Below are 63,301 nucleotides of genomic sequence, written 5' to 3' on the forward strand. Positions count from 1 at the left end.
GGGTGTGAATCGGTATATTGGTTTTATGAGCAATATAGTAGTATCCAGTAAATCTGAAGGTCTGAAAATTGTTCAGCCTCCCAGTTTTACTTCTAGGTATGTACCCTAAAAAAATTCGTACACACGTGCACAAGGAAATATTTACAAATATTCACTGCAGAATCGTTTATAATAGATAGTTTATGATAGAAAAAGAAATAATGTCTGCCAATAAAAGAAGTTAAATGTTAGTTAACCACACGCACTGAAATACCATATAGCAATTAAAAAGTGACTTAACTAGAGCCACATCTATCAGCATAATAAATCTCTAAACAAAATGTTAAGAGAAAAAGTAGGTTGCAGAAGTAACAGTATAATAGGACACCATTTTTTTAAAGTTTCTGAAACATACAAAAGGTTTGTATGCTATGTATGAATATGTACGTGTAATAGTTTGTATATGATGATAAACCCTAGAGGTTAAGAGGAGAGGTAAGAATTTATAACATCATTCTGTATATTTGTAATATTTTGTATTAAGCACAGATTTTAAAGAGGAAAGACATAGCTAAGAAGCATACAAGAAGGTTTTATTACATTGGCTAAGAGAAGATGTAACCTAAGTAAAAATAAATTAATGTGCCAAAGCAATAACATAGGATATAAGGTGTCAAGGAGAAAAATCAATTCCAGGAAATTTAAGAATTTCCTTCAACTCTAGCTCTGAGAAGAAAATGGTATTCTTCCTCAATTCTGGTAAACAGGTCAGCTGTTGCTATATTGCTCACTTTGTGATATTCCTGTTGGAGAAATTTAATTTCACTGACATACTCATTCTTTGGACCTTTGCATACATAGAAGAAATGTTTCCAGGATATATTTCTACTCTATGGGTGCAGAGAACTTTTAGGAATCTATGTGATCATAATTTAATAGTGACAGTGTTCCTTACGCACAGCCCAAGACTAATTTCTTTTTTATTTATCAGGCTGCTTAACATATTAAATCTTAAATTGAACCACGTATGCTTTCAATGGAATACACAATCATCTTAAAATATGATTATTTGCCCAACAAAAATAATAATTTATTTTTTGTATGCACTATGGCAATCTGTATGCATTTAGGGAGAGAAAGATTAATTTCTGGTTGAAAGGGAGCCATGAGAAAAAAGGTCTTCAAATGAATAATTAAAATTAAATTAATCATCTTTGTTCTTTTTAAGCATATTATTTTGCTGGATCATTAAATATATTCAAATGATATTGTGTTGGATTAAGGGGATTTAATGCCTAACCTCTCTTCTTTGTCTGCGGCTGAGAGTTTATTGAGTAGGGGATCAGGCATCCCACTAAGAACCTTCCCTGGAAAGAGGAACTAAAGGATGGAAATGGAAAATGAAAAGATCTGCTTTGTTTTCCCTAAACTGCGGATGAGCCAGACAGATGTTTGCCTGTAAGTGATGTGAACCTATTTAATCTACTAAAACAAAAGACACCACATTGAAGGCAATGCCTCTCCCTTTTCCTTGATACCTTTGCCCTCTATTTCCTTTCCTTTTACTTGGCACTCTATTTCCTTTTAAAGAGACGCATGAAGAAGCACTCCGGATCGCAATATTGGCTGCATCCATCTACATTCCTTTCTTTCGGAAGAGATGATCCTGGTTTCCCAGTTGGTCTTCTTCACCAGCATCTGGATCGCACTGATGCCAGATAATTGTGCTGCTTCTAAAATCACGAAGTCTCACCCGCAGTGCTCCTCTTCAATGAAAAGATCCCGGTAAGAGAGTCATGGTATATCCTCTCCTCAGTCATTGCCCTCCCGCACCAGCTGCCTCAGACCTATGGGAAACCTAGAAACAAATCTCCACAGGTATCACATATTTGTGGGTGACTGTCTCTAGAGATAGCATTCACCCATCAAAATAAATCACTTCTGGGTAGCATCAGGAAGAGCAGAATCCTGGGTCTCTCTCTGGCAATTGTATGCTTATTTTTGGAGAAAACAAGGGCTTGCATAGGGATCCTCTCTCAGGGAATGTATTTCTTCGGTGAATAATGCATTTATTACTACTGATAATGACACAAGTTGAAAGTTTCCCCAAATTTGTTTGAGTAGAAATTGGTCTAAGCAACATCTTCTAATGTCAAGGACTTCAAGAGTAGATAGTTCCATATATCGATAACATAGTAATGAAAAGCATTAGAGCCATTTGTTGCCTTCCAAGGTGATTTCCATCCTTTGAAATATTACCCTGAATGTCAGTATATTATCATTATTACCTTATCATGAATAATTGAGAGCATGTGCGCATGTGCTAGCAAAGGCCCGTGAGCTGGTAGAGTGTTCATCCTGCTTTACCCATGGGTTTTAGTACTAGGGGTCCCAGGCAAAAGGAATGGTTAATGACCCTCCCATGCAAGTGCCTTTAATAGCCAAAAAGTGACTTCTTGCCTTGGGGAAAGTCTCTCCTTTTCACCAAGCGCAATACTTTGAAAAATACCCAGGAGGGGAAATTGAGGAATTTAGGTGAGTCACATCACCCAGCCAACCTTGGCAATGAATGAGGTGACAGCTGTTTCAGCCAGATTGCCCTCTTATCTTGAATATTTATGAGGCACTCCCAATAAGAGCAGGAAAATGAACATGAAATTTTAATAAATCCTTCTGAAGCCTTAGGTTTGATGACCAGAAACAAAGGAAGTGGTGGTGGGGGTGTGGGGGGCAGGAAAAATTTACTAGACTCCTGATTTCTGCTCTGCTCTTAAAAATCAAGGGCCACCTCTCACAATCTTTTTCTGTGCTTTTTTTCCCCACACTCAGATCTGAGATAATATGAAGTCTTGTCCAATTTAGCCACTTCCTGAGTTTTCTTCAAGGCAGTTAGGCAAGCAATATTTGGGGAGTATAAAGTTACACCACCAGACTGAGGAAAAGAGAGATTGTCATAGGAGCCAACCCATCACACAGACCCACTATCAATGGCAGAGTTGCTGCAGAAACATCTACTATGTGTGGTTTTTTAGGTGTTCTTTAAGGAGCAAGAGGAGAACGTCAGTTCTTTTGGTGAGGTGCAATTTTTTTTTCTTATACTGAAGGTCTCCTTGTTAGACCATATTTAAATGAAGAGGGAATCTCAGGGTGTCTACTTCTCGGGGGCCAAATATGTCTGTTTTCACTTCTCCATATCCTAAGTGAGGTATCCTTTTCAGCAACAAGCTAGAATATGTCATTGAAATTTCTATTAGTGTCTTTTGTTCTTCAGAGAAAAATCCTCTCAGGCAATAAGAATTGAATAAACCATCAACCACGGTTCAAAAGTGGTCACTTAGAATGAAAGCCATCATTTTCCCTGAGTGAACTGAGTAATCCAACCAGCCAATTTCTGAGCTGTCACTTGCCAGTCTCTCATGCAGATTTGAAGGCATTTTTGACAAAAACACAGAAGTTACTCTATTAAGGTAGCTTCTAGAGTAAGGAGCCCAGGATTTTTCAGACCTTGGTATGTGAATAAATACTGTGAGCTTCTTTGCCCCTCACCCAATCTGATTATCAGTAACTAAGTAAGTAATGAATTAGTTAATTAATAATCCATTCTTTTATAACACAAGAGAACTAATAGAATGAACATTGAAGAAAGGGGTGATCTTTCTTTAAAAACTATGAAGTGGATGCATTTACATAACCTGGCGTTCCTGTGTATTATTTTGAGCTGGTTTTCATACAATCAGTCTCTTAAATGCTTTGCTATTAATTATTTTCTTTCAGAATATCATCTTACTCTTTACCCAAATATTCCTCTTTTTATCCAAATATTGTGAAAATTGTGAATAAAGTAAATTTTGGCAGGTGATAAACGTCCCTGTTTTGCCTAGGGAAGAGATTTGGCTCCCTGGTGATGCAAAGAGGATTAGGCATATAGACTCATTGAATATTTATTCATTCTTCTAACAGTTGTATTGAGTGCCCTTTTATATGCCAAGTGCCTGTGGGTTGGGGATTAAGAATGCTAGGGGAAAGATGCAGTGTCTCTGGCCTCAAGAATAGTGAGTAGAGTGCAGAGTCAGCCTATATTGGCTTGCAAGAGCCAAGTGTTACCATTTCCAAGAAATCTGTTTGCCAGCTGCTGAAAATAAACATCATTAAAAATTAAACTATGTGTATAATTTATAAACATACAATTAAATAATTATTTCTTAAAAAGGTAATAAGGGGCACCTGGGTGTCTCAGTGGGTTAAGCAGCTGCTCAGGTCATGATCTCAGAGTCCTGGGATTGGGCCCCACATTAGGCTTTCTGCCCAGTGGGGAACCTGCTTCTCCCTCTCCCTCTGCCTGCTGCTCCCCCTGCTTGTTCTTTCTCTCTCTCTGTCAAATAAATAAATAAAATCTTAACCAAAAAAAGTTAATAAATACTTAAAACTCACCACTTCCTTATTCCTTTACTATATTTTACTATTACCTCATTCTTTCAGTTATTTACATCTATCCTGTCTGTAAGACAGATATCCTATCTATTACATTAAATCATGTTAAATTACATTATGTTATGTTATATTTTATAGCACTACACTATGCCGTATGCACATCTGTCATGTCAGTACCTTGAAATCAACCACATGGAAGTATTGACATTATGGAAATCAGCAAACACTACAAAAAGGGCTGTTTTGTTTTTGTTTTTGTTTTTGTACTCCCAGAGAACAACTTGCTAAACATTTACCAGCACATCCGTGAATCTAACATAAAGGGATGGTCCTAGGGATGGCAAGTGCTCCTGCAAGGAAGACAGAAGGCAGTGGTAGAGGTTGGGCCAACTACAGACAGGGTGCTCCTCTGAAGCCCATAGCTGGTCAGGTCCAGCCTTTTCTTGTTGCAAGAAAGCTTGATCCTGGCGTTGTCATATTCTCTGATTTTGTAGGAGACGCAAGAAAGTAAGATTTTCATGTGAAATTTTCCAATTTAATATAACATATGGGCTATGCAAAAAAAAAAAAAAAATACCTGCAGCTCTTAACCTGGTCTAATTTGCTTATTTCACAGATGGGGAAACTGAGGCCTTATCACTAGATACAGACCAAGTAAGATATAGAAACTGTCGTGTCTCAAATGGGGCCCTCTCTCTGGGTGGGTCCTCCACAGAAATGTTTCTCTGTATGAGGTTTTTTCCTTTATAAGAGATGGTATGTTGACTAAAGTTAGGTATGTCTTCCCAGAATCGGAGAATTCAGGAACAGCTCAGTCAGAGCCACAAGACTTGCTCTATAATATGCACCATGTCCTCCCTAAGAAAGAGCAAAAGCTTCAGGGACCTAGATATAAGCATCAGATCCAGAAGTATGAAAGTGGTCCTAGTGATCAAAAACTAATATTCCTACTTTATTGCATTCATGGATTTGCATCTATGCAGCCCAATAGGACATTTTTGCTTCATTTAGTATTTTTTAAAAGGAAAATAATAAATCTATACAAAGAGTTTTTAAATGTTGCCTCACATTATTTGAGACTACTGGGTTTCTTTGGTGTACTGGTTCATAACAGAGCTCCAATGAGAAAAAAAAAAAAAAACAAAACTCCATGTTGAGCAACAGGACATGCTTCAGGAATGACAAGGAGAATGGAATGATAAGGTGGAGAGTGGTGCCTGAATCCTTCTTTGGAAAAGATCCAAGATGGCAAGTTCAACTTGTTCCAGATAATTTATAAAACATTTATTACACAAATTCAATAATGGAATTTTACATGGAAACAACATGAAGAATCACAATTATGCTCTCCCTTTTCCAAGTTCTAATCATTATTCATATAGCTCCATGATTTTTCATGTTTAAAATTATAGTATAGAAACTATTTTGTATTTTTTTAGATTAATCAATTTCTACATTGTTTCACAGACATTATAATGCTTGGTAATTTTAATCACTCCATAATATTACTTTGAATGAAAGAATCAATTATTATTGAACATTTATTTTCAGTTTTGCACTGTTGTGAATCACAGCAGTAAATATTTTTTGCATGTAGTTTTCCCTGTGCCAATAAAAATTACAAAATTCCTGGAAATGAATTATGAGTCAAAGCATACAAATTATCTCCACAGCACTTGAAATTGATTTCTAAACGGGTTTTGCAAATATTTGCACTGTCACCTACAAAGTGTAAATGTTTCCATTTGTCATACCATTTTAACATGGTTTTAACATGGTTGGCTATTGAGAGTTTGTGTTTGGGGCTCATTTAATAGGTATAAATGGTATTGTTCTTAATTGATATCTTGCTGTTAACTCTCTACATTAAATGTTTTTTATTTTTATTTTTTAAAGGTTTATTTAGTAGAGAGAGAAAGAGAGAGCACTCATACACACAGGAGAAGGGGCAGGAGGGGAGGGAGAGAGACAATCCAAGCAGACTCCCTGTGAGACCAGAGCCTGATACTGGGAGATCCCAGGACCCTGAGGTCATGACCTGAGCTGAAATCAAAGGTCAGATGCTTAACCGAATGAGTCACCCAGGCACTCCTAGATTAAACATTTTTTTAATATGCTTGTTAATTATATCCTTCCTTGGGTAAATAGTCTATTCATGTCAGCTTACTTGTTTTTAACTAGTTTCATCCTAGTAAATTAATCAAATATATAGACCCTTGGGAAAGCAGTTTTGTAAATAACCTGCTGAGTGTTAGTGACTCAATTAAAATGAGTTTTTGTCATTCCATTTATTTAACCCCAATGCCTCAGAATGACTTAGATTATTTACTTTTCTTCATCTGGCTCTAGCACTTTTTAATTCTTTGCATAATATATCCTCCTCAAAGACTCCCTTAATCTCCCTGAATCCACTCGAAATCCGGTCTTTTCTTCCCCCACATTCTTAATCACAAAATTATAGTAGAGTTTCTGATACCAAGAAAAGGGAGAGCATGGAAATAGGTTTCCTTTGTTTCATCCAGGAAGGAAAAGATTCTAACTCAAAGTGAAAAGTGATGACTATTACAAGACTTACACCTACTCTTCTTCAATATTTGTTACACTTTGTGGGCAAAGACAAAGATTGAGAGTGCTCATGTAAGACTCTTCCATGAACTGAGATTTCTTTGCTCTATCCTATCAGCACTGAGCCTTTTAGAAGACCCTCTTCTCAGACAGATGTTATCCAAAAACCTTCTTTCAGTAGCTACTAAAAATGAAGTTACTTTTTCTAGAAAAGGGGAGATGTCAAGAGACACAAAGTGGTTTAAAGTGATATATACATTGAATTAGACCAGAAAGTTCTGAGCTAAACCTGGTGCTCCATCATATACTAACCCCCTTATTAAGCATATTTGCTTCTCTTGCCTTTGTCCTATTTTGGTCTTCACTTGATTAATTTTTATGTATATCTTATTTTATAAGCCAGGGTCTTCATGCCAGGACACCTATACTTCTAAATGTACATGCAAGCTATCAGAGGGGCATGTGAGCACAGATAGTTTTAAAACAATCTATTTTTACTTCCTCTGACCTCTGTCTTAGAATTAATCTACCTGAAAACTTGACTGCAGTCTCCTTCATGATGGCTTTGTCTCATTTGGCAAAATAAAGGCATACCTCTCCCACTTCCTGAATTTAAAATCCTCCTAGGTACAAAGAGATCATTATAAATATTATTGTTGAGTGGCAGTGCATGACTCTAGTGTAAATAACACATGGTCTTCCAAACTAGGTGACTTTTTTTTCTTTATTTTCAATAAAATCGAAGGAAGAACGTAATTAATTTGTCAGGTTACAATTCACTAGAAATAATTATTGATGATAGATCACAATGTGAGTTTTGGTAAGTAAGAAAGAATTTAATTAAGTTACACTGCTGAAACAATGCTAAAACAGAATTTCTTCAAAATTCATGTATGTAAAATTTTTTTTAATAATTTCATCTATAAAGTAAAGAATGGAAATATAATTTATGCTAGATCTGATTTCATTATAGCAAGGAGTAATATCCATATACATGATATAATTAGGGAAAATATACAATCATTTCATCAAGAAATACCTTTCTAATAAATTTTGTTCATAATTTTCTTAAGTATCAACATTTATATGAGTTATATTTTGCTTCATTTGTAATAGTCATAGATGCTAAGAGTTCATTTCAAAGTGAACGCATATATTCTTGCAAAGAAATATGTGAGGTGATAAAATTCTATGAATAAAATTGAAATACAAGTTCAAAGAAAGCAAAGAATGATAGAAAATTTCTTATTTTTAAAGAGAAGTTTGTTTCATGTATTTTTTAAAAAGATTTTATTTATTTGAGAGAGCGAGAGCAAGCATGAGTGGCGGGGGTGGAGAGGAGAGGGAGCAACAGACTCCCTGATGAGCCCAGTGTGGGCTGGCATCAAGACCCGAGCCAAAGGCAGATGTTTAATCAACTGGAGACACCCAGGCACTACATTTCATGTGTTTTAAAATGTATAATGTGAATATGTAGAGTCATTGAATACATTAAAGGGAGGAATATGAGTTTTCTTTTAAATTATCAGTATTTGTCAATATTTAAGTAAATTTAAATTTTATAATGAGACAATTATAGACATCTTTTTAAATGTGTGAGTACATAGATTTTCAGAATTCTTTTAGAGGGTATATAAGCCACATAATCCTTTTTGCAAAACAGGTAAGGTAAAGATAAAGTAAAAAATAAATAGGTATGGGACATCTCACTGAGCCTCAGAAGAGCCCTTGAGGTAAGAACAGGTGTGTGTCCTTTCGGTACTGCCAAGAGTGTGCTTAAGAGGCGCTGTGTTCAGTGTTCCTGGGATTCTTAATTAAGATTGATCCTTTCCAATCTCATGATGCTTCTGAAAATGTATGCTTCTGAAAAGACACATGAGTGATGACCATTTAGTTGTATTATATTACCAAAGGAGTTCACAAATTTTCATGACTTTTCACCAAATTTACATTTTATTTTTCCTAAGATAGTAACAATTAGCTAACTTTGATTAAATGTCTACTATTTTCCAGACCAATGGTTCTCCTAAAAAATTGTTATAAATGCAAACTCTGGGCATGAGTCCCAGCAAACCAGGTGATTCAAATACATGCCAAAGAAGATAATATTTAATATTTACCAAACATCCTGGTATGAGACCTTGAACATAGTAGGCATTTAATAAACATATTAGCTGCTATTACTTTTTCAATAAATAGCTCACTCTTGCTCCGGAAAAGAAATGTTCTAATTAATTTGAGATCCTTGGAAGAAATAGTTCTATGTATTCAGTTATTTGTAGGATATAATGACTTCACATGTATGGAATCAAACTCATTGTCTTCTACCCAAGACAGATTTCATCTTCCAACTTCCCCCATTTCTCTCAATGGCAAAAATAAATCTCTGAGGGTCTGTACCAGAAACTTTCCTATTGAAAAACTATTCTGGATGGTGATAGATGCCCATAAGCCTAGACGTACTTCTTCATCCAGCTGTTTCAGGATGTGAAATTCTCACCATCACAGGCACTTTATTGAGCTAAGAAATTGCATCTATGAGTCTTCCATTAAAGTTCACCATGATTTCTGGAGAAGACATTTATGAATGCAAAAGCATATCAGGAATTCAGAGTAACTGGAATTCACTTAGTAGACCCCTCGGTATCTGGCTTGTTATTGCTTCAGCTGCTGCTGCTGACAGTGAGGTTGGCAGGCATCTTTCTCAGGAAGGAGCTGAGCAGAGTTGCTAGCACCTGGGACAAAAGGATTGCTCCACTTCCAGAGGAGCTGTGTTTCCACAGACATCCTGCCTCCACACTTAGCAAACCACTGCGAAGTATGGATCACAGGACCAAAAATGAGTCAAGGAGATTCAGCAACTTTCCCAAGTTCACAGACGCAGGGAGTAGCAGAGTAACTCCCAGATCAGACTCTGGGGGTGGGGGGGAGGGAGTGTTGGGGGGGAGGATACCCAAGAGGCCACACCCCACTTTGCCTTTACCCCAGAGAACTGTAGATGAAAATTGACTTCACCTACTTCACAACTGGACCGGACATCAAGTACAATCCAAATACAAAAACAAGTACAATGCCAAACCCATCCATTTTCACTCTGGATTCCTCTCCATTCCCATTGCCATCCCTCAGGTTCTAGAACCTACTACAGACATTCTGCTCTAATCTCAGCTTGCACCCACACTTTCTGTTCATTTTGTCTTTGTAAAACACTATTTTCATCAGTTTACAATTTTTCAGTGTTTTTTGTTTTTGTTTTTATCTTTTGTTTTTGTTTTACTGTCTTAGTGCAGAAGTCGTTTGACTTTGGTGGCCCCAAGAATGACTTAAGTAACATGTTTAATGCAGATTCCTAGGCCCTGTTTCCTCGTGTTCTGGTTTAAGTAATCTGGGGTGGGGTGCGTGAATCCAAGGTGGTAGCGACAAGGTTTTCCTGGTCTAAAAACCTATATTCTGAGAAACATTACCTGCCAGTGCTTTACATCCAGACTTGGTTTATCACCTAAGTTGCTCCAAATTTTGGGTTACCTTTCCTGCCCACCATTATATAAATAAAGAGTAAATGTTGGCAGCTCTTTAGTTATGTGTAGTATAAGCTGAGAAAATGAGCTTTAATGGTTATATTTTAGAGGATACCAAGTTAAATGCAGAAGGCTAATCTAAATTAAATTACCCAGAACATGTATACCTCAAAAGTATTTTCCCCCTTTTGGAGGGATAACAAACAAGAAGCCAGAATGAGGAAAGATGACAGCACCAAAGCATGGCTCCTGCAATATGAGCAACTTCTTCATATAGAGGAACACGACTTTGCAATGAGACCTGGATTTGGAGGTAAGTATTATCTTTACAAAATTCTTACGCCGCAATCCCTTGCACTGTGAAAATGAAGTAGAAAATTTGAAGCAATTAAGACCAAAACACAAGACCATCAATTAAGAAAAAAAACTTACAGTGATATTCTCTTGAATGAGAACAATTGATAAATTTTAAATTGATCAAAAAAAGATAGATAATTGTCTCTAGTATGTATCCACGCTATTTACTAATTATAAATAGTATGTGTTCGGTAAATAGTGAGTGGGTAGATCATGCCTATACAGCAACTTATTCTCCAACTAAAACCTATAAATTGGATTCTGTGATGATAGCCATAATATCTTATCAAATAACTTTATGAGCTGGAATGCCTGGCTTTGGTGAAAGGACTAACACACCAAATGCTATGGCTTCCTATGAAAACCGCTGTTCAGGTTTTTCTTTTTATTACTTCCAACACCTTCCAGAATGTTGGAGTGTCAGGCACTGGGCTGAGCCTGTTAATGCCCTAGCTTATTCCACCTTCCCAGTGCCTCGTGAGTAGGCACTATCGTGGTCCCTAATAATCCAGTGTGGAAACTGGGGCGTAGAGAGGTTAGGAGATTTGCTCAAAGCCATGGAAAAACCAGTATGTGGTGCAACCAAGACGCAAGGGCAGGTAAGCAGGACCGAAGGAGTCCGTTAAAAGAAATACTTGGGACAAAGTCTTTCCTGCCCTCAGATTGCTTAACGTGAGTGAATCCAGCTGTATTTCTGAGGGTACCAAGTTTTCCAGACATCCACAGGATGTGGTGGAATCAAGCAGTGAATCTGAACTCTCCGCCTTACTGCTAAGTCCATCCTGACGCTTCTATCATTGACCTAAGTCTCCACTCCCACCATTCCTGAGCTAACAACTTTCCAGAATATTAGGTGTGGCTATAGCAGAAGTGATTATGAGGCTGAGGAACGAGGTGGGGTGGCGCTCAGCTATAGGACAGGTGCAACTTTTTCATAAACAACTCATACTTTAAGTTTTCAGAGTGAGGTAACACCCGTGGCACTGGCTCTCTTGTGGTTATGACAAAGGGAAGCACAGCAGGCATGCAGGTACCTCAGAGAACTCACTTGTTAGCAGGTAAAATAAAACATCAGATCAGGGAGTTGTGATGTTGAGGGATGTTCTTTTTTAATTTCGTGGAATCCGTTGGGTTGCAATTCTGAGGGTCTGGCTTTGATTTTATTAGGTTCCTGACTAAAACATTAACAAGCATCAAAGTCACGGAGGGGTTCTTAACAACAGATTGCAGAGCCCCAGCCCCACACCCAGGTGGCAATTCCCAGATCTGGGTGGGGCCAACAATGTGCGTTTCTAATCAGCTCTTGGATGATGCTGAAACAGCGGGTCTGAGAATCACATTTGATAATTGCTGAATTAGATTCTCAGCATCAGATTAAATCTTGGGGTGCTTCATTTTGTGGTTTTCCAGAGTATTTCTAACACTTATTGAACTTAAGTTAAGATTTTAGAAGCCTCGCAATTAATCAGGTTTAAAGATGTTTGTGTTTTACTTCCGGGACTGCTCCTTTATCTTGTTTTCTTCAACATCACTGCTCCTCAGACATGTCTTTCTTGCTGGAATTCTCCACCAAATGCCTGAGCCCTCAGCTACCATTCCCAACAGACCGTTTCTTTCCCCCAACAAAAGTTTGCCCAAAGTTTGGATCATATACTCTACATCCATCACGCAATTATTCTGTTCCTTGGTGTCCATGATTCTATAAAAAGTATTTAAAGTCTCTCCTACCAACTTTTAGCTGGAGAAAATGTTACGAAGAGACACTTGCCCCGCCGTGGGCCTTTCAGGCACTAGAGGGCGCCAGTCGCACAGAAATGGCTTGGACCTGGCCTCCCCTGAACGGCAATTAGAAGCACAAAATGATGTACGCTCCTCAACACCAGTACAAAAACCCGCCTTAATTCCTGTCACTTTAGGTTCCTCAATTAAATGAATTCGTATCTTAGAAGAAAGGGTTCTGTGGGTCTATTTGAGACCACTGAAAGCCAGAAAGATTGAGAGAAAAATGGCTGTCCTTGAATTTGGACCTTGAAACAAGCACTCTAGAAAGGCTTAATCACTCAATGTAGTTCAAGGACTGGCAGCAGAATCACCTGGGAGTTAGTTAAAAATACAGAAGCTCAGGCCCCGCTCAGGCTTTCTGAATCAAAATCTGCATTTTAATAAGATCTCCAGGTGATCTGAATCCACTTTACAATTTGAGAGACACTGGGGCAGAGGACTTGGGGAGGACTTTCTGCTCTTAACCTTAAAACACTTAAATCTTCATTCTCCCTCCCCTAGATCATTCCGGTCCCCCAGAAAAACATAAAACGGACCTTAAATTTCCACTTCTTTTGATCTGTTCGAGATACATGTTAAGATTTTATTTTGAGTGGGAATGCTTTATTAAAAAGCAATTATTTTTCCTGAGGCTACATTGTGGGGTTATTAAAAATGCAATTGAAACATGCTACTTAGTGGCAGGTGGCAAATCAACCCACGATGAAGAAATTTTTCTGACAATCATGGGCTGGGCTAAATGGTGTCCAAATGTCTTATGTGTTCAGTCAGCTCAGGCAGAAAAATCCATAAATTCAGGCAGAATTGTCAGCCTGGTGGTTCCGTGAAAAACAGTCCTTAACCATATCTCGTCTTGGTCAGAACAGCGTCTTCTACCAGTGACCCATTTCTCTATTCTCTTAAAGCTGCCTTCCCAGGAAATCAGGCTGCAGGATATACAAGCCAGGCTTAATTTATCTTTTTCTTTATACTTGTCCATAATATAAACACACGCACATACTTCTTTCCTCTTGAGCTAAATGTAACTTCAGCACTTCTCCTGCCTTAATGTGTTTTCCTAATTAGCTTTAACATTAAAACCAGCTGCTACTGCAGTGTTTTTTACTTTTATAAAGCATTAGAAGATTAATTGACTCATTATGTGGAAACAGGAGGATATAAATTTAGGGGAACTTTTTGTTTAACTTGGGTTATAAATTGCAGCTCATTTTCTTTATGTTCTTCCTACCCTTTACATCTCTCATCACCAAGGGCTTTTGGTTTCAGTCTTAGAGATGATGATTTCTTTGTTTCTTTAAAATGAAATCAATTGAGCGTCTAGATCCTGGTTCCTGAGTCAAGACAAAAGTTTAGGTTGTGAAAGCCGCCCATGGAATCTATGTTTGTCAAGCACAAGGGCTAGTCTGGGAGCGGGAGGGATCTGCCTGTGTTCCTTCATTAACTAGCCTTGGGTTTCAAGCAAGGCTGCTAACATCTCCGAGTGAGTTATGTCATAAGTCAATGGAGCTAACATGGGTTCTACCTACCTACCTAACAAACAGCTGTAATGATAATATGAGATAATATATTGTATCATGTATTTTAAATGCACTATACACATAAGATATATGACTTATTTAATAATCTTTATCCCAGCATGCATAAAAATAGACTGATGGTCTATATGTATATAAAAAAGACTACAAATGTGTGTGCTACTACCTACATATTGATCCTGGGAAAATAACACATAACGATAATGGCTAATGTTTCCTTATTATCACTATATTCCAAATGCTTTATATATAGAATTAATGTGAGTATTTGTGAAATTGTTATTGTTCGTGGTGTTCTACGCATTACTGATCCAACCGATGCTGGACAGTTTGGTCGGTAAGATGTTTGAACACTTAGTCTCACAGCAAGGCTATTAGGTAAATACCATAGATTTTTTTCCCCTATTTTACACATAAGCAAACTGAGACTTGGGGAAATTAAAGGATTTATGGAAGTTTTGGCTTTAACTCAGGTTTAGTAGCTAGAAATTCCATGATTTTTAATTCATCTGCTTTATTACTACCCTCTCTTTGAGACTCAGTTCCTTATCTGTAAAAAGAATGGTATTTGGAACTATAGCCAACTCCAAAATTCTGTAATTTTACATCTTGCTTTTACATGGCCCTCCCCCTCACACTGTCCTTGAGAATATATAGATTCCTAGACCCCAGAGTAAGGTACACTTGGGCATGAAGTCTAGAGGAGCCAAAAATGAAGTCAGATGGCATCTGAGGGCAAACACTTTTCTTCAAAACGGAAGCGCTCATTCCCCCAAGAATAGAATGAATGGATGAAGAAAGAAATCAATAATGTTTCCAGGAATCCATTCCTAATAGACAAGCCATGTTTTTGCCCCACTCTTTACCCCAGACCAGTCTTCCAACAACCCTGAGGGTCTAGTGCTTTCCAGTGATGGTGTGAATATCTCCGTGTGTGGTGACTTTATATGACTTCCCCAGCCTTGCAGGAACAGTCATTAGCAATTGGGCTCTGCTTACAAGTCACAAGACTCTACATGCAAATTGTTCGCAGGTTTTGTCATAAAATAAGTGCTCTGTGAGAAGCACTGAATCATTTTCTCGTCAGGAGTGGACTGATTATCTAAATGTTGAGTGCAGGATTGGGACTAGTAGCTTGTGTTCCTATGAACAGGTTTGCATTTTTGCTGAATTGCAATAGCAATAACATTTATTTTGTACCATTTATGGAGCACCAATTAAGTTTACTAACTGTGTATTTTTCTAGTCTTCAAATAAGTCTCCATGGTGAGTACTGCTACTAGGATTTTATAGGTGAGGAAACTAAGCTTAGAAATGTCACTTACCTTGGATCATGGATGAGTGGTAGAGCTGGGTTCAAACTCTACTTTGTAATTCTAACGCCAGAATTTCAACCAGGACATTTCTGCTACCTCTCTAAGACTTCGCCAAGCCTTTCAATCCCTTGGACTATTGGAGTTAATGGGAATATTTACTCATCCTGAAGCCATCCTGAAAGGCCATGAATTTTTATTTTGATATCTCTACTAATTAAAAAAAAAAGTAAACAAAACAAAAGCATCAGAGCTGAACTCAGTATGTAACAGAGTAATCCCGAAGAGCTCCCAAGTTAATGTATAACCATAATTATTATTAAATAATTCTTAAATAGAATTGTCATAATTAATGTATAGAAAGTAATTAATCTAATACTGCAGAAGTCGTTGGTGGTTAAGATGCAAGCAAAGTGTTCCTGAAGCCCAGAGTGAGACATGTAGTTGGGTGACAAGCCCAGGGCCTCTCCAGTGGGAACCCCTGTAAGTAATGATATGAGGGCATATTATGGAACATAAAAGGAAATCTGTCTTGATAAAGTGACAGTAACTTCAGTCAATTAATGAGGAGAGTCCTAGATGGTGAACAGGGATTGGTGAGGCATATCTTATTTTATAATGTGTTATGCATTTATTTTTTATCTATTTTTTAAAAAGATCTTATTTATTTATTTGACAGAGAGAGTGAGGGCTCACAAGCAGGGGGAGCAGCAGGCAGAGGGAGAAGCAGACTTCCTGATGAACAAGGAACCAGACTCAGAACTGGATCCCAGGACCCTGAGATCATGACCTGAGTCAAAAGCAGCCACTGAAATAATAGACCCACCCAGGCGTGCCGTGTGTTGTGCGTTTAAAACGCAATCATTAGGCACTTTGTTGAATGATAGGCACATATATATCACATATCACAAATCCAGACATTAGTTAACCTCAAGGAGCAAGTTTTCTAGACCAACCGTCTCAGTCTTAGAATCTTGACTAAAACAGCCACCTAGGATCCACCTAGGCAAGATGTCTGTTTCTTCAAAAATAGTTGAAGGCATTTTTTTAAATTCAGAATTCTACAGAATTAAATTCTTATACATGAAGACTACATGTATAAACATATAAACATATAAATTATTTAACATATGTATACACAAATTCCATGCACCCTACTAAAGATAAAAGTTGTTATCATCGGTTTACCCTCACACAGGAACTGATAAAACCCTTGGTGAGGTGTAGCAAGGAAATACCTTGGTCTCAGTCTGGTCTAGATTCTCTTATGGCATTGTCATCCATGTTCTCGGAACCCATGAACTGGATTCATTGAGACCCAACTTCAAACAAATCTTGGCACTTGTCTGAGTTTTCTCCAATTCTGACTTTCAATACATTCTCATCAAACACATTTCTAAGGATGTTTGCTTCCTCCCAACTGCAGATTATGGTTACCGACATCCTGCAAAGAGACGATTGTGAATGTGTGGCATCCGTTTTTAGCACTGTTCTATCTACCGTCTGTTGTCTAGCCTGCCACGCGCTGCCCAAGTGAAAGAAGCTGATTTTCTGGCAAGGGAGAAAAGGCTCCAACATTTTTCGGAGTCATGAACTCCACGACTACTCCAGTCCCTGACTATAAAATACAGTCCTTACAATCGAGAATACATAATTCTATATCTCTTGGACACGGTTTTGAAACATTGTTCCATTTTGAATCACTACTAGCTAAAACAACTAAAACAAAAAACAAAAATTGGACCTGCTACTTCTATACTCTAAGTATACTATAAGAAGGAAAATATTGAGTTGTTTCTAAGCAAATGTGTAATACTTATTGAAATAACATTTATTTACACATGTACCTTTTTATTGTAATCGACTATATAATAATATATCAATGGATAATGGAGAAATTTATTGTTAATTTTTTTTTAATTAATTCACTTACAACATTGTTCTCTCTCTGCTTTGAATGTTACCAAAATAATTTTAATGATTTCTCAATATCTCATTCATTCTTCTTTCTGAAGGGTCTCCAGTGCCAGTAGGTATAGATGTCCAGGTTGAAAGCATTGACAGCATTTCAGAGGTTAACATAGTAAGTTTCTCTATGAGATAGTGGTCTTTTCCTGAAAGACTAGAGAATAGTGTCAAAATCACTGGTGTTTTAATAAACCAATTTAGTTATGTATGTTACTAATATGTATTTTTTCATAGAGTTGAAGTTACTTTGCTCTCTATTCACTTCTTTCTGCTTGAAATTTATATTTTTATATGTTACTTTTCTCATATACAAATACTACAGTTAAAGATAAAATGTTAAAAAAAAAAAAAAGAAAGAAATCTCTTCAGGAAACCAGACCTAGAAAATATAAATCAATTAAATTGGAAGATCAATAATCTTTTTATATATGTACTTAATATTTTTATTTGTAGTGATTCCTTCAACTAGTCATTGCCTTCCAAATGCTAACTGAATGAAAAATTATAGAACATAAAAATTCTAGCAAATTCTAAACAAACTTTCTATGATTTGTTATATTTGTTTCAGACTTCAGTTAATGTTCTTCTAGTCCTTATCATTATTGAATTCAATATTTATTTCAAGTTCACTATGAAACTTCCTTCATTTTAACCACCCTACTCCTAAAGGGAGTAACACCAACAGTACTCACTACACCAAAATGCCTTGTTCAGAAAGTTTTGGCTCTACCCTGACCAAAACCAGCTTCTACCGACATTTTCTTAAGTCTGTTGTACCTCAAGAACCAGTACTCTTTTCCTCTTCCCTGGCATAATCTCTAAATTATCCCTGAATGATGCAGTCTGCATCTAAAATCTCACTGTCTCCACCCCAGTGCCTCTAAAACTAGGCCTCATCCTTCTCTCCTGAATAAGATGAGCTTTGGGACTCAGTATTAGCTAAAACGGCACTGGATTCTCCATGCCCAAGGTGAAAATGCTTTCTGATTATCAGTGGCCCCCAGAGTTGGCTTCTTTTTCTTCTCATTTCTCATCTTCCCACCCTGAATTCACTTTCAGTTCCTTGAAGTTTTATCCCACTCTCCTCTCAACATGGTGTTTAGCCTGATTTCTCATGATGGTACCCACTAGTGGTGGTGTTGATGTGTCACTGAAATGTACCAATGTCTGCTATTTGACTACATAAACTCAGATCAGATTGAGCACCTAATTCTAAATATATGCTTACTAAAGCAATCCATGCAGTAACCCACACAACTCCCAGTGGAGCAGTATTATGGGAATGAATGAATCATTCTATTTATTTGCTCTCACCCTAATTCAAAATTACACATGGCTGATGTTCCCAGATTAACCTAGAGCAGTAATACAATGCACCTCTATTACGAACCTTAAAAAAAAAAAAAAAAAAAAGCTCATCATTAATTGGTGACTTATCTGTAGTTTACTGAGTTTTGTCTTTCACTTATATAATAAATTTCAGGGGCACCTGGGTGGCTCAGTGGGTTAAAGCCTCTGCCTTCGGCTCAGGTCATGATCCCAGGGTCCTGGGATCAAGCCCTGCATCAGGCTCTCTGCTCAGTAGGGGGCCTGCTTCCCTTCCCCTCTCTCTGCCTGCCTCTCTGCCTACCTGTGATCTCTGTCTGTCAAATAAAAAATAAATAAATAAAAAAAAGTTCTGTCTCATGTGCTAGTTCAAGAATAATTCGAGTATTGTTGGGAAATAAATGTTAGTAAGAAGTAAACAGTTGTGCAAGATGAAACACATCATCATCATCCACACCCGATGACTTGGATGTAGCTGGGGAGTTTTTGTTCAAACAAACAAGATGTTAAATGTAGCATCTGAGAGCCAAACAAAGCTCAAAGTATTGACCAACCATTTTTTTTTCCTAATAAAATAATGCTAATATTGCTCTGCCCATCCACCATCTTTATCACTTCACAATTGGGTTACACAGTAACAATCCAGTTCCCTGAGCCATTTTGGGTCAGAATCTCAGAATACTAGCTTCTGGGGAATGTGCTGTTTTAACAGATTCACAGGTAAGTCTTTTGCACACTAGATTTTGAGAACCACCATTTCTTGGTATTCTTTCTCTCGCTCAAGCTGAGGAAAATCACTGTCTCCATCTCAGGATCTCTGACAGCATGCTTTCTATGAACAACTCTAATAAATGCTGTATCCAATTTTGTGGGACTGTAGTTTATTCAACTTGGGGTCAGGGCTTCTTTAACAAAAAAATATGAATTTATGGATACAAAAATCATTATAAAGGTAAGTGTTTATTTACAAGGAAACAATAAGTCAAAATAAAATACTGGGCCATGTAGTTCCAAACCCTTTACTTCTAAGATCTCTTTAGGTGATTTACCAGTGCTTATGTAGAAATATTTCCTAGTTATAACCTGGCTTCCCTTCCCCAACTTGAATTCTCTCTGGTTCCTAGAAACCCAACATTCACCCGATTCCAGGTAAAGGAGAGGCTTTGCAATTAGAGCTCACTGGTTTCATCCTAAAGCTACCTGAAAATACAATATAAGCCATTCACTATATAGGTCATTAATACCCATGCCAGTCAGTCTAGGATTAATGGTATTAACTGATCATCCTGAACCATAGTCCTACTGGCTTTGACTTGTCTCTTTTTCTCTCTGCCTAGGACTTTACAATGACTTTTTATCTCAGACATTACTGGAAAGATGAGAGGCTCTCCTTTCCTAGCACAACAAACAAAAGCATGACCTTTGATCACAGATTGATCAAAAAGATTTGGGTGCCTGACATCTTTTTTGTCCATTCTAAAAGATCCTTCATTCATGATACAACTGTGGAGAACATAATGCTACGTGTATACCCTGATGGAAATGTCCTCTTCAGTCTCAGGTAAGGTGGGCTGTGTACCTTCTTTGGCTTCCAGGGTTTTCTGCACCAAATCTTAGTGGTTCTCACTTCTGACTAAACTCACAGTATTACTGTTTGTTTCATCATGTTGAAGATTGGGACATAGGCAGAAAATGTGATTTTTCCTTGTTCTAACTTTCACATTTTAAAGACTAGTTTTCTACTCTACTCAGCATATCATTGGAGAATAATAGAAAATAAGGTTGGACAGAGTGGAGCTGAATTATGGAAATCCCTAAAAGTCTGGCCCACAATTTTATAGGTGCACAAAATTGCTTTTCTTTTTTATCAAATGAACATGACCAAGCCGTCTTGGAACCTTGGATTAATTAAATAGTTTTCTTAATTATCTCCTTCATTTTTTACAAGAAGCTATAGTCATCATTCAAATTACTGTGCATTTGTTTACTCCCTTCTCATTTTTTTAATTCAAAACATTGTTTTCTGACACTATGCTATAACAGCCCTCCATCTTTAGTTCATAATATGTTCTTTTAGCCTAATGATCCTGTGCATACTGAGTAGCTTATCCTTGGTAATTCTAAAAATGTCTAGTAAATCCAAGTAATTCAATGTTTTTCATGTCTTAGAAATCCCAGAAAGTCTCTAGTAAGACTCTGAAGAAAAAAAAAAAAAAATGGCTCCCCAACGGATTCCACATCCTAGTCCTTGGAACGTGTGAAAATTACTGTATTTGGCGGGGTGGGGGGGGAATCTTTGCAGATGTGATTAAGTTAAGGATCTTGAGATAGGAAAATTATCCTGGATCAATTGGTTGGGACCCAAATGCTATCAGTCATAAGCCTCTTTGTTCAAGAAAGGCAATGTGACCATTAAGACAGAGATTGGAATGATAAAACCACTAGCACAGGTCTGCCAGCAGCTGCCAGAAGCTATAAAAACCAAGGAATGGATTTGTCCCTGAGAGCTTCTGGAGGAACAGAGCCTTTCTGACACCTTAATTTTAGCATAGTGATACTAATTTCAGACTTCTGTCCTCCAGAACTGCAAGAGAATAAATTTCTGTTGTCTTAAGCCACCAAGTTTGTGGTAGTTTTTTACAGTGGCTAGAAAATTAATACAGATTCTTTTTGTTCACCAAAAACACCGTGCTCACTTTAGGACAAAGATGCTGTTGCCATATTGCTGTCAATGTTTTAAAAAATGCAATGAAAGGACAATATTACTTTTGATAGAACTTTTAAGTCAGGAGTACCTTGGGACTCGAACACGTACTGGAGTCAGGCCTCACTAGGAATCAGGAACAGAATGGCAGCATCTGGCCATTGAATCAATAGTTAAAAACTTTTAACTTTTTAAAATTAATGGTTGTGATGAAAGAATTAACTCTAGTAGATTGTCCTTACCCTGCACATCCCAAAGAACGATTTCTGGCTCAATCTCCAAGCCCTTGAAATATCCGGACTGGTAAGAGGATCTTTGTTGACCCTGAGGCTTTGGGCCATAGCAGACATTCTATGCTAACAACGGGATTTATGGAGGAGGTTTGAGCTACCTGGTATTAGCTTGACCTCTGGACCAGCTGGAGACCAAGTTCAGCTAGACCTATGGAACCAGCTCTCAGTTAATACTTTGGACCCCAGGGCTCAGGTAGCTTCCCTGGGTGGTAGTACCCCATGGTCACACAGCACTGTTGGGACAGTAGCACTGCCCACATAACTCCACTAGAACAGGACAGCTGGAAACTTCCTTTGGTCTCTACTGGATCCTGTTCTCTGTGCCTTTTCCATTGTTGATTTTTTATCTATGTCTTTCTCATTGTAATAAACCGTAACTGTGTTAGTGCAACAGTTTTGATGAGTTCTGTGAGTGCTCCTAGCAAATCGTGGAAACTGAGAGTGGTCTTGGGGAATCCCCAAACATAGAAGGACTCAAAATTGTTGTCCACACAGTTATTCTATTTGATAGCATAGCCAGTCCAAGCCTGGAGCCTGGTTACCAGGTAACCTGGTTCCAGGCTTTGTCCTGACACCATCGACTGACAAAGCTTCTCTCTTTGGCCAAACTCTCCTGGGCTCCTCTGAACTTTCTTCTCACTTAATCCCTGACTTTTGAGCTTCTGTGCTTATCTCTCTAAGTGCATTCAGCCAGAATCTTCCATCCGCAATATCTGATCACCCTCCAAATCTGATTAGATTCCTCATCTTCCACCACCCCAGGCGATGTCTGATCACCCTGGCCTGCCATTAGCAAGAATCCTGTTAGGACCTTTTAGCCAGAACTCCCCACCCCCACCAACTACCTGTGATGTTTCTGCTGAGTAATGTTTCTTTTCATTGCCCTGGATATAACCCTGCTCCTTGGCTATAATTTCTACTTTTCCTTGTTGTATTTGGAGTTGACCCCACTCCTCTCACCCTTGTTAATAAACCAGACTACCGTAGTCCCCCTAAATAAAATCTCCCTTACTGTTCTTGAACAAGGGTCATGAGTAGTTTTTTCTTTACCACCACTTATTTAACCACTATGGTTGTTAACTTATTCATATCTACTGTGAAGGAGGTAGACTCAAAGATTTCACAGGTCCCTTCTGTACATGTCTACTTATACGCGGATTTTTTTTTGTAAATACAATACGGTAATGTGAATGTATTTCCTCCTATGATTTTCTTAATATTTTCTTCTTTCTAGCTTTACCATAAGAACACAATATAAAATACATAATATATATACAAAATATGTGTTAACTGACTATGTTGTCAGTAAGGCTTTAGTAGTTAAGTTTTTAGGGAGTCAAAAGTTATACACGATTTTCAACTGCGCAGAGGTTGGTTCCCCCACCCCCTGCATTGTTCAAAGGTCAGGTGTAGCAGGAATATACCAAAATGAGTATGTTTTGTGACACAGCATCATCCAGACACCTCCTTGGCTTTCATTTTGCTGCATAAGTATTGAAAATAAATTGGTTCAACTTCTCTGATTAGCTTGGGGGCACGGGGTTACCTGGGTGGCTCAGTTGGTTAAACGACAGCCTTCAGCCCAGGTCATGATCCTGGAGTCCCAGGATCATCCGCCTCCCTGGTCAGCCGGGAGTCTGCTTCTCCCTCTGACCCTACCCCATCTCACACTCTCTCCCTCAAATAAATAAATAAATAAAATCTTTAAAAACAAAACAAAACAAAAAAACAACTTGGGGGCACCATGGGTAGGAGCAGCTGTTGCCTTTGTTTTGTGCAGACTTGCTCAGGGGCCTTTTGTAAACCTCTGATCTGCTGTTGTGTATACCAGAGTTCGTACTTTGAGGCAGGATCATAGCATAGCAGCCTCTGCCTAAAGCCAGAAAAACCTAGGAGAATATAAAATTTGAAAAAACAATTCTCATCAGTATGCAAGCCTTAATGGCACCTGAATTTTGCATTGTGCACATAAATCTATAACTGAAAATGCTCCAGGCTTTCTCCTTCCTTCTGGAAAAAGAATTTTCTCAAGTAAACTTGTTTTGTGAGAGAAACCTTAACCCATAGGTTTTTATTACCGCCATCCCAGCCCTTTATGACTAGAAACAAAGTTTGGATCTTCCAAAGAGCAGAAAATATTTAAATCTACTTAAAAGTCGTCTCCCTTTGAAATACGTTTTTCTGAAGACATCAGAGCCAAATAATACAGAGGGCGTGGACTAGGAGACAGTGAGATCAGGAACAATCTTTAGAGCCGGAATTCCTGCGTTAACCCTGTGTTTTTGGCAAACCACACACCTTCCTGGGTTCGTCTCCTTACACGTTATTTCAATAGAGGATGGCAATGCCTATTTCCCATTATTCTTGAAAGGCACACAAAACAAACATCACAGTAAGGGAGCTTCAATATTGCATGTTTATTTGGCCATATGGTGACACGATATGCACTTTTTGTTCTCTCTCTCCTTTTATAGGGTAACTGTGTCAGCCATGTGCCTTATGGATTTCAGCAGATTTCCTCTTGACACTCAAAGCTGTTCCCTTGAACTGGAAAGCTGTAAGTCTTACTTCCTGATGGAGTGAGTACTCATGATCTGAACATACCATCACATATCTGCAGGTATATGAGCATGTACTTACCAAGCATTTACAAATCTGATGTAAGTTAAATATATTGATTCAAAATAATTACTGTTTTTTTTTAAACCAAAGATGATGCAGACTGTCTCTCAAAAGAGAACACCCAGGGAAAGGATGTTTTCATAAGTACGTATTCTGTAGTTTCCACCTGATTATAAAGGAACAAGTTCCCTAAAGGGTATATTATTGCTAATATATACACCTCCCAGATTTGGAAAACTCTGGAATTCATTTTCCCAAATAAGTCACAATCTTCCATTAAATGTACATGGGCTCCCCAGAAAAAAGGAAGCTATAGACATAGACGCTCTAATCAAAGCTGTGGGGGGGCTTCTGAGCTGCCTCCTTATCAATCACTAGTGCTGAGCCCTCAGTGGTTTTTGACACCACATTTTAAAAGCTGACTGCAGGCTTTCATAACGTGGTCAAAACGCTGGGAATCTCAGTGGATGCTCCTCCCCAAATGCATTAGGAGCTTTATATAACACTGTTTGATTTCAGAAGAAAATTCATTTTGGTTTTTGTTTTTGTTTTCTGGTGAAAAGTTCCTTTTTATTGACACATTCAGTTTTTAAAAACTGTCCCTTGGTCTCTTTTCATCCCCCTATCCCTCCACATGACAATCTTCATTCTTTTTAGATTTCTTGTCAGCTAGGTATTAAGTACCTTAAAGCAAATGAAACTGATGTTAAATGAGCCTTTCTAAGGGATTTTTTGAATTAACATATACTATATTATTTGTTTCAGGGGTACAGATCTGTGAATCATCAGTCTTATACAATTTACAGCACTTACTGTAGCACATACCCTCCCCAGTGTCCATCACCCAGCCACCCTATCCCTCCAACCCCCTTCCCTCCAACAGCCCTCAGTTTGTTTACTGAGATTAAGAGTCTCTTATGGTCTGTCTCCCTCTCTGGTTTCATCATGTTTTATTTTTCCCTCCCTTCCCCTATGATCCTCTGTCTTGTTTCTCAAATTCCTCATATCGGAGAAATCATATGATAATTGTCTTTCTCTGATCGACTTACTTCGCTTAGCACAATACCCTCTAGTTCCATCCACATCATTGCAAATGGGAAGATTTGGGGAGTTTTTTGATGCTACATAATATTTCATTGTGTGTGTGTGTATATACATATATTATATATTATAATTACATATATATTATATATGTATTTATATATATTATAAATACATATATATATATATATATAATCACATCTTCAGAAGAAAATTCTTTATGAATTCAGCTCATTTTGGAATTTCATCCAAGAGAGCTACAAAACTAGAGGGCCCTGATGACCTGGGGTCAGGCCTCTGACTTGGAGCAGGTGGTTCTGTGTGTGACAGGACTCAGGGCACACAGGGAGGGGAACAGTGATTTGGAGAGTTTTAACAGGACTTGTGGGCACAGGAAAGACCACCCATTATGCCAATGATTAGGGCCCAAGTTTTGGAGATTATTCTTTTCTTTTTTTGGTATGGGTATTATTAGTCTATCAGCAAACGTTTTTCAGGATCCCATATCTACATGTCACCAGACCAGACACTTCATGGAGCTCACAAGAACTGATTCTGGTGACAGGAATACTATTCTTTTGTCTTAGACGCCTACAACGAAGAGGATCTAATGCTGTACTGGAAACAGGGAAACAGGTCCCTAAATACTGATGAGCATATTTCACTGTCTCAGTTCTTCATTGAGGACTTCAGTGCATCCAGTGGATTCGCTTTCTACAGCAGCACAGGTGCCTTATTTTATGTGGATGGTTCATCAGCATTTACCGAACACCTACTGTTTGCAAAGCACCACAACCTGTGAAGAGACCTGAATCCAAACACATGTCCCGTTTGGCCAGCACCCTCTTTCCTTCTTCACAGGCATCCTCCTCCACCTTTCCAGTACATGACTTCTCTTTCTTGTGCAGTCACCTCTGAATAAATGCCTTGCTTCCACGCCTGGTCTCCGCAGTCTACTCTGAACACAGCAGACAGAGTGATCTTTGAAAACATAAAGATCACAATCCTTTCTTACTTAAAACCTTCCAGTGTGTTTCCACCACACTTACAACCAAACTCAAGTTTCTCAAATGGCCTACAAGGCCCATATGATCTACCTCTGACCTCACCACTACACCCGCCCCCTCCGCTCTCTACACACTGGCCTTCTGGCCCGTCCTCAAACACACACCTATCTCATTCTCCCCACACAGCTTCTACTTTGGCCTTTTCTTCTCTCTGCCTGAAATGATCTTCCCCCAGTTTTCTCATGACCAGCTCCCTCCTCCCATTCAGGGTATTGTTCAAATACCATCTTACAGAGTGCTTTCTTAACCATCATGTCTAAGGTAGGCCTCCTTCCTCACCATTCCCTGTCTCTATTTGTCTTCCCTGCACTTAACACTACCTGAAATATATCTCTAGTTGACTCCTTTCTTATCTGAGGGCCTGACTAGAAAGAGTGCACGAAATCTGTCTGCCTTGTTCACCATTTCTTCCCCAACACCTGGAATGGGCACGGCACGTGATAGATACTCAATAAATATCGCCATGCTTGCTTTGGCAGCACATACACTCAATAAGTATGGCTGGGGGAGTCAGGCAGCAACACAGAAAGTCCATTCAATATCAGGCCTATATTGTATACTCTTCACTATGACAGATATACTTGTCATTTGGCAACATGTATTCTTGGTACTTTTTAAATTATACTTGATCCCTGTTGATTAAAGTTGGCAGTAGCTTCCTCTTCCCTGGTTATTAACATTCTGGGTCATTTAAGGAAGAATCCCTATAAAATGCCATTTCAGATTTTTGAAGCCTGGAAAATGTATGTTGCCACTGAGTTTCAGAGTTGTCCTTCCTAGAATCTTTATACCTACTGACTTTTCTCTCTGGAGGTGCTCTATTCCGCCCTTAGACTCTGGAGAGGGTTATCCGGGTGTTATCTAAAAACCTGAATCATTAAGAGAGCAATCAAAAATGTACATCACAGGGAAGGTAAAGGTCTTTCTAGAACCAACAGCTATGTAACCATTTAGATCCAGAATAAATGCTCTGTTTCACTTATTTGTCTATAATGCTTGGGATACAGCAGGTAATGCTACTAACTGTAATAATGCTTAGGGCCTTGTCTGATTATATAAGTAACACACATATTATTTGTTTTAATCATTTGTATACCCTTGGTACATAGTGGATGCTCAATAGGTAATTGCTAAATGAATGAATGAGAGGTAAATAATTTGAAAAAAATTCAGAGATGTTCAAAGAAAAAGCCTTTGTAATCCTACCTCCTAGAGATAAACTGTTATTATTTTTTATAAACTTCCTTCTCCTTTTTGTTTTCTCTCTTTGTATTTCTCTATATAGATAAATACAGTCGACCCTCAAACAACACAAGTTTGAGCTGCACGGTCCACTTAAATGTGAATTTTTTTGATAAATACAGTATGGTTCTGCACATGTATTTTCTCTCCCTTATGGTTTTTTAAAACATTTTTTTCTCTAACTTATTTTATTTTAAAAATACACTGCATAGTACATAAAATGTGCAAAATATGTTTTACTCAACTGTTATGTTTAGTGAGGCTTCTAAGCAGCAGTAGACTGTTAGTAGTTAGGTTTGGGGGGACTGGAAGTTTCTTTGTAGATTTTCAACAACACCAGGGCCAGCACTCCTAACCCCTACATTATTCAAGGGTCAACTGTGTGAGTATTTTTTATCAGGATTTTTAATGCTCTGAGTCCTAAATTTAATTAATATTTAAACAAAGGAATGTGTGCAATGAACAATGATACATATCAAGTATAATTTATAAGTATTTTCATTTTGTTGTTATGATGAAATAACTTTGGCACATGATAGATTATGACTAAGTCTCTTCAGTGTTTGAAGCTATTACAATGTGATATATATGAAGCATTGAAATTCAAGAGTACTGTTTCCTGCACAGAATATATGCTGCATATATTAAATGGCAATGTCTCTTCAGATTTTGAAACACAAGTATCCAAAATATACACCCAACCATCCTCTTATAAAGAAAAGGTTAATTGTCATTTCCAAATTCTTATTTCACCAGTATGCCATTCCATTGGCCTCACCATCTTTTTATTTGTCCTAGTCAGGCTTTTTAAGCCCTACCAGACAGGTCCAACACTAGCTGATTTTTTTCTTCTTCTAGTCATGTTTTAGAGTCTACCTAAAGCCACACAGAATACTTATATCGTAAAGCGTATATTGTAAAACTCAGAAAGATGCTTTTAAGTGTTTTAAAATCCACTAAAAATTCTTAACAGTCCAGTGTGGTTAACAATTTTAAGAAAAAACATTTTTATTTCTAAGAAAAATTTAAAAAAGAAAAGAATTAGGTTTAAATATACATGGTTTGTATAGCATGTTAGAAAATTATCCATGATAATTTTAAAAATTTTTTTAAAATGTTATAGAAGAATATATATATATAATCCCATATTTGTTATTTTAAAAAGCACTTACGTATATAGGGGAACCTGGGTGGCTCAATCAGTTAAATGTCTGCCTTTAGCTCAGGTAATGAGTGCAGGGCCCTGGGATTTAGCCCTGCATCATGCTCCCTACTCAGTGGGGAGCCTGTTTCTCCCTCTCCCTCTGCCACTCCCTCTGTTTGTGTTCTCTCACTCTTTCTGTTAAACAAATAAATAAAATCTTTTTTAAAGGATTTTTATATATGGTTTTTGAATGTCCAGAAAGATTAACAATGGATAGTTCTGAGAGTTGAGTATAGAGCGGCGATATTTTCAATTTTATTTCAACACGTCTGTATTTTTAAATTGTTACAACAGATACATTTTTAATAAGAAAGATGAAAATGTGTTTTAAGACTATAAAAATATAAGAGTAAAGCATTTTGGAAGTTGTAGTCAAATATCGTTTTTTAAAGATTTTAATTATTTATTTGAGAGAGAAAGAGTGGGAGTGCAAAGGGCAGAAGGAGAGGGAGAGAGTCTTAAGCAGACTCCTCACTGGGGGTGGAACCCCACATGGAGCTTGATCTCATGACCCTGAGATCATGACCTGAGCTGAAACCAAGAATGGGATGCTTAACCAACTGTACCACTCAAGCACCTCCAAATATCAAGTTATTAATCATATATGTGTTTATTCAATGATGCTTAGGTTTCAGAAAGATTACCACTTACAAATTTATTTAGCTTACAAGTATATGATAGTTCTGCCTCACATTATCCACAAATTATTAAGTATGGTCTCTTGAGACCATTAAGTATGGTCTAAACCCATATGTTTTTCTTAGATTAGTATCCTGTTTAAACATATGAGCTTCATCAGAAATAATCTCTTTATATTTATATTCCTAGAATTATAACAACCCCCATAACCTCTGTATAGCCAAATCAGCTACACAGAAAAAACTGTACTTCTGGTTCTGGTTAGAAGAGCCAGAAATAGAGTTATAATTATACAACTTTAGTTTCGATTTGATAGCTGAACCATCAGTTCCCACTTTTTCCCTGGCATCTTTACCAACTCCTGAGAATGTTAACAAGCAGGGGAGGGCTTCTGCCCTCTCTTGACTTTCAATGTCCCTCACAATCATGCACTATTAATTTACAAAGAAAAACAAAAATGACTCCTGCCCCTAAAGAATGCATTGATAATTACTCTTTATTGCAGCATAACATAGTGGCTAAAAGTTCAAGTTTTGGAGTCAGACTTCATGAGTTCAAATTCCGCCCCTGCCACTTACTAGAAATGTAGGCTAGTTGCTTATTCTCCCTAAGCTTCAATGTCTTCATCTTTAAATTGGTTTTATAACACTCTCTACCTCATAGAGTTGTGAAGATACATGACTTAATACATTTAAATAATTTAGAATACTGTCTGCAATAAATATCTTTGAATACTGTCTGCCATATGGTATGTGCTCAGAAATATTATCTAGTATAGCTGGTATTAGCTCATCACTGTTTTCATCAACAACATCCCCAGGATCCTTTCAAAACAGAATGAGGCCTTTAGTGTCACAGGCCATTGAAGGTGACAGTCTCCACATATAAAAACCTTCTCGAACACTGTCTTGAGACTTACTACTCAGTCACTTCCCCTCTCTTGCATTTTTCTGGCTGCCAACAGTCTAGCCCTCTTCTCCCTTTCATAAACTCCTCTTCTTTCTACCGTGCAGCAACCTGGTGGAGTCTGATATGCCCTTCCACCCAAAATGTGGTTCAGATGTCAAAATTGATGATGCCACACACATAGCAAAAGGGTAAAAAAGAGATTTATTACACACATTATGAGGTTTTCTAGAGAGAGCAGGGTAGGCTCCCAAGTAGGTCTGAAAATGGCTTGAGAAAATGGGGAGGAGTGACTGGTTTGGGGTTTTATGGTGGTTAGAGGGTGGGGCTAGGTGGTGTCTCCCTTGCATGGTTTGAACTTCCCATGTATGCCAAAAGAGAGAGCACCCAACTTTCTTATTGGTTTGCCCAGATGTGGGACAGAATGGGGAGGGAAAGTAGGGCTTGGGAGATATGAGAAATCAAATATCAAAAGTAGAGGCAGACTCTTTACCACACGATCCGAAATGAGGGTTCCACATCTTTTCAAGGCAGCACCACCTTTCCTGGTGGTGGAGAGAGCTCTTCCTGGCCTATAGCTTCAACCACAATACCATCCCTAGTCTCCCCTGCCCTGAAGAACCACACAGCAGAACAGGATTTCTCCTGCTCGGTTGACAAAAACAAAGTTATTATTCAGAAAATTATGAATAAAGAAAGGACCCTGCTACCAAAATTTCATTCATAGTTAAAACCATATAAACTAACAGTGTTTTTCTTTATGAAATTCTTCCACAACTTTTCCTTATCTCTTTTAATCTCATGATAATTATACAAAGGTATAATATCAGAGAGGCTGTTATTCCACTCTACAGCTATAATCAAAATTCTCAGCTGCACACAATAATGGAGTAGGACTGTAACATGGGTAATATTAGACAATGAATAGTTCAAAAAATAATGGATATTCTGACTTTACAATGCACTATGTAATATGTCTTTTATTTCCCTTGGGAATGAAATTTTTTGCTATTCCTGGAACATATATCAACTGATGGTGAGAGAGAACTCCAGAACAGATAAGGACAAGAAGGGTCATCAGCACGTAACTGAGAATAGAATACTAAGAGGAGAGTCTGCCAATTCAGGGTGGGTTCGCTAGATTTATGTTTGGGGCTAAATGCCTAAATAGTGACCTGATCCATCTAATAAGTGTGCCATCTTGAGTTTCCTAAGAAATTACTACTGAGACTGGTACAAAATGTTCTCTAAACCCTTTTGCAATGCTCGTGATTTTGCTTTATAATTTTTAACCTGTAGTCTCTTGGTTTTTTTGGCTTTACACTTCCTTTCAGCCAGAGTGAAAAAGGAAACCCGAACAAAATTGTGTGAATGTGACCGCAATTGTTGCTTCTGATCAGCATGAATCGATCAATATTACCAACATGAGTTTATATAATTCCAACCAGAAGCAAAGACACATCATCATTTGATTACTTTTTTCAGATTTATTATAGATAAATTAATGGTACCCACCAGTCTCTGAAATAATACCATTTATAGATATTCCTTTCACCCACTCCCTTTATGAATCCCTTGCTATCTAGATTCCAACTTGGAATCCAATGACTCAGTAGCTACTGTGAATCTTTTCCTTCAGATAAAATGTTCCTTTTCATTCGTTAAAGCTAATAAATGGTTTATTGGCTATTGCCCCTGTCATTAGTCATGTATTGAAGACTTGCCCACTTGCAGAAACAATGCAAACACAATATATTTTGGAGAAAGGTTTCTAAAGGCCATTCCACAAAATATAATTACCAGTCATTCCTGAATAGCAGCTATGAAATTTAAGGGGAATCTTCGAATCACATAACTAAGCAGACTACAGATCAGTTCAACCAACACTGATGGAGCGACAGGCTCAGGCCTTGTCCTCCTGCTCGGTAAATAAGGGTGTGTGTTCAGTTCCATGTTCCCTTAGAGCTTAGAGTTCAAAGAAGCACGTGATTTCACTTAGTGTTATGTTTACACGAGGACACCTGTTCTAAGGAAAACTCTGGCTTTTTCTCATAGGTTGGTATAACAGGCTTTTCATCAACTTTGTGCTAAGGAGGCATATTTTCTTCTTCGTGCTGCAAACCTATTTCCCAGCTATGCTGATGGTGATGCTTTCGTGGGTTTCATTTTGGATTGACCAGAGAGCTGTTCCTGCAAGAGTTTCCCTGGGTAAGTACCTTTGTGAAATGTTAATATCAGAGAAAGTTCAAGAAGATTAAAAAAAAAAAGTGGAGAGGAAAAGAGTCATGATTTAGTAGTGGTGGTTAGAGACATGCATTCAGGTTACAACGTTTATCTTCACAACCTCAGGGGCAAACTGTAATTGGACTCTTTCCTTGGGAACTGAGGCATTAGGTATGAAGCCTGCACCAGCTGACCAAAAGGGAAATAATAAGGTGAAATTATGAAACTACACAGCATAAACAGCCTCACTTTAGAAACCTATCTCCTCACTTTCAGGGAATCCTCCTCATCCTTGCCCCAACCCACTTCACTTTGTGTGACAAAAATTTGCATCATAAAAAAAAAGAACCTTCACCGATTGACTTATTTCACTAAGCATGATACCCTCTAGTTCCATCCACGTCGTCGTAAATGGCAAGATTTCATTTCTTTTGATGGCTGCATAGTATTCCATTGTGTATATATACCACATCTTCTTTATCCATTCATCTGTTGATGGACATCTAGGTTCTTTCCATAGTTTGGCTATTGTAGACATTGCTGCTATAAACATTTGGGTACACGTGCCCCTTCGGATCACTATGTTTGTATCTTTAGGGTAAATAACCAGTAGTGCAATTGCTGGGTCATAGGGTAGTTCTATTTTCAACATTTTGAGGAACCTCCATGCTGTTTTCCAGAGTGGTTGCACCAGCTTGCATTCCCACCAACAGTGGAGGAGGGTTCCCCTTTCTCCACATCCTCGCCAGCATCTGTCATTTCCTGACTTGTTAATTTTAGCCATTCTGACTGGTGTGAGGTGATATCTCATTGTGGTTTTGATTTGTATTTCCCTGATGCCGAATGACGTGGAGCACTTGATCTCCCTGATATGAGGACATGGAGAAGCAACATGGGGGGTTAGGGGGATAGGAGAAGAATAAATGAAACAAGATGGGATTGGGAGGGAGACAAACCATAAATGACTCTTAATCTCACAAAACAAACTGGGGGTTGCTGGGGGGAGGTGGGATTGGGAGAGGGGGAGGGGGCTATGGACATTGGGGAGGGTATGTGCTATCGTGAGTGCTGTGAAGTGTGTAAACCTGGCAATTCACAGACCTGTACCCCTGGGGATAAAAATACATTATATGTTTATTAAAAAAAAAAAAAAAAGAACCTTCAAACTAACTCACACTGTACTATTGGTATTTTAATACATGACTTCTTGGGTAGCAGGCAATGTTAATTAGAAATCGGGGCTTAACCAAAACACCAAAAATCAGAACCAACCACAGTGAAATTCCAGTTGCTGTGGTTCTTTATTTGGCAAGAGATTCAGGGGCGGGGGAGCGGGGAGAGACATTGCCAGCTTCATTAAGTCATCACATAGGTATGATTATCTACTCCATCTAGCATGCCACGTGCCACTGTCACACATACTGATTTATGGGAATGATTTCAGGCCCGCTTAGCGGTGACTGAGCTCTTATAATGTGGAAGATGCCTGGCTAAGCATCTTATAACCTGTTACTGAATCAGAACCCAAGAGTCAATCCCACTTGCCTTCTCAGTTGTTTTAGGGCAGAGCTCCCTCATTTCAGCTGATTTTGTTCTTTGACCTGTAATGCTCTACCCAGACAAAAGATTGTTATAAGTGCTTCCCAATCATTGTAATTTTCACACAATTCATTCCAGAAAGGGTGATTTCTAAGCTAATGTTCACAAATTATATGCATATTTCAAAAGATCATTTGAAAGACATAAATTGTCATTAATATTAATAATTTGTTCACCTCTTTCCCCTATTAAAAGCTTCAATCTATAAGCAGTTGAGGCTTGACTCTCTTCATGGGAAAAAATTCCACCTGAATGAGTAATTAAATTATTGCGGCTGGGCCTTCACATCGCAGCAGTCATGCCCTGACCTCGCTACGCAGTGGGGCAGGGGAGAGCTGCACAGTAGATGAGAGGCACATTTCCAGCCCTCAAGACAGAATGAGAAGACGTTCAGTCTCTAAAGGTTTATGAACATGATTTTCAATCAAATTCCCGAAGCCGACGGCTCAGCTCTTACACTTTGAAAATGACAAGTAATAAAAGCTGGTTCCAAGGTGGGCTGGGGAGAATGGAGAACACTGACGTGCCTTTAAGTCGCCCCTGAAATTCTATGCTTCTTGCATCTACATCTGATTCCCTAAGGTGTTGGGAAATTGCTATGCAGATTTATGTAAAATAATATATAAATCAGAACTCACTCCCCTCTTAATAAAGGGAACTGTAGTATTCCTATTCCACCGCTATCCTCTCAGGCTTTTGCTTCCTAACACCCTCAAGTTTTTTCAAAGATATTTTGTGCTCTGGGGGCACCTGGATGGCTCAGTCTGTTAAGCATCCGACTCTTGATTTCAGCTCAAGTCATGAGATCGAGCCCTACATCAAGCTCTGTGCTGGGCCTGGAGCCTGCTTAAGATTTTCTCTCTCCCTTTCCCTTCCCCCCAGTGCACTCTCTCTCTCTGTGTCTAGCCCTTAGAAAAATAAAATAAGATAAAGATATTTTGCACTCTGCTTTACTGGCTGTTTCCAAATACTGGGCCACCTGATTCTCCAGAATTTCTCCAGAAATTCCTTCTAACTGTCTATCTCATTTGCCTTTTTTCAGTTGTTTCCCCTTCATCACACCCTGAAGTAGTTAATACTATTAAGCCTCTTCACCAAATTCAGAACCAAGGGTAGTGGTCAAAACCCCAGCCTCCTCTTCCTCATCTGCAAAATGAGATGCTTAATTTAGCCTTCTAAGGTCACTGTATGAAATGAATGGGAGCATTCGTCTCAATGGCCTGGCCCATAGTGTTTGATAAAATTAAATAAACAAGCAATAAATTTGTTCGCAGTACTCTGCGCTAGCCTACGTTTTCTCCTCTTTTAGACTTTTCTTTCACTTGTCTTCCTTGCACTCCTTGAGTCTGGGATAACTCCCTCCCAAGGTTTTGCTTGCTTTTGATTCTCTCATCAAATGGAGCAAGCCTCTTGTTTCTGACTACTGTCTCTATGGGAAAGAAATAAAATAAATAAAATAAAATAAAATAAATCCCCAATATAAGTCTTTATCTCAGATCCTTCTCTCAGGTTCCAGATAGTATTCCCAGCTGCCTGCTAGACTTCATCTCCAGGTACTGCAAGTGCTCCACATGTTCGAAACCCAGCAGATTGTTATTGCCCCCTCCACCATCCCTGCCCTAACTCCATTTTTTTCTCTTGGTTTTTCTTGTTCTTTTAAGGGCCCCCAAGGTGTTGAATCTTTCATATTTGGATCCTCAATTTCCTTCCTAGTCTTTAGCAGTCATTCTTAGGTATTATCAGGAACCCCAGAGAGCTTTTGTTTTTGTGGGTTATATGTATCACTATTAGCCTTGTTGGATATTAAAACAGAATTTTTTAAAATATGTGTTAGTCCATTTAAAATAACAATAATCATCTCATTACAAGTTAACATATTCTATGAAAAATAACTTTTTTCTAAAACAAAAAAATTAGTGAGAGGAGAATTATTGTTGTACATTTTTGCAGATCTTTAATATCTGGCCTTCTGGAGAGCAGTTGGATTCTCATCTCTGCTTCTTCAATCTGTTGTAAAATTTTCAGCTGAAATACAGCGGGGGAAACTGGCCTTGCTCAGATATGTGGTTGGAGAAAAAAAGCCATATTTCAATAGTGTTTTCCAGTAATTGTGCATAGTCTTCCTTGACACTGTACTAAAACTCAGCAAGTGACAGTTTCTTAAAGGTTAGTTACAGTGTGGAATCTGAAACCATATCAATGAATTTTTTTCTATTCTATTAGATTAAAATGCATTGATCTACCTTGCATTTTGACTGGATCTTTTTACCTAGGCATCAATCATTTGAAAATTATTAGTGCACTGAACTATATCTTCCCAAAGCTCACATAATTCACTATATAATGTCAAAAAATCACATTTGGGGCATCTGGGGCAGGTCAGTCAGCTAAGCGTCCAACTGTTTATTTTGTCTTAGGTCATGATCTCAGAGCCCTGTGTTGGGCTCTGTGCTCAGTGGGGAGTCTGCTTGAGATTCTCTCTCTCCCTCTCCCCTTGCCCCTCCCCCTGCTCACACTAAATAAATAAATAAATGAATAAGTAAGTAAAATCTTCTAAAAAGTCACATTCATTAATGCCACCATTAATCTCATGAAAAAGTGTTTGAGTAGTGGGAAGCTCTCAAGCTTATAGTGATGGATATGTATTTAACATCATTCGAGTTTTGATTTGAAAGCTCAAATTTTATTATTAGATAACAAATATCAGGGTTGTTTTACTTCAAGTGAGAGGCTTACTTTACTCAGTTTTGAGAAATGTCTGCCAGATACCCAAATCTGGACAACCATAATTTGTCTCTGAGTTGTTATTTTAAGTGAAAGTGGTATTCCATTTTTCAAAATGTCTGGTGTTCAATGTGTATCTCAATGGCCTGAGTCCTTTTCCTCCAGATAGCCATTGCTTTTTGGGATGCAAAAGTACCTTCTATATAGCTCTCATTTCATCAACCAGAATATGAAGAAGGCATATACACAAGGGTTATAATGTAATAAAGTTAACAACTTTTCCTGATTTTTTTTTTGTGATGCTAAAAGCTAAAGAACACAGTAACTGTTAGATTAGTTGGGTGCTTCTGCCTTAATTCATGCAAAGGCAACAATAGCTTTTCCCACCAGTGCTTCACACCATTGCAAATATCAACATAATGAAAAAGGTAAATAATATCTTAGTGTGAAACCCATCTTCACTACACAGACCCTCTGAAAATGTCTTGGAGAGCTCAAAGGGCCCACTGACCACATTTTGAGAACTGTGGCTATAAGGTATCTAAATCTTCAGAGTCGGCCTTCTTTATAATATCCTTGTGCTTTCTTTTCCATTCCTCTTGCCTTGACCAGACCTGGGACCCTTGTTAATTTTCCCTGGATTCCTCTAACCTCTACTTGCCCAGGGTCATCTTGCAAGGATGTGAAATCTGACCCAGATGGGAGTAGGGAGCAGAAGTCCAGCCCAAGCTCCATGGGACATGGTTTGGGGTGACATCCTTCAGAAAAAGTGGATGATATCCTCCAAAAAATTTATTAATTTGCACAAAGCTGTAGTCTGGGCTTGTAAAGGCCTTATAGTTGCTTATTTCATTTCCTACTCTTCTTACTGCAATTGAACCCTACTACCAGAGTAATATCTCAGAACTCAACTGTGATCACAGTACTCTCATCTCAATGCCATTGGAATAAATACTCTCAGTTTGGAGTCCAAGGTGTCACTTGAAAGTTGCCAAATGAAACAAGGGACACTTGGTTAAATTTGAGTTTTAGACAAGGATCAAATAATGTTTTATAAAAGTATATCCTAAATATTGCATGGGATATACTTATACTAAAACATTATTTGTTGTTTATCTGAAATGCAGATATAACTAAGTGTCCTGTATTATTATTTGCTACATCTTCAACCATATTCCTGCCCCAGTACAGTTGCCCTAAACTTCAACCAGTTTGAATATACAGTGTTCTCAAACAGCCACCCATGCCTAACTGCTTATCTTCCCTTCAGTACTTCGGTACCTTTGATCTTGTTCTTACTCTACCTAGGATGCTCTCTCTACCTATAGTTCTCTGTCAAAGTCTTGCCATTTCTCAATGGCCACAAGCTTTTACTAATAGCTCCAGGCAGACATGGTGCTCCCATATTTGAACCACATGGTGCTTTGTATCTCTCGTAAGGTATCTCTTCTACTTCCTCTATGTTGTATGTAGACATGGAGTGCCTTGGTAGCTTATCTTGTGTCCTCTATTAGAAGGTGAATTCCTTAAGGACAAGCATCATTATGACCACCTTTTTTGTTCCTGAGTGACTAACACAATACCCTCCACATATTTGTGCTTAATACATAGTTGTTAAATTGCCAATGTGTAGCCCACCATGCTTTTAGTTAACTATATTTTAGTTACTAACGGAAAACAATGATGATTCATTGCTGGCTAAGACCTTTCCACATTTGGACTCATTTGTGAATTAAGGATGAATCATTTGCTGGTTAAAATCCTTTCACATTTGTCATGTTTCAAATGAAAAACAATAGAGGTTAAACAGCATGAAAGCATCCCTTGTGACTTAAGACATAATAGCTACCATGACTTGGAATGTGGGATGAGTTAAAATACTAATCTATCTTTCTGTTTGATTTGGTGTGGAGAGGAAGTGAGATTATTAGAAAGCTGTCCAATGGTGTTCTAACCCTCATGGAAGGATAAGTAATATTGTACTTTCATCTCTTTCTTCTATGTCCTTCCTTTCCTTGCCTCCATTTTTCTCATTTGGCCCCTCTGCATGGGGTATGCCGTCTGTGTACAGCATATTAAATCTTGGGGTCATTTACCAGGAAACAGACAACTAAAGTGTTCAGGCATGTCATCACTGATCAAGAAAAATGTCTCCTAACAGGGAATATGACATAAAACTGAAAAAGTAAGTATTTAGGAGCAATACATTTAACCATCATAGAGGTTACCAGAATTCCAGGCACTGGACTCTGGCACCACCTTCGTGGGATAATGGTTGTAGTTTCTGGCCATAGAGTGGTGGTGGTAGGATATCCAGCCTACCTTCCTTTCTCTCACATCACTTAATATTTTCTTTCTGCTTAGGCTTACATGGAAAGTGTTTTTACTCATTTAAAGGCAAATGTAGACACCTATCCCTTCAAAAGAACCCCACAACACAACTACTGGAGGGATGAACTGACTCAGTAGTTCTACAAGTCATGCCTACATGCCCTACTATCATCACACCAGCCAATGAACCTCTCCTTCATATATGGCCCAAAATGGCCAATGAAACACAAAGAGGAGTAACTCTTGAAAGACCAAAGGATTTTGTAGGGCCCTAGACGTGTCCTTAAGAGTTAATGTAGTGAAACACTGTGGACTAGGGGAGTTGAGTCCCATGTACCAGACTAAATATAGTGTCCTAACATTTTCCTGACCATGCCCAGCAATATCAGTAGGTGAGAAAATAATTTTCTAATTCCAGCATAGAAACTTTATTTGATTAAATGGTCACTTTATATATTTAAAATGCCTTTACTAGGATGTTAACTTTAATGGATTTGAAAGGAATACATTTTGATAAGATTAATGTATTTCTAAGGAGTGGCTCAAGACGTGTGTTTAATTAGTAGCTATAATACTCCTGACTCAAATTCTTTTGCGTTAAGAATTTACATATCAGGAGGGAGTCAAGATGGCGGGGAAGTAGGAGGAGGCATCATTTCAACCTGTACCCTAAAGTGAGCTGATTACCTACCAAAGAACTCCGACCACCCATGAAATCAGCCTGAGATCAGAATTATACACGTCTGGATCTCTACAGGAGCAGAAGACGCCAGTGGCAGAAGCGTTCCAGGGTGCACATTGACTGCACCACAATCGATAAGTCCAGCTGCATCTGTTTAGTCATCTCTTACCAAAATGACTAGGAGGAGGAATACCCAACAGAAGAAAAATACAGAGGATGGGCCTTCTGCAACAGAGCTAATGGCTATCGACATAGACAATATGTCAGAAAAGGAATTCAGACTAACAATTATCCAGGCAATAGCTAGGTTGGAGAAAGCCATGGATGACCAAACAGAATTGATTAGGGCAGAACTGAAAGCCACCAGGGATGATGTTCACAATGTTAGGGCAGAACTGAAAGCCACCAGGGATGATGTTCAAAATGCTCTCAATGAGTTCCAATCCAATCTAAATTCTCTAAAAGCTAGGGTAACTGAGACAGAAGATAGAATTAGTGATCTGGAGGACAAACAGATAGAGAGAAAGGATCAGGAGGAAGCCAGGAACAAACAGCTCAGAAGCCACGAAAACAGAATCAGGGAAATAAACGATGCCATGAAACGTTCCAACGTCAGAATTATTGGAATCCCTGAAGGGGAAGAAAAAGAAAGAAGTCTAGAAGATATAGTGGAAGAAGTTGTCTATGAAAATTTTCCCAATCTCACGAATGGAAACAACGTTCATGTACTAGAGGCAGAAAGATTTCCTCCCAAGATTTTAGATTCCCGAAAGTCCTCACGGCACCTTATTGTTAGAATGGGGAATTTTGTTTCAAGAGAGACCCTCTTAAAAGCAGCTAGGACAAAGAAGCTTCTTACATACAGAGGAAAGCCCATTAGAATAACGTCAGACCTTTCCACAGAGACCTGGAAAGCCAGGAAGGGCTGGCAAAACATATTCAGAGTACTAAATGAGAAGAACATGCAACCAAGAATACTCTATCCAGCAAGACTGACATTTAAAATGGATGGAGAGATAAAGAGTTTCCAAGACCGGCAAGGCTTAAAAGACTATGCAACCACCAAGCCGACACTGCAGAAAATATTAAGGGGGGTCCTATAAGAGAGGAAAAATCCTACAAATATCATTGAACAGAAATACAGAAACAATTTATAGACAGAAAGACTTCAAAGGCAACACGATGTCAATAAAAACCTATCTCTCAATAATCACTCTCAATGTGAATGGCCTAAATGCACCCATAAAATGACACAGGGTTGCAGATTGGATAAAACGACAGGACCCATCCATATGTTGTCTACAAGAGACCCATTTTGAACCTAAGGATACACCCAGACTGAAAGTGAAGGGATGGAGAAGCATCTTTCATGCCAATGGGCCTCAAAAGAAGGCCGGAGTAGCGATTCTCATATCAGATAAATTAGATTTTAAACTAAAGACTGTAGTCAGAGATACAGAAGGACACTACATAATTCTTAAAGGGACTATCCGCCAAGATGATCTAACAATTGTGAATATCTATGCCCCCAATATGGGAGCACCCAATTACATAAGAAAACTATTAATCAAGATAAAGAGTCATATTGATATGAATACAATAATAGTAGGAGATCTTAATACGCCTCTCTCAGAAATAGACAGATCATCGAAGCAGAAAATTAATAAAGAAATAAGAGCATTGAATGAAACATTGGACCAGATGGACCTCATCGACGTATACAGAACATTCCACCCTAAAACAACAGAATATTCATTCTTCTCAAGTGCACATGAAACCTTCTCCAGAATAGACCACATACTGGGTCACAAAGCAGGACTCAACCGATACCAAAAGACTGACATTATTCCCTGCATATTCTCCGATCACAATGCTTTGAAACTGGAGCTCAATCACAAGGAAAAGTTCAGAAGGAACTCAAACACCTGGAAGCTAAAGACCACCTTGCTTAAGAATGCTTGGATCAACCAGGAGATCAAAGGCGAACTTAAACAATTCATGGAAACCAATGAGAATGAAGACACCTCGGTCCAAAACCTATGGGATACAGCAAAGGCAGTTCTAAGGGGGAAATACATAGCCATCCAAGCCTCCCTCAAAAACATTGAAAAATCCAGAATACACCAGCTGTCTCTACACCTTAAAGAACTGGAGAATCAACAACAAATCAAACCAACTCCACATGCAAGAAGGGAAATAATCAAGATTAGAGCAGAGATCAATGAGGTAGAAACGAGAGATACAGTAGAACGTATCAATGAAACTAGAAGCTGGTTTTTTGAAAGAATCAATAAGATCGATAAACCATTGGCCACACTAATCCAAAAGAAAAGAGAGAAAGCCCAAATTAATAAAATTATGAATGAAAAGGGAGAGATCACAACTAACACCAAGGAAATAGAAACAATCATCAGAAATTATTAACAACAGTTATATGCCAATAAGCTAAGCAACCTAGATGAAATGGATGCATTCCTGGAAAGCTACAAACTCCCAAAATTGAACCAGGAAGAAATTGACAACCTGAATAGACCAATATCTAGTAAGGAGATTGAAGCAGTGATCAAAAACCTCCCAAAAAACAAGAGCCCAGGACCTGACGGATTCCCTGGGGAATTCTACCAAACTTTCAAAGAAGAAATAACACCAATTCTCCTGAAGCTGTTCCAAAAAAATTGAAGCAGAAGGAAAACTTCCAGACTCTTTTTATGAAGCCAGCATTACCCTGATCCCCAAACCAGGCAAAGACCCTACCAAAAAGGAGAATTTCAGACCAATATCACTGATGAATATGGATGCAAAGATTCTCAACAAGATCCTAGCAAACAGGATCCAGCAGCACATTAAAAAGATTACCTACCATGACCAGGTGGGATTCATCCCTGGGTTGCAAGGTTGGTTCAACATTCGCAAATCAATCAGTGTGACAGAACAAATCAATAAGAGAAGAGAGAAGAACCACATGGTCCTCTCAATTGATGCAGAAAAAGCATTTGACAAAATCCAGCATCCGTTCCTGATGAAAACGCTTTAAAGTATAGGGATAGAGGGAACATTCCTGAACTTCATAAAATCTATCTATGAAAGACCCACAGCAAATATCATCTTCAATGGGAAAAAGCTTGCAGCCTTCCCGTTGAGATCAGGAACACGACAAGGATGCCCACTCTCACCACTCTTGTTCAACATAGTATTAGAAGTTCTAGCAACGGCAATCAGACAACAAAGAGAAATAAAAGGTATCCAAATTGGCAAGGAAGAAGTCAAACTCTCTCTCTTCGCAGATGACATGATTCTTTATATGGAAAACCCCAAAGACTCCACCCCCAAACTACTAGAACTCATACAGCAATTCAGTAACGTGGCAGGATACAAAGTCAATGTACAGAAATCAGTGGCTTTCTTATACACCAACAATGAAAATACAGAAAGGGAAATTAGAGAATCGATTCCATTTACTATAGCACCAAGAACCATAAGATACCTGGGCATAAACCTAACCAAAGAAGTAAAGGACCTGTACTCGAGGAACTACAGAACACTCATGAAAGAAATTGAAGAAGACACAAAAAGATGGAAGACTGTTCCATGCTCTTGGATTGGAAGAATAAACATTGTTAAAATGTCTATACTGCCTAGAGCAATCTATACTTTTAATGCCATTCCGATCAAAATTCCACCGATATTTTTCAAAGAGCTGGAGCAAATAATCCTAAAATTTGTATGGAGCCAGAAGAGACCCTGAATTGCTAAGGAAATGTTGAAAAACAAAAACAAAACTGGCGGCATCACGTTACCCGATTTCAAGCTTTACTACAAAGCTGTGATCACCAAGACAGCGTGGTACTGGCATAAAAACAGACACATAGACCAGTGGAACAGAGTGGAGAGCCCAGATATGGACCCTCAACTCTATGGTCAAATAATCTTCGACAAAACAGGAAAAAATATCCAATGGAAAAAAGACAGTCTCTTCAAGAAATGGTGCTGGGAAAACTGGACAGCGATATGTAGAAGAATGAAACTCGACCATTCTCTTACACCGTACACAAAGATAAACTCGAAATGGATAAAAGACCTCAACGTGAGACAGGAATCTATCAGAATCCTAGAGGAGAACATAGGCAGTAACCTCTTCGATATCAGCCACAGCAACTTCTTTCAAGATATGTCTCCAAAGGCCAAGGAAACAAAAGCAAAAATGAACTTTTGGGACTTCATCAAGATCAAAAGCTTCTGCACAGCAAAGGAAACAGTCAACAAAACAAAGAGGCAACCCACGGAATGGGAGAAGATATTTGCAAATGACAGTACAGACAAAAGGTTGATATCCAGGATCTATAAAGAACTTCTCAAACTCAACACACACAAAACAGATAATCATATCAAAAAATGGGCAGAAGATATGAACAGACACTTCTCCAATGAAGACATACAAATGGCTATCAGACACATGAAAAAATGTTCATTATCACTAGCCATCAGGGAGATTCAAATTAAAACCACATTGAGATACCACCTGACACCAGTTAGAATGGCCAAAATTAGCAAGACAGGAAACAACGTGTGTTGGAGAGGATGTGGAGAAAGGGGAACCCTCTTACACTGTTGGTGGGAATGCAAGTTAGTGCAGCCACTTTGGAGAACAGTGTGGAGATTCCTGAAGAAATTAAAAATAGAGCTTCCCTATGACCCTGCAATTGCACTGCTGGGTATTTACCCCAAAGATACAGATGTAGTGAAAAGAAGGGCCATTTGTACCCCAATGTTTATTGCAGCAATGGCTACGGTCACCAAACTGTGGAAAGAACCAAGATGCCCTTCAACGGATGAATGGATAAGGAAGATGTGGTCCATATACACAATGGAGTATTATGCCTCCATCAGAAAGGACGAATACCCAACTTTTGTAGCAACATGGACGGGACTGGAAGAAATTATGCTGAGCGAAATAAGTCAAGCAGAGAGAGTCAAGTATCATATGGTCTCACTTATTTGTGGAGCATAACAAATAACATGGAGGACATGGGGAGATGGAGAGGAGAGGGAGTTGAGGGAAACTGGAAGGGGAGATGAACCATGAGAGACTATGGACTCTGAAAAACAACCAGAGGGTTATGAAGGGGCGGCAGGGGGGTGGGGGGGGTGGGAGGTTGAGGAACCAGGTGGTGGGTAATAGGGAGGGCACGTACTGCATGAGCACTGTGTGTGATGCCAAAACAATGAACACTGTTATGCTGTAAATAAACAAATAAAAATAAATATTAAAAAAAAAGAATTTACATATCAGCTTTCCCATCCTTTACTTGCAAACTCAAACAATCCCTCCTCCCCATTCTAAATTTTTTTTTAATTGCTCATTTTAAACAAGGAAAATCTAAAATATTGGTTTCAAAAGAAATAAAGCTATGGTAAATTAGCTGCACTAAGTACCCTTTGAAGGAAAATGACTGATAGTTACTGCTCTCTGACAAAAAAAAAAATAGATAATGCAGTTTCCTTTACTGGCCCCATAATCATCAATTTAAAATGCATGACAAGACCTGCCTGGCATATATACTCACGTGTTTGTTCTAAATCCTTATTTTGTCCATTAAGCCCCATGTTACTGTCCATTGAAAAAAATCAAGTTCTTAGGAGACCAGTAAGAAAAGACATTGAAATTTTTTTGAACTAATAAGGAAAGCTACTAAATATGAATGTTAATGTAGGATTCGGTTTTACCAGTAGTGTCTTGAAAAGAGTGAGACTTTTAGCTTTTTGAAAAACACAAAGTACCTTCATGCTTCCTGACATAATTCTATCCCGTTCTGTTTTGTTTTTCAAGATTTTATTTATTTATTTTGAGAGAGAGAGAGAGCATGAGCAGGGGTGGGGTGCAGAGGGAGAAGGAGAATATCTCAAGCAGACTCTACACTGAGTGCAAAGCCCAATGTGGGGTTCGATCTCATGATCCTGAGGTCATGACTTAAGCCAAAAGCAAGAGTCAGACGCTTAACTGACTGAGCCACCCAGGTACCCCTTTACCCTCAGGTGTGTAGTGTCATCTCTCAGAGATGCTTCATGTAAAGAGATTGGTTTATAACCTTTTTTAAAAAAGGTTTTATTTATCTTAGAGAAAGAGAGAATGAGAGTGAGTGGGGAGAGGGGCAGAGGCAGAAGGAGAGAATCTTAAGCAGACCATGCTGAGGGCGGAGCATGAGATGGGGCTCAATCCCACAACCCTGAGATCACGGCCCCTGTGGACATCAAGAGTGAGATGCTCAACCAACAGCTGAGGCACCCATGTGCCCTGAGATTGGTTTATAAGACTAAAAACAAAAAGAGATTCCCTTTACAGATCTAGAATGAGAGGCAGCAGCTTTGCCTGTGAAAAGTATGGGTTCTACATTCAAACAGAAATGTTCGATCCTGCTCCTGACAAAACTCAGGGCAGTTACTTACCCACTCCCAGCTCACATTTTTTTCTGCAACGTGTGGCTAATATTTACCTAGGCGGTGGGTAAACATTCAATAAAGGCAAGGAAGCTTTATTTAATAATCTTGGCTTCAGCTACATGTACACCTGTAATGGGAATAAAAATTTCACACCTCCACACTTATGTAGCAAGGACTGCAAACAGCATCCCCCGATATGCGGACTGTTGATATTACAGTTGTTGGGGAAGCCTGGGACTCAGTGAGACCATGGCCTGCATTCAATGGTATGAGCTAGAATGGCACTCAGGTGCCTTCTCCCAGAGTTCAAATCAGGGTGAAGGTGAGATTCCCAGGCCCTCCTGTGGTGACTACCAAATTGCCACGTCCTGTTTGGTCTGGATCATACAAACACAAAAACTTAATTTGAAATTGAATAGCTCTGTGGATTCATCGTTGTCTTTGATATGGGCTCCCTCAGACGAGAACCTTGAAGAATTATTGTACAAAGGGTAGAAATGTGTTGGTGAAAGCTGTCCACATGCTGTGTCTGTGCATTTAGGAGTAAATCACCGCATTCTTCCTGCTGTTTGGGACTCTGTCTGTTGACATTAAAATGTCCTCACAACTTATAAAAATCATTAAGGAGTCCATTTTTGCCTCCCTGGTGGGAAGTTAGGAAATAAAGCCATGCCAGCTAGTGTACATTTCAAATATTTACAATACTGTACTTTCTCTCCAGGCAGCATTCTCGCAGCAACCCTCTGAGAAATTAGTGCAGACACAGACTAGCCCTCCCCCAGGCCAGCATTTTATTAAGGAAATCTTGGAGTCAGTCTTTCTCCATTGTCCCCCAGAACGCTGATCTCATCACCTCTGTAGCTTATGCCAGACAATAAAGAAAGGAAAGGAAGGGAGAAGGGAAGGGAGAAGGGAAGAGGAAGGGGGAGGGAAAGGGAGAGTAACTGGCATTTCACAAGTTCATAGTAAGTATTTACACTGAACTGATCTCCACCAGCACACTTCCATTCTAAATCTCAATTGAAATATAGTTTCAAACTCAAGACATAACAAAGAAGTAACAAAGACAACATAATAGGAATACTGATGGCTCGTAAGTATTTTATTCGAAAGAAAAATATGAAACATGACAAGATTACTCCCTGATGAATGAAAGATAAAAGACTGACTCAAAGACAATTTCTTTAACAGGAAAAGTGTAAAATGATGGGAGAGGGTAGTAGGAAAGGCTTTAGAATTTGTTTCCCAGGAGATTTTTAAAATTGAACACATTTTTATTTTTCTGGGTTGGTTTAAAGAGGCCCAATGGAGAGAAAGGAATGCATCCTTAGAGATATGTATGAGTCTGTGAAATCTTTCCATGGAGGGAAGGAAACACTATGGACAGTTGGGGTAAGGGCAAGAAAAAGATGGAAAGACAAATCCAAGGAGATCTTCTTGCCTAGGCTCATGGTGTGTATGAGGGTAACATGCAGGGATTCCTACCCCCCCCCCAACCTTGCTCACCAGATATTGTGGGCAAATACATCCACTGGTATAATCCAGCACCAGATCCCAGAACGGAATGGTTATGTCTCTGACCTTGTCGCTACTCTCCAATGGCAGGAATCACAACGGTGCTGATCATGTCCACCATCATCTCTGGCATGAGCCCCTCCATGCCCCAGGTGTCCTACATCAAGGCCGTGGATGTGTACCTGTGGGTCAGCTCCCTGTTTGTGTTCCTGTCAGTCATTGAGTATGCAGCTGTGAACTACCTCACCACCATGGAAGAGCGGAAACATTCCAACAAGACAGGGAAGGTACTGCCTGGCTTTTGGAATGTGAAAAAGACTATCTTTACCTATAATCCTCTCCTGACAGGGTCATAAGCCCTTTTATTAAATCCCCATGCCTTGGCCAGATACAAGTTTATAGGATTTAATATTGAACCTTATTCTGTCTGTGCTGGCTGCTTTCCTCAGCATCCTTACTCACCTTTGCCAGGAGTTTTTTTGTGTGAGGAATTTCTCTCAGTGTACCCTCTCCATTGACTCTATCCTTTGAAAGGAAGTGTTGATGTGCAAAATATACCTTTCAAGTAGGTGATGGCAGTGATGAAAATGATGCGAATAGCTACCATGTAATGGGAGTGTATTATGTATTGGTATCATACTAACAACCTACCATACAGTACGTCATTTAATTCTGAGTGACCCCAAGAGGTTATATCTTTCTATATCACCTTCATTTTACAAAGGTGAAATGGGAGCAGATAGGGAGTAACTTGGCCAAGGTCACACAGCACAAGAGGAATCAGGATTTGTTTCTGGCTCTCTCACTCCAGTGGCTGTGCTCTCAATCCCTAAATGATTTATTTCTCTCCACCAGAGCTGGGATTTCTGTGTCTCTTCTTGTCACTTGGGGGAGTGGTAGAACATAAAGAGAGGTTCTCCTCTCCAGAGTATACTGGGAATCGAAGGTGTCTTTTGGGTTCTAAATGTCATCACATGTTTCTTGAGCCATTGTTTAATAAATATGGATAGATTGACATCTACCTGCTTCATTTCACAAAGGACTGGGGCACCAGTTTGCTGTTATGAGAACTGATATAAGATATTGTACTTCAGAAACCTACTTGATCATATCAATTTGTTTGTAGCCTACACTTGAGACTATATGTGTGTGTGTGTGTGCATACACACACATGTGCACATAATTTTAATGTAATATATTCACATTGGTTTAAGAAATTCTTATATGCACAATTTTAAATGCCCAAAACATTATTTAATATTTGTTACACTTGTAGTGAGAGCATTTCTTACTTTTCAGAGTGTTTTATAGCCTCTTTTCAAATTAAACCTTCATATCAGCTCCATGAGGTAGGCCTAGAGATTAGTATCTCTATTTTTAAAATGAAGCAGCAGAGTTTTAGTGAAGGAAAGTGATTTGCCAAAAGATCCACAGCCAAGAGAGAGGCAATTGCAATTCAGATCTCCTGTAATGCTATTTCATTCTTCTATTATATATCCTTTGAGTTAAAGCTGTAATAGGAGCTGATTTTGCTTTATTGCTGATGCTTCCATTTCTTTTGTTGACAACGTGTGAGTATGTGTTCCTGCCACATACATACCCACGGTGACGCTTGGCAGGTGTGAGGAAACCAGGAACTTTTAGACAAGAATGCAGTAATGGGTGTGTACACAGCACCTGGGATTTGTTCAGATTTTTGTTCAGTAGATCTGGGGTGTGGGATCAGTGAGTCTGCATTTCTAACGAGCCCCAGCTGCTGTTGGTCAATTATCCACACTGCGAATAGTCATGATTTAGATAATCCATGAAGTAAAAAGTGAAAGAGAAAAAATGTGGATGAGGAAAAGAATGTTGTTGTTCTGTTTTGTTTTATGTGGGAAGTGTTTAACCCAAGTAAGAGGCACTATAGTAATCCAGGCCCACCTCTCCCTAGTCTTTTGACTCCAAACTTGTCTACATCTTCGCACCCCCACCGGCCACAGAACATATGTGTTCACACTACTGAATTTCCTTTTTCATTAGATGCGGTTGTACAAACTCTTCTTGTGTACCACTAAGAAGAAAATCTTTTGAGTTAATAAGCATCATATGTTTTTGAAGATTTTTTTTATTGGGGTAAAATCCATATAATGTAGAAGTTACTATCTTAACTGTTTGTAAGTAGTGTTAAGAATATTTACCTGGTTGTGCAAGCAATCTCCAGAACTTCTTCATCTGACAAAACTGAAACACTATGCCATTACACAACTCCCCATTTTCCCCTTTCCCCAGCCTCTGGAAACTACTAGGCAGTACCTTCCCTGTCTTTACAAGGTGAGTCCTGAATTGTCTAGCTTCACCAGTGACCAAAAGAATATGTAAGGTTTAGTACAGTGATGAAGTATTAGTGAGACCTCCTGCTCACATATCTAAGGCACTTCCTCCTCACTGCTTTATCAACAACAAGGGTGACATCATCCTCTCTATCTGGCCCCTACATCTTTCTCTCTCTAAAACTCAGGTATAGAGGAGAGAAGTATCACTGGTTATCCCCCAAAACTATAGACATGTCTTACCCTGCACCTCACCAAGGCATCCTATCCCTTTAACCATTTCTTATCTCAGACAGCCTGTCCCACCATCCTTTTTAAAACTGCTGTTCTTTCAGAGCCTCTGCTCTGGGCACTAATCAAAATAAGAACTTAGCATTTGTGTAGCATTTTATAGTTTGCAAAAGTTTCGTACTCATTTGTTACACCATTTACAACTGCCTTGTGAGATAAATAGGAAAGAAATGCCAATATTCTGAAAATTAAGAATGATGTTTAGGAGACAACCGAAAACACAGAGCTAGAAGTAGTGGCGTTAGGTTTGGCGTCACTTCTTCGGACTCCAAATCTTGTGCTCTTTCCTATTGCCCCACAAATATAGGAATGGCAGGTAGGACTCTTCTTTGAGGTAATTGCACCTTTGAAGGAGGTGGTTTCACTAGTGTGAAAAATTAAAGACCCATTCTAAAACTGTTTCTACTAGAACAACCACCTTACACATTTGTGGAAATTAGCACCTTACTGGTAAATTGTATACTCTAAGATTTAATCAATTATATAATTTTCTAAATTATCATAATGTCCAGTAAGATAAGCCAGCAGTGTTCTGGGTGACTATAGTGAAACCACTGAAGAGACGGTATTAGTTATTCTATCCTCAGATCCAGAGTTCAATGTATTATTAATGTTATTTCTGCTCTCTGAAGTTAGTTTTTGAGTCTTGATCCATTTTCATTTTACTATGAAAAGATTCTATGGCTAAAACAAAAAAAGAAGGACAACATAACTTGAGTATGGGTCTTTGGTTAGTTTACTGACTACAAAAAATATTCTCTGTCTCTTGAATTCAGTAGAATATTGGGTTTGTAACTGCTATGAACCAAATACATGTTCTGGAAGAACTTACTCTATAGCCTCCAGTTTGAATTCCAAATAATTTCATCCAGTGGTGGCCTGTTCATATTTGTTTGTTTCTTAACTTCACTATAGTTCCAGAAGAGATTCAATTTTCTCAGAAAAAAATTAGTAACAGCTGCTTTGTAGACACTGTTCTGTATCAGCAAGAACCAAGATCTCCTTCAAAGTAAAACCTTATATTAAAATGGTAGTTCAGATTCAATCAGGCACTGGAGCCAGAAAGCACTGATAATTCTCTCCTTCTGAAAAATAAAACCAGTTTCAAGTTGTTTAATTGGGCATGATAGTATCATTTGTAGGTACTTCCCAGCAAAAATGGGGAGACTTGGCCAATTTGCATTTTAAAAGAGCAGCTAAAATAATTTCCATCCCCTACTCCAAATTTAAGCATAAATGGATCACCAGATGATATTGTTCTGGTTTGGGGGAAAAAAAACAAAACCCTACACTGGGTGTATTGCTATGTTTTCTCTAAAGAGAAATATATGTTGAAAAGCAAATCCAACTGGCTTATATTGCTCTTCTGATAAATCATATTCAATTTCAATGTAAACTTATGGCAAATAATTCATACTACTCAGAAACAAAGGGGAAACCTGAAACAGTATTCCTTTCTGGGGAAACATTTGAGTGTTCCAGTCTATCAGGCCAGAACTAAATTAGAAGACATTGACATTATAATTGTGAAACATTTATTTGTATAATGTTCAAATACCTCTATAGAGATAATAATAAGCCTTGCTAAATCCTTATTAAAAACAAATCTCTATGATGGTGTTTTCCATTTATTATTAAAATGACTTTTAGCCAGATACCAAAAACAAAACTAGAATTCTATTCTCTAAAATAAGCAAAACGTTCTTAGCATTTCTTGGAACTATTTTAAAAATCTGATTGTTTAGACTTTTACTATAATCCTACATACAGAACCATATTCATGACTTACTAACAAAAGTCTTTTTGTCAGCCTTCTGGAATGTATAATATTGATGGAGTTCAAGCCATGGCCTTCGATGGTTGTTACCATGACAGCAAGACTGAAATGGACCAGACTTCCTTTTCTCTACACTCAGAAGAGGACTCCGTACAAGAAAGATCCACAGGCAGTCCCAGCACAAATTCATTTCAGATAAAGAGAAGGCAGTCCTTAAGAGAGGATGTTGGTAGAATCATTCTGGAGACTAACCATGTCATTGATACATATTCAAGGAATTTTTTCCCCACTGTGTATATTATATTTAATTTGTTGGGGTATATATGTGTGAGGAGAAATTCCCAATATATAATACTTGTTTGGGAACAGATTATGTTAAAAATAACAACAGCAACAAACAAATCTTCACTATCCGTTTGACAGTACTAGACTAAACTTGGAGTCAGCCAGTCAAGTCTCCTGGATTACAAAAGATTTGAAAGTTGACTGATTTACATCTAGGCAAGAGTCTAAGGTCCCAGAAGAATTTGACTCCATACATAAGAGTCACAGGCATGCATATGACAGAAAAACAATTTCCATAAGGAAGGACTTTGTAACTACATCTCCTAGATCTTCCTTTCTTTATAAATATAAACTTTGTATTTACCTAAGGAATAAAGCTATGACAATAATTTGAGAAACATTTATTCCTTAGTGCTAGTCAAGTACCAGATTTCCTAACAGAGTTGAACCCTTCTAAGGAAGAACATGAGCATCAAGGTGGTACTATGGACACTCACACAGCTGAAATGCCCATGAAGAGCCACCCTGTGCGTCTCCAAACGAGTCTTTTATCTCATTTCGTTATTATGTTTCATATATTGTTGACTCCAAGAGCAGAAAATCTAAACTTTGTTCCTATCCTAATATTAAATTAATATATCAATCTTCAATAATAGAATCTTATATTTTGTAGTTGAGTTATAGTTTTATAGCTTTGGGGAGGCATTTAATTAATTAGTTACTATATTCACCAAATATTTATTGACTTCCTACCTGTGCCAGGCACTTTATTAGGTGTTATGTAGTTAAGAAAAAAAATACAAAATGACGTTCCTGCTGTCAGTGAGTACACAGCCTACCAGCAATAGTGAACTGGTAGCTTTCATAAATAATAAATGCAATAGCTATAAAAGTAGAGGTTTATACACGATACTATCTGAGTTCTGAAAAGTGGATACCAAAAGGAGGAAAAGAACATGCATGAAGGGTTGGACTCTCAATTTATAAGCAGCTAAAAATGCTCCCAGACATGGCATTGAGTGAAAATTGAATGAAATTTATGTACCCCGCAGTAATCCCATAGTAACTTTGGTTGAACCAAATAAATCAGGTCTAGTGGGTATTAAATAAGTGTATGTTAAGTAGAAAAACCTCCAATGATCAGCATTCATTTTGTAGACTGGGAGTGTGCATGCTTTTGTGTTAAGTATTTTGTGAAAAAATTCCATTTAGGGATCAGCCCTCAGTAAGAAGTATGAAATAGTCCCCTTCCTATTTTGATTTCTGGCATTGAATTAAGGGAAATAAATTAAATGGTGTGTTACTTTCAGTGTATTGCCATTTATTTTTCCATAAAGTGAACCAAAATCATTTGAGTTATTTCGTGCCGAGTGAAGAGATAAGTAACTTCCTGCTTATTTACCAATAACATTGATTTTGGTTCTTTGCTGTGAATAGACATAAGGTACTAGAAAACTTATTTTCCTCTTTGGTGCAAAAGATTTGAAGGCAAATTCCATCTCTATCATAACTTCTCTAAGTATCTGGGATACTTCATTCTATTGTTTTTTTCTTTTTTCTTGTTTTTTTTTTAAAGATTTTTTTTTTTAATTTATTTATCAGAGAGAGAGAAGAAGGGGGAGCAGCAGGCAGAGGCAGAAGGAGGCTCCTGCTCTACAGGGAGCCTGATGTGAGGCTTGATCCCAGAACCCTGGGATCACAACCTAAGCCAAAGGCAGAGGCTGCCCTCTCATTCTATTTTCTTTTTTTAATTTTTATTTATTTTTTTAAATTTCTTTTCAGTGTTCCGGAATTCATTGTTTATGCACCACATCATAATACCCACCACCAGGCTCATCCAACTTCCCACCCCCCCCTCCAAAACCCTCAGTTTGTTTCTCAGAGTCCACAGTGTCTCATGGTTCATCTCCCCCTCCAATTTCCCCCAACTCATATCTCCTCATTCTATTTTTTTTTCTTAAATTTATTTATTCAACAGATAGAGATCACAAGTAGGCAGAGAGATAGGCAGAGAGAGAGGAGGAAGCAGGCTCCCCGAGGAGCAGAGAGCCCGACGCGGGGCTCGATCCCAGGACCCTGGGATCATGACCCAAGCCAAAGGCAGAGGCTTTAACCCACTGAGCCACCCAGGCGCCCCCCCCCCCCCATTCTATTTTCTTAACACAACTTCAGCAACTGAACCAGGAAGAAATAGAAAACCTGAACAGGCCCATAACCAGTAAGGAGATTGAAAGAGTCATCAAAAATCTCCAAACAAACAAAAGCCCAGGGCCTGACGGCTTCCCAGGGGAATTCTACCAAACATTTAAAGAAGAACTAATTCCCATTCTCCTGAAACTGTTCCAAAAAATAGAAATGGAAGGAAAACTTCCAAACTCATTTTATGAGGCCAGCATCATCTTGATCCCAAAGCCAGACAAAGATCCCACCAAAAAAGAGAACTACAGACCGATATCCTTGATGAACACAGATGCAAAAAATTCTCAGCAATTCTTTCAAACTTTTCAAGGATTATATTTTTCTAAGAAACTGCCCCAAATTGAGCTAATATAATTTATTAAAACCCTTCTCCATATAATTGTAGATAGACCATAAATACATTTTAAAACTATTAGATAAGTAGTTTTATCTAATAGTTTGAAAGTTTGACTTAAAATGAATAGTTAATTTTGTAGGATTATATTTTCAAAATATAGACTGGTTAATATCCTGGGTGGTTCTTTGAGAATGTGTAGTTATTACTTGAGCAGAGCACTACAGTTGGGTTAATACTTCTGATTCTGACATACTCTGTATATAACTGATGTTAAAAAAACAAAAACAAAAACAGACAAATCTATAAATGAACAGAACAATCTACACTGTTCCTTCTAACTCTCTTGGTTCTTCAGCTATGACTGTTTTTCTTCTACTTTGAACTATGCCATTCAGGATGTCTAAAGCTTCCCCTGCACATATTGTCTTCACAATTTCCAATCAAATGGATCCCTGAATACATTTGGCAGTCTAGGCTAGAAGAATAGGTCTTCACCACACTACGCATACACTCAACGTTCCTCCTGAGGAACATTAACGTACAATCGTTAGCCAATCAAATATAGCTTTTATTAATGTCTAGAAATGGTCTTTGCACTCTTCAGTAATATCTAAAATATGTTTGCTGCTCAAGAGAATTATTAGCATTCAGAATGAACCCCTGGGATTTGGGCCAGTTTTCATCTCCTCAAATCAGTGGCTTGTGAAGACTGTGAAGACAGAACTGTTCCTGTGAATTTGATTTCTACCAGGGAGCACCAAGGCTTCTGGTTCTGTTATTTCAGAAAGAATGAAATCACAGCTACCTGAGAAATGTATGAGTGACAGCATATAATAGTTACCTCATTTTGATTTTCGCTTCATTTACTGATCACAATCCAGAACAGATTGCATGTGATTGTTCAGTGAGAGATAAGCTTGGATAAAATGTGAGGATTTAAGAAAATAAGCTGCTTTCCAAGATTTAAGAAAAAGCCAGCCAGCTCTGTAAACTGCCTAAATATAGAAATGGGGTATTTTATAGGGATTGCTCCAGAAAAATCTATGCAAAGATACATTTTTAACTTATTTTTTATTGTTTTCTGATTATTAAAAATATAATTTCATTATAAAAATTAAAAATAGCAAATGGCAAAAAAAATCCACTCAGAAGAAATTAACATTTTAATACATATTCTTAGAGTTTTTCTATGACAACATACATTTTTCTAATGGAATCATTTTGCATACACTTGCATGTATTAATTTAAACCCTTATATCATACCAAACACGGTGCTGGGCATACAGTAAAGATGGACACTCCCTAACCTATTGAACTTACATTCTAATTGAGAATGTGTCTAACTTATGTAATTTGTGGCCAGATTTTCTTCTCTGGATTATAAGCAACATTTCTTTTAAGTTATTTAAATTTTTTTCATAAACAACTTTTTATGTTATTTTTTTCCTGCAAAATAATTTTTATATGCTGCAGACCAGTCCACTGAATGAGTATACTATAGTTTATTTAACCCATCTCTTCTTGTGGAACATTTGCTTTATTTCCTACTGCCTGTGATTATAATGGGCTGCAATTAACAACATAAAGAATATTTAAAAGTAGGGGTGCCAGGGTGGCTCAGTCAGTAGGTTAAGTGGTTAAGCATCTGTTTTTGGCTCAGGTCATGATCTCAGGGTCCTGGGGATCTAGCCCCATGTTGGGCTCCTTGGTCAGTGGGGTGTCTGCTTCTCCCTCTCCCCCATCCCTCCCCTTCCTTTGTGCACTCTGTCCGTCTGTCTGAAATAAATAAATAAAATCTTTTTGAAAAAGAATATTTCAAAGTAAAATTATTTTAGAAACAAATACAATTTTTAGCCATATCCAAATTTCAACGTTTATTTCCTTTTTAAGAATTCCTTTTTGCCACTAGAATCTTCCAGATCAGACTCACTTACCTGTCTGTTTAAATGGGTATATATCCCATTTAGACATTGTATAAAACATCTGTATTAAGCCAGTCCTATTTATTGAAATTCTACTTTCTTCCATGAGTGTGATTTCCATCACAAGCCCTTTTTGTAAGTAGGAAGTAATTGAGATTGCAAATATTTGTGTATGAGTTGCTTACATAATCATAATTTATGGTTACATTGTCTTGATCCTTGCAAGTGGATTAGTTTTCATGAATCAGGTCTATCATTTTGTATTGTGCCACTCATAATCCCGTTCCAGTTACTCACACCCACACATACAATTTTTTAACATGGAGATTAATGAGGAAAGGAATCATACCTAATTCTATAGTCATGGCTAAGGTCAAAATTCCACTGAGATTAACAACACCCTCAAAGAAGTAAGAGAAAAAGGTGGTAAGGAAATGGCTATTTCAACCTCAATCCTATACCTGGTGCTGCTGTTACTTCCTGGCAGCATCTTAGGCAACACAGTCAATGTCACAGCCCATCTATCTCATTTGTGAAATGGAGCCACCTAATCGCTCTTTGTAAAACACTGCTTTAAAAGAGCCAAACTGTAACGCCCTGCTCATTTTATTTTTTTTTTTCATTTTATTTTATTTCTTTTCAGTGTTCCAGCATTCGTTTTTTATGCACCACACCCAATTCTCCATGCAATACGTACCCTCCATAATGCTCACCACCAGGCTCACCTAAACCCCCATCCCCCTCCCCTCTAAAACCCTCAGTTTGTTTCTCAGAGTGCAGTCTCTCATAGTTCGTCTTCCCCTCCAGTTTCCCCCAACTCACTTCTCCTCTCCATCTCCCAATATCCTCCGTGTTATTCCTTGTTTTCCACAAGTAAGTGAAACCATATGATACTTGACTCTCAGCTTGACTTATTTCACTCAACATAATCTCTTCCATTCCCATCCATCTGGATACAAAAGTTGGGTATTCATCCTTTCTGATGGAGGCATAATATTCCACTGAATATATGGACCACATCTTCTTTATCCATTCATCTGCCAAAGGGCATCTTGGTTCTTTCCACAGTTTGGCGACTGTGCCATTGCTGCTGTGAACATTGGGTTACAGTTTACCCCAAAGATACTGATGTAGTGAAAAGAAGGGCCACCTGGTCATTTTAAAATTATATCACTCTGCAACTGCAGTTTGACTTCCCTGAACTTGACAAAGAACTTGAACATTTTGTTTTCTCTTGTGAAGAAACTGAAAGACAAAAATGTGCTGGGAGATATTTATAGCAGCAATGGCCACGGTCGCCAAACTGTGGAAAGAACCAAGATGCCCTTCAACAGACGAATGGATAAGGAAGATGTGGTCCATATACACGATGGAGTATTATGCCTCTATCAGAAAGGATGAATACCCAACTTTTGTATCAACATGGACAAGACTGGAGGAGATTATGCTGAGTGAAATAAGTCAAGCAGAGAGAGTCAATTATCATATGGTTTCACTTACTTGTGGAGCATAACAAAGAACATGGAGGACATGGGGAGATGGAGAAGAGAAGGGAATTGAGGGAAATTGGAAGGGGAGATGAACCATGAGAGAAACAACAACATGAATCTGAAAAACAACCTGAAGGTTTTGAAGGGGCAGGGGGTGGGAACCAGGTGGTGGGTACTAGTGAGGGCACGTGTTGCATGGAGCACTGGGTGTGGTGCAAAAACAATGAACACTCTTATGCTGAAAAGAAAAAAAAATAAAGTGATATATGTTTAAAGAAAAAAATATGCTGGGAGGATATTTGTTAATGAGCAACATCTCAAAATAAAGGAAGGGGGCCCAGAAATAAAAAAAAAAAAACAAAAAAACAAAAACAGAAAAACAAGAGAGTCTTATTCAGTGGCGGAGGTGGAAGTGGTCGAGGCAACCCTTACCTTAGAATATATGACAGCAGTGTGGTCATTTCTCAGAAGATAAAATGGTGTGTGGGGGGCAGGTTTTTTGACTCTTGCTTCTTTCCAGGAATCAGGGGCTTCAGATAAAGTTCAACATTGTCACTTGTTTTTCCAATTCTAATCTACTGCTGAATCACAACGTTCTTTGATCAATAATGGGGCCAAGTGCGGAAAAGAGATTTCAGTCACTGAGAAAAATTACCATAGTTTTCTTTTCAATATATTGATACTTAATGTGATGTAGGAAACATTGAACTACATTTTGTTATCAATTAGGTCACTTGATGGATGAGCTATTATGTTTGGTCCCGGGATCGATATAGTTCATTATAGAAACTTATTTTCTACAAGAGTGCTCCAAAGGCTTTCTACAAAATTATGCAGCTAGTTGTTCACTCCTTGCCTTAGGCAATCAAAAGGAGATGAAGTTATAATATCATTAGCTAGTATTCTTAAACCTATTGGGAAGCAATAACAGTGTCTCAAGTTTGATAGATAAGCCCGAGTCCTTTAAATGGGACAGATAGGTTTTAATATTTCCAAGAAGACTAGTTACTGAACCAGGCCCCCTAGGAAACAAACTGGTTGCACACATTCATTTCTTCTCTTCTTCAGAGAACATTAATGCGGGTGTTTCAAGTGTTTTACACTTTAAAGAAGTGTTACGAACACAAACCTACACATCGGATAAATTTTTAGAGCAATCACACCACCCCAGAATAACTTAAAATAGGTTTTGTTAATTATGTTGTAGCTTGAATGAAGTCATATTTAAATTAAATGCTGAATCATGTGAAAGACGCCTCAGAACCTGCTAAAGAGCTTTTAAATGAATATGCAGTTCAGGTACACAGTAAAGAAAGAGATGGTTTTGTGAAAATGAGCTCTAATAATTTAATGTGACTTATAAAGGTAATGTGAATTTGAAGCAGGAGCGAAAAATAAGGCAAAAGAAAGGGAACGGTAGGAGCAAAAAATGTGGTTGATTCATAAAATGAACTCAGAGTTCCATAGTGTGTGTCTTAAGGGAAGATTTGGATTTCAAGATAGAATTAATTATATTTTATTATTTTGGATAATATCCTGGTCTAGATTAATGCAATCAGATGATTATTGCTCATTTGTACAAAAGATGGTGTGTCTTTGGGCAATCACAGTAATTAATTGCATGTTGGTCCCCAAGTAATCAATGTAACATGCCATCCTGACAGAAATAATCAAATTATTCAAGTTATTAGGATCATTTGATTCTCTCAACATTATCTCTTACCCCTTTTATGCAGTATATTCAGTGGTAGAATTTCTACTTGATTCATGTGGATTAACCATTTATTATATAGTGGAACCCTATTTTGTATGAAATAATCTGAACTTGTTGGGGGTACAGATAGAATGACTTTATTTTTAATACACTTTATTGGCTATTATTTCTCTGCCCCTTCCTGGCATCTCAGGAAGATCCCACAGCTTTTTGAATACTTTTGAGTTATTGATCAACCAGCCAATCAATCAGCAACCATATATAGACACACATACATGCATACATACATACAAAACACTCACTTTGATGATGGAGATTCAGGTATAAAGTATAGACTGATTTAAGTGTGTCTTCACTTTTCTCACCTCAGTCTTAAATTCTGAACTGTGGAAATTGTCCTAGGAAAAAGGTAAAATCTGCTTAGTACATGCCTCTCTCCTACCCTCCTCCATTCCACCAGGTTCAGGGACAAGAGATGGATGGGGAGGATTAGGGAAAGAACTGGCAAAAGTCTTTTCAGTGATACCTGTTTTAGTTCTTTTGGTTGGTTGATGTCCACTGGGTAGCAGGTAGGCCTGGTGTCATGGGCATGAAACCTGTATCCTTACACAAGGCCTCACCCGTGGGTTTAATGCTCACAGTTGCCATCTTGAATTTCTTAATAATGTAATCTTTGAATGCCTTTTGTAAGCGAAGTCTGTTGGAACAACGGCCCACGTACCAAGGCCCAGGACATGCAGTTCTGCTTCTGGCCCTGTGGGATGGGTTCTGGACCTTGCTTTCCTGCTTCCCTCTTCCAGCCCCACCGGAGCCCCACGCTACCCTCGGCCCTGATGGGGACCTATATATCAATCCACACATCTCACAGTACTTCCCTGCCCTAGTCTGATGGTGCCATGCTGTGTTTAAAGAAGTCCTGGACTGGAGCAAGGCTGTCACCCACCCCCTATGCAGGGATGGTATGAACCCTGGCTAAGGGGTGACAATTTCCTGAGTTTGGCCAATCTGCTTTGGGTTGGGGCCCTGACCAGTGCATCGGGAAGATTTATTTCCCCATCCCTGGCCTGGGCACAGCAGTGTTGGTCCAGGGGTTAGCAGGAGGGGGTACTCAGTAGCCTGTGAGCCATGTGCTTCTGTGCGAATGTGGATGCTGAGTGCCACTACAGGGCCGTCCTATGCCTGTGAAGGTACGCACTCACCTTTCAAGTAGTCCTGTGTTTGCTAGAACATGAGATTGAATAGCAAAAAAACCCAAAAACCAAAAAACAAAACAAACAAACAAATAAAACACCACCATTATAGTGAAGAGAGAATCTGCAAAGGAAATAAATCATTCTATATTTTAGTACCTTTAATGGCACTTCCCCTTACCTTTGGAACAAGGCATTTATGTTTTCATTTTTTACACAGCCCTGCCAATGATGTAGTCATTCCTGGTGGTGGGTGTTCAAATACTGAAGCTTTCCAGGGATACTGCTGAAGGTTCTTTAGAGGTCTACACATTGTGGTTCATTGAAGTTAACCCTAAGATCTCTGACTGACCTCATGTGATTTCATACTACTTTTCCATTCATGCCAAAGTTTATGCATCTATTTTTATAAATAACAGGAGTCTATAATTTTCTTTTTTTAAGAGTTATTTTCCTTTTCTATATTCAGAAGCAATTTATGTAAAGTATATTTTTATCTTCCTTGAAAGTTCAAAAAGATTCATTAGTAGTTCTGTCAGTTCCCAACTACCACCACCTTAGAGTTCAAGCAATTGGTCATTATTAGGTCATTATGATAAAAATTTTAAGGAAAGATAAGTTAATGAATGTGCCATCGCAGTGTGAGTTTCCCCCCACCATCTCTACATGCTGTGCTAGTCTCCCAGGAAACATTTTCAGTAGGAGCCTGTTTACTTTTTTTTTTAAAGATTTTATAATTTATTTGACAGAGAGAGAGGTCACAAGTAGGCAGAGAGGCAGGCAGAGAGAGAGGAGGAAGCAGGCTCCCTGCTAAGCAGAGAGCCAGATGCAGCCTCGATCCCAGGACCCTGAGATCATGACCTGAGCTGAAGGCAGAGGCTTAACCCACTGAGCCACCCAGGCACCCGCCTGTTTACTCTTTAACAAAGCCATTCAAGAAGCATGAACGTAAAGCACCTGTGTGGGAACATACCTTATTTTTATAAGAATCATGGACAAGGGGCACCTAGGTGGCTCAGTGGGTTAAAGCCTCTGCCTTCTGCTTGGGTCATTATCCTGGGGTCCTGGGATTGAGCCCTGAGTCGGGCTCTCTGCTCAGCGGGGAGCCTGCTTCCTCCTCTCTCTCTGCCTGCCTCTCTGCCTACTTGTGATCTCTGTCTGTCAAATAAATAAATAAATCTTAAAAAAAAATCATGGACAAGTTTGTTCAGGGTTTATGGGTAACATATTTAGTGACAAAACTCTGAGGAAAACAGTCACTGGTCAAAACCCAGGGTGTATTTTATTTACTTATTAAACTTTTTTAAAAAAAGATTTTATTTATTTGAGAGAGAGTGAGAAAGCACAAAAAGGGGGAGGAGCAGAGGGAGAGGAAGAAGCAGACTCCCCACTGAGCAGGGAGCCCAATGCCAGGGCTGGATCCCAGGATTCAAGATCATGACCTGAGCCAAAGGCAGAAGCTTCATCAACTGAGCCATCCAGGTGTTCCCCAAGGGTATATTTTAGTCTGAAAGTCCTTGGCTATTGAAGAAGGGAGGTGAAGTATCATTTATTTAAAAAGTTAAACAGCCTATCACTGACTTTCCTGTAGATGTAGGCTGTAAAAGAAATTAGACTGTAAGCAAGACAAGAAAATGGAAATACTAACCCAATCCAATTTTGTAAGCATTGAGTAATTATACCATGCAAAGCTCTGGCCTAGTTTTCAGAACAAATGAAAGCAATTTCCTGGCTCCAAAGAGTTTATTTATTTATTTAAGATTTGCTTATTTATATTTA

The 63,301-nt window shown here is 38.4% G+C and overlaps 1 protein-coding gene across 1 annotated transcript; it reads left to right on the top strand.

Moving 5' to 3' along the window:
* Positions 1-1,639: 1,639 nt before the first annotated feature.
* GABRR3 (gamma-aminobutyric acid type A receptor subunit rho3) lies at positions 1,640-54,261 on the top strand (the record flags this gene model as incomplete). The annotated part of the gene is made up of 10 exons (XM_046003633.1): positions 1,640-1,764; positions 10,688-10,806; positions 17,496-17,563; positions 20,112-20,335; positions 24,246-24,328; positions 26,022-26,162; positions 32,548-32,700; positions 48,095-48,291; positions 52,418-52,695; positions 54,246-54,261. Coding segments are annotated over exons 1-10 (1,404 nt in total), but the record flags the coding sequence as incomplete, so codon positions are not given.
* Between the last annotated feature and the right edge of the window lie 9,040 nt (positions 54,262-63,301).

Source organism: Meles meles, chromosome 4, assembly GCF_922984935.1.
Source record: "Meles meles chromosome 4, mMelMel3.1 paternal haplotype, whole genome shotgun sequence".
Taxonomy (NCBI): domain Eukaryota; kingdom Metazoa; phylum Chordata; class Mammalia; order Carnivora; family Mustelidae; genus Meles; species Meles meles.